At 41.7% G+C, this 72089-nt stretch overlaps 3 protein-coding genes across 5 annotated transcripts in view; 1 reads left to right on the plus strand and 2 right to left on the minus strand.

Annotated features, from left to right (window-relative positions):
* Positions 1-4143, minus strand: part of LOC143384914 (speedy protein E4A-like) — an 8894-nt gene extending 4751 nt beyond the window's left edge. The window contains exon 1 of the mRNA XM_076840075.1: positions 4121-4143. Coding sequence (XP_076696190.1) covers positions 4121-4143 — 23 coding nt within the window. The remainder of the gene's footprint in view (positions 1-4120) is intronic.
* A 5408-nt stretch (positions 4144-9551) lies between these two features.
* Znf12 (zinc finger protein 12) lies at positions 9552-27226 on the plus strand. Of its 3 annotated transcripts, XM_076840473.1 has the most exons (6): positions 9552-9776; positions 10961-11025; positions 18848-18974; positions 19236-19331; positions 22820-22909; positions 26210-27226. In XM_076840473.1, the coding sequence occupies exons 2-6, from the start codon at positions 11011-11013 to the stop codon at positions 26242-26244; spliced, it is 363 nt and encodes a 120-aa protein (XP_076696588.1). In that variant the 5' UTR covers positions 9552-9776; positions 10961-11010; the 3' UTR covers positions 26245-27226. The 3 variants fall into 3 exon arrangements, with proteins under 3 accessions (XP_076696588.1, XP_076696586.1, XP_076696587.1); XM_076840471.1 differs by having other exon boundaries at positions 22820-27226; XM_076840472.1 differs by lacking the exons at positions 9552-9776; positions 10961-11025 and having other exon boundaries at positions 18847-18922; positions 22820-27226.
* Positions 27227-32071: 4845 nt separating this feature from the next.
* Positions 32072-51797, minus strand: LOC143384785 (uncharacterized). The gene is made up of 5 exons (XM_076839914.1): positions 51657-51797; positions 50450-50514; positions 43583-43733; positions 43210-43305; positions 32072-35860 (listed from the first exon to the last, which is right to left on the minus strand). Exons 2-5 carry the CDS (start codon positions 50462-50464, stop codon positions 33123-33125), a joined length of 3000 nt encoding a protein of 999 aa, XP_076696029.1. The 5' UTR covers positions 50465-50514; positions 51657-51797; the 3' UTR covers positions 32072-33122.
* Between the last annotated feature and the right edge of the window lie 20292 nt (positions 51798-72089).

Below are 72089 nucleotides of genomic sequence, written 5' to 3' on the forward strand. Positions count from 1 at the left end.
TGTGACACAGCACCCAATGGGACTGGGGAACTCTTTCTGAACCTCCTACTCAGTCTTCTGCTTTCCCGCTGGATAGTCAAATCATGCTTTATGCTTCTGACCAAAACAGTGTCGTTAAATATATACAAAATGTACTATTTTAACCACTGTAAAGTGTAGAGTTCAGTGGCATTAAGTATAGCCATGTTGCTCAATGATTGGGGTATGTTCTGGGAAATGTGCTGTTAGTTGATTCCATAGTTGTGCAAACATGATAGAATACTCAACTGAGATGGCTGTGACATCACTGTGGAATATCATGTGATGGAACCAATTTGTGTAACTCCCCACTTCTGCTCCCACAGCTCCTGCTGATCACCATTCAACTTTCTGTCTCTATAAATTTGACAACTCTCTGTACCACATCTGTCTTGCATACTGTGGACTCATACAGTATTTGCCCCTGTGTAATTTTCCCCTGATTATTTAACTTTGTGCACCATTCTAAGACCCTACATTGCTGGAGGGTGGGTCAGAATTCTTTCTTAAGGTTAAATAATAGTCCCATGCATGCTAGACTACATCTTTTGTACATCTATTTATCCCTCAGTGGACATCGGGTTGTTTCCACATTTGGAGTCTTTCTTTTGCCAGTGTTGGACCATATTGACAAGAAGCACATCTGTTATTCATGCTGTGCTGGAAGTTTCATTTTGTATTTTAATGTCTTGCATGATGCAAGACATTTGCAGGCCAAACAGGAGTAAAGTCAAGTTAGTTCATGGAATGTGCTGGGAGTGAGCGTCCACCTTGTTTGGCTGTCATGGATGTTTGGCGTTGGATGAGGTCCCAGAGATCTTCCACATGACATGCAAGTTCCCTGGCAGCTCCCTCACAGGCCTGTGCTGCCCACTGAATTTCTCCCTGATGGGAAAAATACTGTGCGTCAGGAAGCAGGTCCTTCTACTATAGAAGACAAATTGACTGGCTGCTCTGTTTATACAATTTCCATTCATGATGCCTTCAACCCTCAGAGCTGATTGGGTCCTCCCATATCAAATTAGAAGTTCACACACTCCTTTTTTTACTAGAAAGTTTTCAAGCACAGTCATGTGCCACGTGACAATGTTTTGGTCAATGATGGACCATATACATAACGATGGTCCCACAATATAAGATATTGCCTAGCGACTTAGGAGACATCATAGCCTCTGAAGTACATTCTGTGACTTCCCACGTGATATATTGACTCATGGCACATTTTCACTCTTTATCCTCCTCGTTAAGTGATGAATGACTATTATGTCAATATTCTGTTGTCACTAAAATTTCTTTTCTGGACCATGAAGATCCTGATTATTTTTACCAGGATTCCAGTTGTAGTTTGCATATTTCTGTCTCTGCTGGCCACCTGGTCTAGATATGCTACAATTAGGCAGTTCCCATTCTTAATAAATGTGGGTACTTTGGCCAAAAATTAAGTAAACTGCCCAGATAATGTCTGATATGGACCATTGCCTCTCCACTTCTGTTTTCCTCCTGTGGATGCAGTCTGATACAACAATGACTATCATTGCACTGGAAAGATAAGAGCATAAGGTCACAGGGAGGAATACTGCACTACAGAGGCTGCTGGCACCTAGCCTTAAATATTCTTATTGATGGACTGAGACACCACCTAACTTAACATTTTCAGTGTTATAATTTCAAATTTCAAATCTCTGGTTTGAGAAGGCCACAGAATTCCTCTAAAGAAATCAAAATCAATACAGAAGGAAATGACCAGGAAACATTTTTGTGGGTAGGTGAGGTATGAACACGGCCCTTCAGGGCAAGACTATAACAGGCCTTGGATCCTTTCCTGATTGGACTCTCTGAACCAGCCTGCAGTCTTCTTAGTAGGTGACAGCACCCTTGCTTGACCCTGGAGTCCATGTGAATAGGAAAATTTCAAGGAAATCTTGCCCACCTCCTCCCCTGCAGGTTCTCCAAGCCTTGCTGAGTCTGCTCCTCTCACCTTCCCTTAACCTTTGGTGACTCAAGGTCTCTGGGCTTTGAGGAGAACTTCCCCTTCTGTCAAAAAACTAGTGAAATCCTTGGGAAAAAAGAGAACGAATGCCAAAGGCATACTTTTGCTTCTTCTGCCCAACATGGATTCTCAGAATCCCAGCTAAAACAAATTTTAAAAGAGGGAAAATATATGGAATAGCAGTCGTGAGGAATTTAGATCCCTGAGAGGTAATTCCATCTCATTCGTTAGATAAAAAGTTTCCAATTCACAGAGCAGGAGGAGCTTTGGGGGAGCCAGCATTGTCCCCGAGCAGAAAGGACAATGGGTAGAGTTGGGTATCTAGGGAGACATGGCACCTGGAGGTCACAGTGCAGAGAATCAGAGAAGTATGGTTCAGAGGCTCCCATGTTTGAGCTTTGTGAAGTGAGTGCACAGTTGGAGGTAAGAACTGAGGCCTTGGCTGATTCCAGTTCCAGTTCTTTTCCCCATGTGGTTTCCTAGATGTAAATAAGTGTGGCTTCCATTCTCTACATGATGCCAAGAAGCACCCAGAGAAATGTCCCCTGGAAGTTGGACTTATGGTCTCTGTGTCAGCATTGTCAACTTCATTCCTTAGTTAGGACTTAGACCCAGGTCATGCTCAGCAGCAGCAAAGGCTGGCCAAGAGGTTCCCAGCACCCCCAATCCCTTCTAGACTGCAGAACTGGACAAGCTCACATTTGTGCAGAATAAGTTGAATGCTGTAGAAGAGCTGCAGCACGAAGATATCAAGATGGGTTATATGCCCACTCATTTGGATGAGCCAGTACTTACTATTGAGGTAGTAGGATTTAGATGGCATGACACACAATGGCAGACTGCACAGCCTAATGATCGATGTGGTTACCTGCAAAGGGATGGCTATTTAATACAAGGTTTTGCCACTGTTTTAAAGCATAGGAAAGTCATGGGGAATTCAATGACTGACATGATAACACTCTATAAAGGAATGGGATAGCATATGGAGGAAAATGCCCAAATTCTTAACCTGAGCATGCTCTATGACTTTGTGTGCTACTATAATAATATAGAGTTTCCAGCTGTGGATATGGACAAGTTGAGAGCAAATATCAAGTTGTATAAAGCATAAACTTGATGAGGATTTTTATAGATTATTAATAGAATAATCTTAATAATCAGAAGGGGATATGTGAAGATAGTCACAGGAACTTTTATAACCAGCAAACATTATATTTATTGGCCATTCCATACCAGATACACCAGCCTCTGGTCTGTTTTCTCCTTGGGGCTGAACTGGTCCTGCTGGCAGTTTTCATAAGGTCCTGAGGCTCACCTCCCCTGAACTGTCTCTATCCTCCACTCTTTAGCATAAGTAACCCATCAGATCCCATCATGGAGGCGGGAAGGGAGGATGGAGAATTAAATATTTCAGCTAATCTTGAATGAGAATATTTATACATGGAAGGACCTGGAGACCTTTATTGGTTAAGTTTGTATCTGGAAGATCATCTGAAGACTAACGTGTTAAAGCCTTGTTCCCCAGCATGGTACTTGTATGAAGCGGTGGGACCTCTATAAGGTAGAGCCTAGTGGAAGGAAATAAGTCACTGGGCTGAGCTGAGCCCTAGCATGGGATTGCTGGATCCCAACTCTTTCTTTTCTTTGCTCTTCTATACAATGCCCACCATGCTGTGTTCCTCACAGCCCCAAAAGTAATGAGTCAACTTATCCTCTTTTTAAGTTGATTATTTCAGGTATTTTGTTCCATGAACAGAAAGATGACTAAGTAATTAAAAAATTATTTTTTCAGGGAACCTGTATAGAGACAGAATTCACAGACATTTGACCAAGAAGAGAAGAACTCAAGTGTGTGTGTGTGTGTGGCGGGGGGTGCTGGGGGTTGAACCCAGGCTATATTCCGAGCCCCAGAGAAGAACTCAATTTTAAGTAAGACTCCCTTATAAATGTTGGATGTTTAATTCAGATTCTGAATGAAAATTGCTATTTACTTCATGAGAGTGATTCTCACCCTATTTGATTGTGTCAAAGCTAGAGCAGAGAAAGGAGGGATTAAATTACACTGAGCTGCCAAATGTGACTTGGCGAATATCAAGTTTTTGAAAGACTCACTGTTCAGAATTTTGCATGTCCATGGTCAGAAGCTTTGATTTTTTTTCAGACCTTGATTTTTTTCCATCTTTAAAATAGGGACGACAACAGTGTCTACCCCAAGGACTTCTGTGAGGAGCCAGTGGGTTACAACATTTAAGGCATAAGAAGACCACCTAGAGACTATGTGGTTCCTATTGGGGATTTTCTATTTGTGGTGGGGGGTATTGCCAAAATTTTTAATTCACTTCCTTTCTAATTTTAGGGTAGAGCTTCACTTCATGGATCCCTTGTACTTGGGTGAAACTAAGTGACTAATTCCTGCCAGAGAGTTGGGAATGCAAATCATGAGCTTAGCTTTCCAGGCAGAGTAATCCATTTCGGGTATGACAGGTGGAAAAAGCCCTGTTCTCTCTCTGGCACACCAGGGTTTGAGAAATGGTGGCCATTTCATCAGGCTGTGTCCCTCAAGCATCCAAAGATTGACTGCCTGAACATCCACTGTTGACATATGGTGTGCCCAAGGACTACACATTTGTTGTTAGAAGCCACACATTCAAACACATGAACATGCTCACATGCATACACAAAATCACTTACATACAAACATGAACACATTCCCATATATATATGTATATATACATATATATGTATATATATATATATATACATATATATGTGTATATATATATACGACCTGCTCCTAAACTTACAAGCACACTCAAATTAACATACTCACACATGAATACATCATTCATACTTAACATTATTTTCATAACCTAGTGTGGTTAGTCCGTTTTTGCTACATGACAAAATACCTGAGACAATTATCTTAAAAGAAGGAAAGGTTTTTTTGTTTGTTTGGTTGTTTGATTCATGGGCTAAGAGGTTTCAGTCCATGTCACTTGATTCTGTTTCTTTGGACCTATGGGTGTCCAGTATATATATTATTGCAGGTGGCATAGGAAGTCTGTTTACCTCTTGGCTACCAGAAAGCAAAGAAACAGGAAGGGGCCAGGGTCCAAATATCCCTTCAAAGGCATCCATAGACTTAACTATCTCCAAAAGCAAGGCCTCACCTCCTAACATATCTACTACATCCCAATTGCACCTCAGGTTGGGGAGAAAGGTCCTGCATTGGCTCAGACCTAGGATATAGATTCAGGATCCTGGCAGTGGAAGAAGATGTGAGGTGCAGTTGGGTCAGTAGACATGTTTTATCCAGAGATGGAAGCATTCTTGCCCCAAGTCTTTCCATAGACCATTTTTATAAGCAGGCCAAAGAAGGCGCAGTGTCAACAGGTTACATAGGTTAATGCATACAGCAGATATTTATGACCTTGAGTCCATATGCTGAATCAGGGTCATAAAAGATACTCATGACCTTGACTACATACTAAAACAACTGGCTGAAAGTCTCAGTGACAGAGCCTAACTATAGCCACCTTGGGTCTTCCATACACAAGCCGTTGAGGAACACTCCAGAAAGAAACCATTGCACTTTGTTCATTCTGATTTTAAATCATTACAGAAACTCAAAGTTTTTCAAATTGAGAACTGCTGGATTTTTTTCAGGTGATATCAGCCCAAGTTATCTTATGGAGATTGGCTAGAAGACATCTGCTCTAAAAGGGGATTACAGGGAAAACAGTATTGTATGACACAAGTGTCATCAATAGTAAAGTTCCACTGGCTCTTAGCAAGGTGAGCTTCTGGAGCCGCAAGTCTGCGACTGTGCGTGTCTGGTGTCTCTCTCATTAAGCATGAGTTTTTCCGTGTGTGGAAATGTTTTTCAGCCTAAAAAACTCAAATGTCATTTCTCTTGATTCCTCCTTTACTAAGAATATAGATGGAGTGTTGGACTTCTGTTGTTTCTCTTTGGAAAGTGTTGAGAGTGTTGTGGTAAATCAAATGTCGTTTCTTTTGATTCCTCCTTTACCAAGAATATAGATGAAGTGTTGGACTTCTGTTTGTTGTTTCTCTTTGGAAAGTGTTGAGAGTGTTGTGGTTAAGAGAAGCAGATGAGTAAAGAGAAATAAAACAAAATTCAGAAGTAATAGATTATAATCAGTCTCATTTTCAATTGTTTGATCTTTACTTAAACCTAACTGCATCTCATCTTTTTTCTCCACAAAGCAAATCTAGTCATGTTTTGAATCCAGGTTTGGGAGGTTTGATAGCAGAAGCTCAGAAACTTGGATCCATTTCACAAATCTCTGTGAAATCAGGTGAACAAAGACCATCATTGTTCAACAGATACAGAATGCAGCATTATGATCTTATCAGTGGAATCGTTTGGAGAGAATTTGGCAACAAATATGAAATATTACCTGAAATATAAAAACTAACAGTGAAAAAGGAGAAATTTTCAGAGACTTATGCTGACATATTATTTGGGTGACATATAAAACTAAGAATTATGAACAAACATAAACATAAGTGGCAGTGAATTAATAGAACAAGCACAACAAACAAAGAAATGTATGTTATGTCATAAGATAAAGTTCAAGACTGTGAGTAAAAGAAACTTTACCAACTTGTTTGGGAAATGGATTATGTTAGAAAGTATGAAAAGTTAATTATAGTTAATATAAAAAATAATAATAATTGATTTGTATCCCAGAGTGGATACAAACAGGGATCCAAACCAAAACCACCATAAGAAATCATTTCACTGAGGATGGCTATGTTAACATTACTCAAAATGGAAAATAACACATTTTGGAAATGATGCAGAGAAACTGAAACTCCTTTAACATTGCTGGTGGAAATTCGAATGGAACAGTTTGGTGGTTCATTCAACAAGAACCACCATGTGATCCAGAAATTCCACTCCTGTGTATATACCCCAGAGAATTGAAAGCAGGTACTTAAAACAAAGATCTGTACACAGAGTTCACAGCAGCATGATTCACCATAGCTAAAGAGAGGAAACTAAACAAATGTCATAAGCAGATGAATGCAGAAACAAAATGAGTGTTATCTACATGACAGAATATTGTCAGCCTAAAGATGCTGATATGCACTGATGTACAGAAATAGAAATATAGATATCGTATGTATTTATTGTCCCTCAGCTACAAATTCACCTTCTTTGCTTGCTCTGTGATCATGGAGTTGGTCCTTGTAAATCTCTCTTCTTTTTCAACAACAATGCTAAACCTTGTCTGGAGGGAATGCTGGGGGGAAATATGGAATCTGATTCATTATCAGAAATTATTTCCTTTTGTTAAGCAAGGAAACTGCACTCAGAAAGTTGTATGAGTCACACAGCAATAAGTGACAACTGGAGCTGAAGTGTGTGCCTGTTTCTGGGGTTTCCCTCTTCACCTGCTCTGCATCTTCCTTCCAAGGTGGCCCCTCTACTCTCTCCCAGGTGAGAGCACACATCTGGAAATCCTCTTTCCAAAGCCTGGTTTTCTTTCCCATTCCTCACTCTGACTGTTGCCCCATCTTGGTTCCCTGTTGGCTCATCCCATGTGGATCTCTATTCCAGCTCCTGAACAAGGACTTACGTTTCTATAGCATCTGACACACCTGCATTGGCATGCTGAGTGCAGGTGTGCTCTCTTGGCTGAAGGAGGCACTGGAGTGGAGTCAAAGGTTTAACCCACCTATCCAGATGGCCAGTGGCAACTATGAGTATGGAGAATGTGACACCAATCATCACCTACTTAATAACCTACAACTTGTAAGTTTCTAAGGTAAAAAAGGAAAGCAAATCACAGAAAAGTTCCTGACTTATCCAACACCATAAAACATTCTCTAATAAAAACCTAGTGGGGCATGTGGGATTTGATTTTTTTGCCCCATCTAAAGAGCATGTAATATTACTTTATGTTGTAATTTTCTTTTAAAACCCCTTCTGGAGTAGTTTGTAATTATGACATAAATGGATTTATTATTTAGTTATTCTTGTGAAAGTGCATCTTTATATTAAAATACATTGTGTTGGTTATCCTGAGTATGTTATTATTTTTATTAACACCTTTAATTTTACCATATTCTTGGACATTGTTATTAGCATCTTATGGGTTATTTTTTTTTTTTTAAGATGGGACTGGAGGCGTGGCTCAGTGGTAGAGTGCTGGCTGATCTGGGTTCCATCCTCAGCATTGTAAATAAATAACTTAATAAATAAAAGATTACATTGTGCTTGTTGACAAAAGGTAGAGATTGTCTCTCTTCTCCCTTTTGCAGAGGTTTTCCTTTAGAGAACTAGTCCTAGAAATATTCCTCTCTCCCTTTGATTCACATCTAAATCTTTTAAAAAGTGGTATAAGCTGCTTGCCAGCATTCCAGCCAGGAATGCATTTCTAGGCCGGAGTCATCTCTCTAAGATGTAAACCTTGAGGAAGACAGCGTCCCTATGTCCCTGTCACCTTGGGAGTTTGGTGCAGGCACCCTACTCTGAGCTGTATCTACCCGCTTGTCATAGAGATGTGAGAAGTTTTGCTTTTCGTTGGGATAAAGGCAAGAGCTCGGACGACCACCTCGATTACCAGATGAACTCAGGATGAGTCCTGTGAGAATGGCGAGCCCACGGTGCGTCAAGTGCTTTCACCCAGGACCAGCTGCAGTTTATCCTGAGCCCGGGTGCACGGGCTGGAGAGTCCCTGCTTGGTATTAGAAAGGCGAGGCGTCCTCCTGCAGTCTCCTTAGTGATTCGCCTAGGATGCACATCACAGTCTGGCTCAGTGCTTCCTTGGGATAAAAACGGTTGTCTTCACTTTCGGCATTTGTGCAGAGGAGTTCCTGGGTTGGCAGATTTTGTTTTTACTATTTCCCCCACCAGCTTTTAAGAACCAATTAGGCCAGAGAACTGTTGCATTATTTCAGCCCCAAATAGTGAGAACCCATTGTGCTTATGGTCTCCTTTTCGAGGATGGACATTTGTAGCTAACTCTAAACGTGATCTTCTCGGACAGGCACAGTCACAGGTGGTTCCTTTCAGTTGGTGTGCGCTGTCTTTTTGCAGTTTGGGCACATTACTCGTGCGATCTGGAAAAGCTACGGTTTCTGTCTTCTTTCCCTTCCTTGGACAGCATCGCTGGACATCTGCTGTACCCTAGCCTTTGAGAAAACTTCTGCAGGACACACCCTTCTTCGGTTTGTCAGAACATTGGTCCCAACCGAAGGCTCTGAGGAAGAGAGAACCTGGGCTCCCGGGACCAACCACACAACCGGCTGCTAGAAGCCGAAAGGGACCGGAGACAAATGCGAAACCGAGCGCGGGGTTCGCGGCGGCCAGGGCTCATAGCACAGCACCTCTTAACCGCAGGACCAGGCAGAGACCTTTGCATCATTCCCTAAGTCCGGCGGCGCGCAGACTTTTGGGAAATAGAGTCCGAGCAGGGATCCCGCGGGCTTCCGGCGGCGTCCTGCGCATGTGCGGTTCTCCCTGCGTGCGTGTTCACGCATGCGCCTCGCCGCGGCATCGCCCTGGCTTCCTGTCTGTCCAGGTGACCGCCGCCCTGGTTTTCTGTCTGGGGCCTCTGGTGACCAGGACCGCGGAGTCTGCGGGGTGATCGCCGAAGGGCGCAGGCTGTGTGTCCCGGAGTGCCCCCTGGCTCGACCGCTACCTCGAGGGCCGAGCTCGCGGCGGAGGGCCCGAGGGTCAAGCAGCAGCAGTGGCGGCAGAGGGGCTGCGCGACCCGGGCCGGCGCTCTGCGGCACGGTGAGTCCTGAGGGGCGGATATGGGTCCCGGAGGGAGGCGCGGCCCGAGGTTGTGCGCTAGGTCCAGCCCCGACTCCTTAGGAGCCGAAAGGCCTGGCGAGGGCGAGGGCGAGGGCGGGGGCGGAATCCCGGAGCTGCAGAGACCCACGGGAACCGCTCGCGCGCGGGGTCGATGCTGTGCAGCTCTAGGAGGGACAAGGCGCTCGGTGGGTGGGTCTTTGAGGACAGTGTACCTGAGGAGGAGTGGACACTGGCCTCCTCTGGGATTTCTGGCTGCACTCCTTTCTCCACCCCGACTCCCTTTCCTCCTCCTCCTTGTAGTGCTCCAGATGTCTCTAAAGGTCCATCAGCAACGCTGTTCCTTACTGTTTGCTTCTTAGTTCTGCCTTTGTAGAGTCATGCAGTGTGGATCCAGAAAAGCCTTTTACTGCCTCGTTTGATAGAGGAGGACATAGTGGATGATTTGACAAAGGTTACCCGGGTGTTTTTAGGCACTTCTAGGCTTGGTTCCTTCTACTGTATTACATATAAGTTACAGTACATTTCTTTTTTTCTTTTCTTTTTTTTTTAAAGAGAGAGGTGAGAGAGAGAGAGAGACAGAGAGAATTTTTAATATTTATTTATTTTTTTTTTTAGTTTTTGGCGGACACAAAATCTTTGTTTGTATGTGGTGCTGAGGATCCAACCCGGGCCGCTCGCATGCCAGGCGAGCGCGCTACCGCTTGAGCCACATCCCCAGCCCTACAGTACATTTCTTAGTAGGATATCTTTTTGATCAGGCCACTCACATTTGTATGATTGAAGTCCCAACCATGGTGACTGTATTTCTTTAGTCAGAGAATTTCATGAATTTTCTGATCTTAAGTAGTTTGAAAAGTAAGAAAGTAAATGAGTTTTCTATAGCAGAATTCCTTTTTTTTTTTTTAGCTTACATTTAAGGATAACACATTATTTCAATTAAATTTGACGTTAATTCACACTTATTCACCTCTAATTATGTGTGGGTTGCAAACATATAGGTAGACACCATCCTGAGTATTTTCCAATCCCTTCTGAAAAGGCCTAATGAGACAGTCTTCCATAGAGTGTCCTCAGAACTTTCTGGGTATGTTTTTATGCAGGAGATTCCTTTTGTGACAGGTCGGATAACTTATAATGACGCTGCTTGCATTTTTCTTTCCCAGATTCGCCTCTGCTTTCACAATTCTCCATATTTTTCCAAGAGCAGCAGAACATGAGTAAATCCCTGGTGAGTTTTTCTGTTCATGTGTTTATTCTGTCCTTCTGAGGCAAATAAGAGTTCCAACTTCAAAACATGAAAATAGAAAGAGTCAAGATATAATCAAAATGGTAGCAATCAGCACTCAGCAGATTTTCTATATTCATATGTATAAATAGCCTAAAGAGTTCTTAAAACCACAGTATATGTATGTCTCCTATTTTTGGCAAAAAATTATAAATATTGTATATTCCTTCCTTGACTTACATTGACCATAAATGATATGCTTTCTTTCTCGTGGATTTTAAAGATTTCTTTGATAATTGTGAATAGCCTTCCCAAATAACAACCTGTAAGCTGCTGCCACTGATACCTTACTTTTCTGTCATGTGAGCAGACAGCATAGTGCCCAGGAAGGACTCAGCACACACGATCTTTCTGGTGACTAAAACTTTGCCATATGGACATTTTGCTCCATGCAGGGATAAAGCCTGGATTAGCTGGAGGAATGGCTTCACCCTTAAGTGAGTCTAAGCAGTTCTTTCTGCAGGTTGATCTGGGTTGCACAGCAGACAGTGCAGTAGAAATCCCTGGCAGAGGTGTCCTCATTTCCCATTCCCATTTTATCCTGCCTCCCACGGTCTCCATTCTGTGCCTGACACTTCCCTCATCCTGTTCTGGTGAAGGTTGCCAGTGACCAAATGTACATTGGGTATTTCTAACGTGCACACCCAAGGCTAATTGCCCATTGTTGTCTTAGTCACTCTGCAGTCTCCCCTGTCATTTTTTATTCCATTTCTTTTGTTGCCCTCTTTTTGAATCTGAGGAGTTCTCCTGCTTTCTTCACATATTTTTCTTTTGCCTATAGCTCATGACTCTTCTTACTCCTGTCTAATCTCACCGTCCAGTGCTTTTAACCTTGAATCCATGTTGCATCCCCAAGGAGATCAGATGCCTCTGTCCAGCTGCCTTTAGAGAATCTCCAAGGGATGTGTCCAGAGGGTACCTCAAGCTTATAGATGCAGTGGATCCCCAAATCATCAATTTTGCCCCCTGCCCACCTATGTCTCCTGTTCTTGCCCCTACTTGTTCATTGAGGCATTGTCCAATCTGTGACCCTGTCCAGAAAAAAATGGGATCCTTTAAATTTGTCCATCTCTGTTGCCATATGCAGTTGTTCCAGCATGTTAATTTCATATTCTAAGATTTTTATCCTTTCCCCATACTCTCTCCCTGCCACCGTTGTTATCACATTTTGCGGGAGGATGTTTTTGTACTCTTGGAGAAACTCCCTTTCTCTGCTTCTACTTCTTTCCTTCACTAGCTCAAATGCACTTTCTGCCTTGAGAATTTGTCCTGAAACTTTAATTTGATCAGGCTGTGTGCATGTGGAAAGCTCTTCAGAGGCTCCCTGAGTGACTAGGAAAACAAGGTTTCTGTTAAATTGGAAATGGAGAGATGGTGGGAAAATCAGGTTTGAGAAAATTAGGTTTTAGCCATTTTTAATTGGTTCTGTTAGCATGAGGTAAAGTGGTGATAGCAAGAGTGCAGGACATGTGTTGGAACTTCAGGAGACAGACTGGACTGGGAGTCAGCATGGAAAACTGTGTTGGGAGGTAGACAAGGGGGTGAGCCGAGGACTCTCCCACATGCAAAGTCTGCTACCGAAAGAGGGACTGGGTGGGGCAAGAGTGAGAACTGGGAGCATGAGGTTTCAGAAACCAAGGAGATGAAAGGTTTGAGCGTGGAGGAGCAACTATGTCAAATGCTATTCATAGTTAAGCCTAAAGACAGAACTGGCCATGGGATTCAATTCTGGGGAGATCCTCTGACTCCTTGAGGATTTGTTTAGCTAGATCTGATTTGATTTAAGAGAGAGTGGTAGATTTGGTATATTCCTGAGTTTTTTTGTTTGTTTTGTTTTGTTTTTTGAGTGGGGAATTTGGACCCAAAATTTTTTTGGGAAAAGAGAAATTGGCCAGTAACTAGAGTAGGAGTTGAGGTCAAAATAGGATTTTTGTTTTGTTTTGACGGGAGGAATAAAAAAGGGTTTGATCCACTAAAAAAGGAAAACCTTTGATGCATGTAGGAGAGGGCTGCACGGCTGGATGGTGGGGGGTCCTTGAGTCAGTGAGAGGGGACACGTTACAGGCTTGGGCTGCAGGTGTTCTGGGTGTTGTTCAGTGGTGGGGGTAGGATGTGACATTCCTGTGTGCTTCTGTCTTCTAGGAATTAGCTCATGAGGCTAAGATTTAGGGGAAGAGCAGTCCCAGACTGAGGGAGCACACAGGGACAGCCATCAGACTTCCTGGTATCTTCCTTCCTTTGCTGGAAAAGTCATTTCATTTCTTACAGTGTGGATGTAGTGTGGTCTTTGGGTGCTCCTGTCATTGCCTGATGCTTCTCAGCTGGATGCTGTGGAGACCAATCCTGCCCTCACGGACACTTGTCTCTCCTCTGTTTCCTGAAGGATTTCCAAAGGCAGCTTCCTGCTTACTTGGGCTTGCTTTTCTGGCCCTTTTCTCTCATCTAGTATTTTGTCTCTTGACTTCAGCTTTGGGGATGGGGTTATAAGAGGCACTTCTTAGCCTTGAGGAGCCCAGATGCTCCTTTGAGGAACAATCCATAGAGTAACTGGTAGCAGTAAAAGGGGTCTGTGCTCAATGCCTGGGAAACTGAAGTGATGGCAAAGCAGAAGTCATGTTTATTGTGTTGTCAGGGAGCCATTTCTGTTATTCACTGAGGGGAAAGGCTCAGGGGATGAGGAGGAATTTCCGTGGTGGTAGAGTGATCGGGCTTTGGGGAGTCATAGAGGTCAGTTAAGGGGTTTAGGAGACTGCATGGGTGCCCTGAGCAAGGCTTCCGGAGGACCAGTAACAAGTTTCACTTCCAGAGCCAAGAATGAAGGTAAATACTGAGACTGACGAAAGACCTGACAGTGCTGTACCAGGTTTGGGTTTCATCCTTCATAGAATTTGAAACCTTTTAATTGGGAAAGTGAGTCGTCTGATAAAAGGATGTAACAAATAGGCTGAGATGTGTAAAGGATGCCATGAGGGGGTTCTGGGGGCGCCTCACAATGGGGCTCGGGTTTCCAACTAAAGTGCCAGATGGGGAATGTGACGGTGTTTCCATGACCCGGACACAGGTATGTCAGTCTGCTGATGTTTTTCTTAATCATGAATGGGGTTATACATTTGTTATAGCTGATGATTTAGTATCAGTACTTTATTATTTCCTAAAATGACCCAGGTGCAGTGCTGTGGTGCAGGCCTGTAGTCCCAGTTATCTCAGAGGCTTCTGGTTCAGATTTTGACAAAATGTATAATGTGGTATCACTGACTACCGTCAGGTTCATGCAGAACAGTTACAGTGTCCTAAAATCCTATGCCCCATGTTGTCTCTTGCTTAGTCCTACCGTCAACTCCTGTTAACCACTAATCTTTTACTGTTTCTATGTTGTTGTCCCTTCTGGAATGTCAAATCATGGAACTGTACAGGAGCCTTTTCAGACTTGCCCATTTATGTAAAATGCCTACTCATAACATCCATGCAGATCTTTCTATTACGAAATTACTTTATTTTGCTTTTTTCTTGTTTACTGAGTACTCTTGAGCATTTTTAAATTTTTCCAGTTTGGTCATGTTGGTAAACATTTTCTTCGAAGTTGATCGTCTTTATATTTCATTTTCCAGCATTACCATATATTCTGAAGTATTTTCATTTTGAGAAATGGAATATTTCACCTTTTTTAACATTTCTCAGAATGAGAAAGCTTGCATGGATGGGCTTCCCAGATCCAGAGCATCCTATCCTTCAGTGTTCCAGTGCAGGATCTTAAACAGGTGACATCAGTGGTGGGAGTGGGAGGGGTTTGTCCTCTGGTTCTCATTTCTGGGAATCTTGACCTTCCCTCCCTTTCAGTGCTGCATGCGATATGTTCCTTGGTTGTGGTGTAGGTGGCATCCTGACCGACTCACTCTTGAGTCTGTAAAATTGAGAATGTTTGGCATGATGTACAAGAGCACTCTTGTTGGTTGGGCAGACCCCAATTTGCAGTCCTTTGGCCTTGGGAGGGTTTAGCTGTTCTCTCCTCATCTGATTCCCAGTGATGCACATGAGATCACTGACCTTTAGAGGCAACCAAGCTAACAGGCCATTTGTTGAATTCCTCTTGGTCTTTTTCATTTTATGGTCTTGAGGAATATGCATTTTCTCTCATTGTTTACTTAATGGAGTTCCAGTGCTTTACCTTGAACTCCTATCCTCCCCAGCCACTCCCAGAAAGAGTCTCAGAGAGGTAAGGAGAAGGCTCCTTCCCTGCAGCAGTGGAGGACAGAATTGCCTGCACCGAAATCCAACTCTGAGGAAGTTGTTCATTGAGAAGTTCACAAATTATCCTCACCCTCAGGCCTAGTACTTTGGCTTTGGTGAAAACATAATCCGGTCCTGAGTTTTATTATTACAAAACTATCTCTGGAATAATATATCTAATAAGCACTTTTTCTTTGAGATGGGGTCTCGTGGTCTTTCCTAGCTGATGAAGAGTTCCTGGACTCAAGGGATCCTCCTGCTCAGCCTCCCAAGTTGCTGGACAACAGGCATTCCTACCTGGCTAAGCAGACATTACATTGTACCCTTGTCCTATAAAACTGACCTAAAGCCCTTAAATGCTACAGTTCTGATTATTTCTAACAATAGTTTATCTAGGTTTATTGAAACCCATTTTATCAAAGTTATTCATTGTAAAACTTTTGTTTTATGCCAGAGTAGGAACAGTGAAATTTTTTCTTTTGTGGATAAAATTTTTCCTTTTGTGGATAAAAGTGAACTCAGGCAAATGATTGAAAGCCATCATCAAATAAAAAACTCAGTTTGGAACATTCATGAGAATGCTGTTTTCCAGGAGCATGTTGTGGGAATTAAAAACAACAAACTCTAATTTTTTCATCATATACTGTTTATTTCCCTCATAAGGCAAAATTATAAGCAATTTTTTTAAAAAGCAAATTGAGAGTTAAAATAAGGTGCATTAACATTTGACTGTTTCTTCATGCCCTGTTCCCTCAGTCTCTTGCATTTGGTGATGACTTTTAATATACAAGACCCATTTAACTTTTTTGACCCCAGAATAGCCTTCCTTCCCTCAGTTAGTATTCCTTATTAATTAAGTAATCACTCATTTATTCATTCATAAATGTAAGTACTCTCCTAAATACTGGGCTTCTGAAAATAATGAAATATTCCTTCTTAAACTCACTTTAAGACTCCCTTAGTGGGAAAGACTCAAATAAGATCTATAGAGGAGACGTGTAAATGGAATGGTGTGTTTGTTTATTTACTTGGGATTGACCCTAGTGGTGCTTTACCATTGAGCTATATCCCAGTCCTTTTTAGTTTTTATTTTGAGATGGAGTCTTACTAAGTTGCTAAGGCTGGCCTCGGACTTGAGATCCTCTTGCTGCAATCTCCCTAGTTGCTAGCGTTACAGGCATTACCACCACATCCAGTTTAGTGTGTTTATTTTAAATGTGTTTTTGATAAACATTTTTACCACAAGAACTGTTCTGGTTTAGAAAAGAGATTCTATGAGTTCACTTTGTTATAGTCATAGGTATGTATGGTGTTATTACATGTACTTTGTATTTATAAGACTCTTTCCTTACCTGAATTTTCCTGAATTGATGACTTCTCCACATTGCCCCCTCTTCTCCTTAAGAGTTATTTGAAGGCATTGTGCTGGTGATATGCCTATTGTTATCCAATCCACATGACTGTATTGGTAAATATCAGGTGGATAATTAAATATGGACCCATCGCAAGAGTAAATGAAACCAGTCTTATTTTTCTAAAAAATAAGTAAGTTATCATTGCTAGGTCCACTTAATGAGGCAAAGCGATGCAGTGTACAAACTATGGGCCCTGTGGGTCCTCACCATGGTAGCCCCAAGTCAAGTCTTGTGATGCCTGCATGGAGTATGGGCAGAGCTTCTGGAAGCCATGCTTTACTTTCTATCACCTGCTGGGCAGGCATGTCAGGTCATTCTGGCTGAGGGAGGCCCATTTCTGTCTCCATGTGTCCCATCTGCAGTTGGGCTTTCTCTGCCCTGACCACCTTTAGCCTTTCCAGGCCCCTGAGCCTGGTCCCTGGACACCCTAGCAAATAGAACTGAAAGACAACACAGTATCTCCTACCAGCAGGACCCTTCCTGTCCTTGTGGATGGTTTCACATGGAGAAGCCAAAACATTCAGAAATATCAGAAATTTATCAGTGTCCCACATGGCCCCTGAACATGATGGAATCTTTCTTTTCCCATTTAGATGAAATCAACTGGAACTGTTGTTTTTACCTATTTCATAATCCTTTCTTGGCAAGTGTATAAAACTTAATAACCACATAAAAGTGGTAAGATAGGCAGTAGACATTATTGCTAGGTCCACATCATGTCCACAAAGCTGCATCAAGTATATTCTATGGAGTTCCTGTTTCCTGCTGATGTTTCAGTATGTGATCGGGACCATATTATATTATCTTATCGTAGAGGTGATGATTCTAAAGGAAACCGTTTTAGTGCTGGTGTGTTTTTGTGAGTGGGACAGTTTTTTCAAAGGATGCACATTTAAATTTCTTGGTAGGCTATTTGTCCATTCTCAGAAATGTGCTTCTCCTCTCCTAGAATGTGTAAATAGAAAGAAAGGAAATTCTCGGTTCCCAGCTGGGAATTAGAGAAACCAAGTCATGCTATTACTGATACTTCTGTAGCAGGCTGTGGACTTTCCTATAGGGAAAGAGAAAACTAGAACATAAGCCAGAGTATTTGGTGACTGTGGCAAATACTGGCTTGCTTATTGCTTTGGTGATTGTGGCAAATACTGCAGAGTGGTTCAGAAGGTTAGAGAAGGTACAGGCTTGATCAGGAATAGCAATTGAATTTCAGATGTGGTGAGTATATATTTCAGGTGTGGGACATATGTATCTGTCTGGAGTTTAGAATAGAGGCCTGAACTGGTCATGTAAGTTTGAGAAGTGTCATTGTATAGATGGCAATTAAATTAGCCAAGAAGCTAGGCAGACTCACCATCAAAGCAGCAAGCACAGATAAAAAGAGTAAAAGACCAAAGACTGAGCCCTGGGGCCCTCCAACTTTATGATTACTTGAAGGAGAGAGGACAGCAGAAGAGATTGAAAAGGAAAATGGCCAGAAAGGTTAAGGGAGAACTAACGTTGTTTTGTTCTGGAGGCAAAATGAAGAGTATTCAATTGAGTAGCACAGTGCGTCCTGGGATTTTTCAGACCTGTGTCCCTGGGGACAAGAGTTGTGCCTGCTAGTTTTAGTTTCCTCAACAGCCAGGATTATGCCTGGCTCCCAGTGCAAGTCCAGCATTTTCATTTTCTTTTTTTTTTTTTTTTTAGAATTTTTAATATTTATTTTTTAGTTTTCGGCAGACACAACATCTTTGTTCGTATGTGGTGCTGAGGATCGAACCTGGGCCGCACGCATGCCAGGCGAGCACGCTAGCGCTTGAGCCACATCCCCAGCCCCTCATTTTCTTAATGTATATGAATAAGCCCCCTGCCACTGTATTTATGATATGTGTGTTTTTCTTCAACAGCCTGTAATGTAAAATAAGGTATACAGTGTTGTGTTGTGTTTGGTTTTGTTCTGTTTTGTGGTGCTGGGGATTGAACCCAGGGTCTTGTGCAGTCAAGGCAAGAATTGTACCAATTGAGCTATAGCCTCAGGCCAAGGTATACAATGTTCATGGTTAACTTTACCAGTGAGCTTGAAAAGATTTTGTCTCTGTGTACCTTTTCCATGTCACCCAATTCCAATTGTGGTACCACTGCAGGGGCCAGTGTCTTTCAAGGATGTGGCTGTGGACTTCACCCAGGAGGAATGGCAGCAGCTGGACCCTGATGAGAAGGTGACGTACAGGGATGTGATGCTCGAGAACTACAGCAACCTCGTTTCTGTGGGTGAGGAAAGCTTGCTTTCTCAGTTGCTAAAATACATGGGATTTCTCTGATTTAACTTTGAATTGGATGGGACAAATGTGAGTAGTGTTTTTGGCACCAGGTAGGGCATTGTGGTCTTGACCTTCCCAGTGAAAGGCTCTGATTTTAATAAAGCACCAGGGCACTTTGTTGTGCAGCTGGCACAGCAGCACTTGCCCCGCATGACAGAGGCCCTGCAGCCAAGCAGCCAGGTTCAAGTTCTCTTTCATTTCTCATTAACAGGGTATCACATTATCAAACCGGATGTTATCATCAAGTTGGAGCAAGGAGAAGAGCCATGGATAGTAGAAGGAGAATTTCCACCTCAAAGCTATCCAGGTGTGTTAGTGGAGGCAGAGAGGAGATTGGTAATGGGGAGTTTCTCTCCCAGGGACTTTTCTAATGGTCCCAAACCTTTAGAAATACTAGTTACTTTTACACTGTAGGTACCTGACTCTCGTTCCCCAAGACTCCTTCCTTTCTAATGAAAATGTATGTCTGCAGAGCTTTGCCTTACTTAACCATTGCCCAGAATCAAAAGTCAGCCCCTTCCTTCTTCCTCTTAAACCTTGGGTCTTTGCTCAATCTTCTAGCATTTCAGTAATCCATTATCATAGGTTCCTTTTGTTTTTAGATATTCTTAAGGCTGTTACCAAAAATAACATGTGACTCTCATGTTCTAATTACCTTCCTGTTTTAAGTGTTTTTATTTTCTTTGCTGTGAAAAACCTCAGACTTACTATTATCCTCAGTTCCACTTTTTACTCCTCTTTCCTTGAGGTCAGATGCCAAAATCCCTACCTGTGCCTAAACAGTAGATTTCATCCACCTTCATTGGTATATACATTAAGCTTTATTGGATGGTGCTGATCATTCCTGAAATTTAGCCCTCCTGGAGTTTGGTAATAGTAGTAACTCCCTAGTGACTCCCTCTTTTCCTAAATGCTCATTTTTATCTTGACTCTAATTTACTATTGTTCCTAATGCCTTGAGTAACATTGCTGTTGTAGCAGCTGCTTAATAGGTTTTACATACATAAATTATATTTGATTTATTTGTCCTTCCACCTTCTCCAGAAATGTCTCTGAAGGATCTGTTTCCACCTGCTGTGATTTCCCTGTTTCACGAGGTCCTCAAAAGGGTTTCTCCGGTCTCGAGTCTGTCAGGTTTTTGTTTGTTTGTATGTTTTTATACTGCTCACACTAAGGTTGAAATCTTTGCTACTGTTCTGTAGAACACTGTTCTACAGACCAAGTGTTTTCTGTTCATAGCAGTACAAAGCTTCTCTCATTCTACGTGTCTGAAAATGATCATGATCTTTTTAAAATTATAATTACTAAGAACCTTTCCCCCTTCCCTTATTTACTAAATTACACTATTCTTCTCTTTCCCTATAGTGCCCCTGTGGACTCACTAAAAATGCCCATTTGTCACCAGCTATTACTGATCTGGCCAGGATGAGTGACTGGGTTTTATCCCTTGTGAGATGTATTAATTTATCCTTTGAATTTTGTCAGTTTCCTTTGCCTTATGTAAACAAGAACTGTACTCTCTCAAAGCTATATTACTGTAAATCATGATTGGATTTCAAGACATCTTCATCTGACGTCTCCAGTTAGGTTATCACTAGCCTTACAAGACAGACCTGCTCTATCCATTATGACTTCTTTGTCTTTCAGGGATCACCACGGTATTGCCCTGTATTGCCTAGAGGAAGTAATTTCCCCACTCACTAAACTCATTCTGCCCATGCTCCTGACATCTTCTCTTCATGAGATTTTCATTCCTGCAGCTTCACACTTCACTAGGGTGGCTCTCCTTCCCCAAGTGACATGTTCTTAGTGTCTGGGCTTGAATTTTCTACCTATTTGAAGTTTGTTTCCTTCCTGCCTCTTACCATTCCAGTTTCTTCCTTCTTTCAACTTCAGTTCAACCAAAAAAAGAAAAAGAAAAGTAGTCTGTAATCCAACAGGATATATATTTTGCTTAAGCTTTTTTGTTCTCCTGAATTATAATCCTATAAAGAAAATGTTATGTTGTCCCTCAATATAGTATGTAACATAGAGTAGACATTTGTTTCTTGATTTTTCTGAGGAGCCATTCAGATCAAAGAACTTTCTTATCCATCCATTCAAAAATAATTTATAGGCAGTCATTTCTAAATATGCATGCCTGAGTCACATCCCCATATTTTCTTACATACTAGAAAAATACCTCTGTGATTCCAATTAAGAATATCTCTGATTCTGTTCAAGGATAGAAAAGCCTTTACAGATAGGCTTTGAGTGGATGAAGCCAGGTAAAGAGGGAAGCAATAAGATCAGAGACCTGTGGCTACAAATGCACTGGTGGTGTGTTGGGCACCACAATAGTCTTAACATAAGTTGAGGCTCTGAGATCATGATCAGTCTCTGACAACCCTTTCATCTAACAAATAAGCTTGGCTTTTCTGGGACAGAGTATTTTTAGTAACAACTCATCCTAGCCATTGTGAATCCAGATGGTAAAAAGTATTATCAGATTTTTTTTAAAACCATTTTATCTGTTGATGAGCAGTGGATTCAGGGAAGCTCTTGGTTTGGGAGAATAAAATTGATATGGCTTCATTTGATATGGATGACAGCAGGTACATTAGTTAGGTTCGTCCCAGAATTTGTAAGATAAGTTAAAAAAAAAAAAGTTTAAAACCCATTATTATAAAAGCAGGCTGAGGGGTCTGATGCTTAAGGTTTATACACTAACTTAAACTGAGGGGTGGGGAAGCATTCACATTCAATAAGGTGAGAGCAAAATGTCAGGAGCAGGACTGGTTTAAGGAAATTATCAGGAGATTGAAAATACGAAAAATAATTGCGCAAATCATTGAGCATGTGTTTTGGGCCTGTTCTGAGCGCATCATTAACTTCAGTAAATCCCGTAACAACCCTATGAGGTAGAGGCCATCATCTCCACTTGACAGGTGGGGATACTAACTATGGAGGCTATTAACTAGCTCACCTAGGCTGCCTCATCAGAGTTCATGTGAGACTTTCCAAATAGGAAGAAAAGGAATTTCATGGCCAGAATAAATTTAGTATTAAATCAGTGTTGTTAGAATATTTAGAATCTAAACTTTCAGAAGGGTGGTGCCCTGTGGACCATTTTATACTTCCTGTAGACATGGATGTTCCAGAACTCTCCTTCCAGGTGAAGCTGAGTTAGGGAAAACGCTGGTTATAGGTTCTAGACATGAGAAAGTTTAAATGTAAATTTATTCAGCACTACTGTGGGGGATGGAGGTGAAAAGGCATAGTAGTATGTAAGGATGTAGAGCACTGAGGGTGCTGCCACAGACATCTTAGAATAATGCCTTAGACTGCAATCCACCTCTCCCAGCTGATAGGAAGTGATAAGGAGTAAAGTGCTCATCCACCTCCAAACTGAATCCCTGCCTGGATATGGCATGTGACCCTCCTTGTTCAGCAGAGCTCCTTGTCATTCATCCTGTTTGTTCCCGGTCCTTTCATGTTTGTCAGCCATTCATCCAACATCCTTTTTCTACCAGTCATTGCTGTGTCTGTATTTTACCTTGTGTACCCTTGAACAAAATACAAAGTAGCAAAGATCAAAGGTGCCATGTTTTTGTCAAGTTTACTTTGTTTCTCCACCACTTTCTAGTGTGTTTGTCTGTTATTCCAAACAAAAGAATGAGGGAGAAAAGCATTTGGAATTTTATCCATCTGTCCATTAAGCTAGCACCTACCCACAATAAGGTGCTGTGTGCCAGTCTCATTCCATATCTCTTGTAGGAAGATGTACAAAAGTTGGTTCATTTTGCCTGTTTTTAGATGAGGTCTGGCAAGTGGAAGACCCAATGGAGAAGCTCCAGGAGGATGAAGATATGTTCTTCATCAATAAAACCCTGGGTGAAGAGAGAGGTAATGTTTCTGGTAAAGCTTTTAATGTAGAAATAAACCCTGTTCCTTCAAGAAAAGTGGCCTCTAAATGTGATTTATGTGAAAAGAGTTTAACATCTGTTTCGGAGTATATCAGTAGTGATGGAAGTTATGCAAGGATGAAACCCAATGAATGTAGTGGATGTGGGAAATCACTTCTCCACATTAAACTTGAGAAACCTCATCCAGGAGATGAATCTTATGAATTTAATCAAAATGGAGAAGCTTATGCTTTAAGTGAACAAAATATTTATCAGAAAATTCATATTTTGGAGAAACCCTTTGAATACATCGAATGCCAGAAAGCCTTCCAAAAGGACACAGTTTTTGTTAATCACATGGAGGAGAAACCATATAATTGGAATGAATCTGAAATAGCCTTTCTCCAGATGTCAGATCTCAGTGTTCATCAGAGATCTCACATGGAAATGAAACCCTATGAATGCCGAGAGTGTGGAAAATCTTTCTGTAAAAAATCCAAATTCATTATACACCAGAGGACTCACACAGGGGAGAAACCTTATAAATGTAACCAGTGTGGGAAGTCTTTCTGCCAGAAAGGAACTCTCACTGTACACCAGAGAACCCACACAGGAGAGAAGCCTTATGAATGTAACGAATGTGGGAAAAACTTCTACCAGAAGTTACACCTCATTCAACACCAGAGAACTCACTCAGGAGAGAAGCCCTATGAATGTAGTTATTGTGGAAAATCCTTTTGCCAGAAGACACACCTCACACAACACCAGAGAACACATTCAGGAGAGAGGCCCTATGTTTGCCATGACTGTGGAAAGACCTTCTCCCAGAAATCAGCACTTAATGATCACCAGAAAATTCACACAGGTGTGAAACTCTACAAGTGCAGTGAATGTGGGAAATGCTTCTGCCGAAAGTCTACTCTCACAACGCACCTGAGGACACACACAGGAGAGAAACCTTATGAATGCAATGAGTGTGGGAAATTCTTCTCTCGGTTATCCTATCTAACTGTACATTACAGAACTCATTCAGGAGAGAAGCCCTATGAATGTACTGAATGTGGGAAAACCTTCTATCTGAATTCAGCCCTCATGAGACATCAGAGAGTACACACAGGAGAGAAACCTTATGAATGTAATGAGTGTGGAAAACTGTTCTCCCAGCTGTCATACCTGACTATACATCATAGAACTCATTCAGGAGTGAAACCCTATGAATGCAGTGAATGTGGAAAAACCTTCTACCAGAATTCAGCCCTTTGTAGACATCGGAGAATACACAGAGGAGAGAAGCCCTATGAATGTTACATATGTGGAAAGTTCTTCTCTCAGATGTCATACCTCACTATACATCATAGAATTCATTCAGGAGAAAAACCTTATGAATGTAGTGAATGTGGGAAAACCTTCTGTCAGAATTCAGCCCTTAATAGACATCAGAGAACACACACAGGAGAGAAAGCTTATGAATGTTTTGAATGTGGGAAATGCTTCTCTCAAATGTCATATCTCACCATACATCATCGAATCCATTCTGGAGAGAAACCATTTGAATGTAACGAATGTGGGAAAGCCTTCTCTCGGATGTCATACCTCACTGTGCATTACAGAACCCATTCAGGAGAGAAGCCCTATGAATGTACTGAATGTGGGAAAAAATTCTACCACAAATCAGCATTCAATAGCCATCAAAGAATTCATAGGAGAGGGAATATGAACGTAGTTGATGTGGGAAGGCTTCTCTGAAGTTGTACCTCAGAAACATTTTAATATAATAGACAAAAACTCTACATGAAGTCAAACACTATTATACACTGGGCCCTCTGTATCCATGGGTTCCATATCTACGTATTTGACCAACTGAAAATATTTGGTGAAGAAATTGCATCTGTTCTGAACACTGACTTTTTTTCTTGTCATTATTCCCTAAACTATACAGTGTAACAACTATTTACATAACATGTATGTTATGTATTGTAAGTATTCTGGAAATGATTTCAAGTATATGGAGAGGATTATGTTAGTTATATGCAAATACTATACCGTTTTACATAAAGACTTGAGCATCTGCACATTTGGGTATCTGAGGGGTCATGGAACCAATAATTAGCCCTCCCTTCATCCAGCCCTGGATACCAAGGCACCATTGTTTATCACAGTTCGTGCAGGCGAGTATGGACAGGCCCTTGCATATAGGTCAGATTCATCATCTGAACATTCACGAGGTAGAACAACAACTGTTAACAAGACCATGCAACTCACTAAATACTAGACTATACAGAAATAAAAATGTCAATATTTAGAATGTGTATGTCTCACCATGGATTTGAACTGCTTTACATATCAGGGAATTTTAGCAGATTAAGGAATGTGGTAAACATACTCCTTTGGAAAATGTTAATACGTAAAGACGTGTTTCTCATATAACAAACTTTTTGTAAACAGTTTGAACAAAAACAGAACATATCTGCTGTGAATAAACATACTCTTTTTGTAAATAGAAAATGTAAAGTTACTGGGATAGCTAGCCAACTCTACTAGATTAAGCTCATGTAAACGGTTCCTGAGGAACAATAGGATTTAGGGTTTTTTTGTTTGTTTTTTACTATGATACATTATAGTAATTGTTATTCAGTTTGAATCTTGTTTGAAAAACCTTGTTTCCTTATTAGTTTATAACACCTAGGGTAAGATTGCCCACTCTAAATAGCATCACAATGTTAATATCTTAATATGTATTTTCAGTGAGATAATATTTGTCATTTACAAACACATTTGATCATTGTTAATGAACTATGTCATCCATTAAGAAGCCATTTTTTATAATATTTTCACCTATAGATAAAGGAGATAGATCAGCAAAGGAGATAGATCTAGATGTATGAAATAGAAAACTCTGCATAGATAATTTTAAATTGTTAAGCCAGAAGTCTCCAAGAGTGACAAAGAGCTTTAGAACTTACTGTATTCTATACAGTTAAAAAGGGGGAGAGGGTTACTTAAAATATTCCCATTCTGTTTTTCACCTGTTTTTTATTTTGGATGCTTACATAAGTGTGTGTAGAGCACAAATACTGTGTAGAAATTAGATTTCTTTTTATGACAGAGTTTGTGAATGTTGTGCTCTGCTCCTTTCCACTACTGAAGGAATTGAGAACACATTAATTGGGCAGACGACTCCCCCAGTCCTCCCTCCTTATTCTTTGCAGGCAGAGTCTGAGTATCCATTTGTCCTCACAGGATAGGAGATAAATCCTGATTAGTTTCAATCAGTAATGATAACCTTTCTCATTGCCAGCAGTTGGTTTAGAGTGGTCCTGGGATCAGTCTATATAAAGAGGTACCTGACAGGTGTTTTCTGGAAAAGATTTCCTCAAAGGTAAAAGGACTCAAGCAAGGTGAAATGGAGTCTTTGGTCAATGTCGCCTTTCCTGGATCTGGTGCCTGGCATCGTCTTTCAACAGTGATTATAGTTTAATCCTGACCAGAAAGATTGGAAGAACTTGGGACCTGGATGATGTCACTGAGCCTGGGAACCAGCCAGCCTTGTGGCCATTCCATGTCTGGACTGTTTGCTTTGTGATAGACTAAATTTATGTTTTAAGCCAGTTGACTCAGAATGTTCTGTTGCTAATAATTGAAGACATTGTAACTGATAACAAAGTTACACTTTTATAGGAGTTATGCAATTCAGAAGTGGACTTTAAGCACTTACTTTGAGGTGTTGATAAAAAAAAAAAAGGTATTTCCTGTAAATTTTGATGTAAATAGTTTGAGCATTGGATATCAACTTGAAACAATTAAATGTGTATGCTTCCTTGAACTCTCATAACACAGACTTGGAGAATTAACCTTTGGAACCTGTCATACCTCAGGTGCACCTCCATTTTTCTAATATGTGAAATAAATTTTGAGGTAATTTAATTTTATTATTCATGGATCACTGCTACATTAGTTGGCAATATATGGTGTGAGGTAAGGATCTAATTTTGCTTTCAAATGATTACTTGCCAGGTAGCCTGTCTCATTTTACTAATTTACCCCTTTACACCACTGAACTGAAATGCCATATTTTTCATGTGTGAAACACACATCACACCTGTTTTGTTGCTTAGCACTTTTTCTCCGAATTTTTCTAGATGATTATATGCTATGTAACAGGAATTAAAAGTCTGGTAGATTGTATAGTTTAGGGTAGGAACCAAAAGTTGATAGCATATTTGTCGAAATTTTATCTACAAAGGTTTCCACCCTGGAATGTCATTATAGCTTATTACACAATGTACATTTTGGCAAAAATAAAAACATGATGTTAATACCAGAGCTACATTCTATTTAAGACCAAGATTCAGCCTCCCTTCCCTGTCTTTATTCCATCTCACTATGTTCAGCTGTGCTGTCCAATCAGGATACTCAGAACTATATAATAAGCAATGAGACTGCAGCCTAAATAATGACCAGCTTTCCTAGAACACCTCTAGTTAAATAAAATGAAGCCACAAGGATATCCATATTTTAAATTATGTTGCTTTTTTCTTATGACAAAGAAAAACTATATCAAAAGCAAATTGGTTTTCCTTGATTGAATTTTAAAGTCTGTGCCTTCTACCAAAGTGATGACTAGTGTGAGCTCCTGGCTTATTTCCATGGCCCATTACTGGAGATGCCATAGCAGGAAAAGCTATGTGTGGATCCAGAGAACTAAAGACCAGTCAGGTAATGGCCGAGAGACAGATGCTGAGGAAAACCTGAATTGTAATCTTTACACAGACTTTGCTTTTCCTCCCTGTACTTATTATCCCCCATCTCCCCTGGACCACATATTAGCGTGGAATTGTACATGAGATGACAGTCTCTGTCTTGGCTAAGCCACCTTCCTCGGCAGCCAACTTAATAGATAGAATTAGGAAAAATTGAAAGATAGTCATTTCTTCTAAAATGCAATATATGCATTTCTCCAAAACCTAGTGGTGTGCAAAGTGACTAAATAAAATTAGGTCTTAGAAAGTAAAAGGAATCCACTCAAGATTCTTAAAATAGTAAGAGTATTAGCAGAATTGGTAACAATCCTAGTACAAGAACTAGTTTAATTCCTAAAGGAATAGGCCGTAATTTTATCTTTAGAAAAACACATGTCCAGACCTTGGTTTCTAGTTATCATCTCCCACTAAGTGGAACCATTAGTAGAATCACAGAATCAGATTATTCCAAGGCCAAACAGGCTGGAGAGTGGGGAGCATTGGCACTCAGCTTGGAAGGCTGAGGCAGGAGGATCACAAGTTCAAAGCTAGCCTCAGCAAAAGTGAGGTGTTAAGCAACTCAGTGAGACTCTGTTTCTAAATACAAAATAGAGCTGGGGATGTGGCTCAGTGATTCAATCCCTCTTACCACCTCCCCAAAAAGGGGGGGGGAATTGAAGGGAGGTGACATTATAATGGATGGCAAAGCAAGGAAATCCCCAACAGGAATAACTGTTGAACTGACAAAACTGATAGGATTATCCTCTGCAGAATTATAGAATCTAAACCTTCCAGCCACCAGATGAAGGCTTGGTAAAGAAGCGGGTCAGGGTCAGGGTTGTGGCAGCACCTTTGTAGTCAGAAGGTGCTGTGGCTGTTTAAAGTACCCATCTGCCATGGCCTGCACCCCACCCAGAGCATCAGCCTAAAGGGTGAGCCAGTGTTCCAGGTTCAGGTTGCATGAGGGGGAGGAACTGTGGCTGTGGGTTCGCCTGTTTGCTGCCGTCTATGAAACTGTCACCAGAGCTTCTCTTAGTTTTACTAAACTCCTAATGGTCAGCGTCTTCCTAGGTAGTTTGCACCTAAAGCATTTAGGTGCCTACAGATACTGGCTGCAGCAGCTTGGGGCAAGGAACTCTTGTGATGAGCAAGAGACAAAGGAAGACGTGAAGAGGAAGAGGGTGAAGGGAGATATGTGGAGGAAGGCGGCTTTTAACAACTTTCATGGGTACTGGAAAGGTACACATTGCCAGAGAGGGACACATCTCAAAATTACCCAAGGAAGAAGGCCCTGTGTTCTCACCTTGAACTCACCTTCAGGATCTAAGCTGGAAGTGAAGGCCAAGCTCTGAAGGGGCCCCCAGCAGAAAACCAACCTGCAAAAGCTAAGAGTATTTTCCCCCCTTTTCCTATCCTACCTTCACACACAATGGGCTAAATGATTATGTCCTCCCCCTTTCATATGTTAAAATCCAAACCCCAAAATGATAGTATTAGTTAAGATCTTCCAGAAGTGATAGGGTCATGGGGATGGCACCGTCATGAATGGGACTAGTGGCCTTATAAAAGAGACCTCAGAGTTACTCTTACTCCTAAGTGAGGACACAGAAAAGAAGTTGGTGGTCTCTAACCCAGAAGAGGCCCTCACCTGAACTTGACCATGCTGCACCCTGATCTCAGACTTCAGTCTCCAGAGCTGTAAGAAATAAATGTCAGTTGTTTATACATAACCAGGCTGATGCTGTCACAGCCACCCAAGGCAGATGGCTTCCACTGTCCTACAACTGCAGCATGTCTACTCTGTGGACATTCCCATACGTGTGTATCATAGGTGTGTTTCTCTAGAGCAGTGTTTTTCTTTTTTTTTTTTCCACTTTAAGCCTTAGAAAGTAATGAATCTCACTTTGCCACCCAAGACAGTGCACACATGCACTCACTCATTCAGCAAGTTTTGATGAGTGCTTACTGCACACCACGCTGTGTTCCAGGTGCCACTATGGCAGCGAGCAGAGGTCCCTGCCCTCTCATGGAGAAGAAGACAAGCAACAGAACACGGGCATGGTGGAGGGTAATAAAAGGGTTCTGCAAAAAAGGAAAAGGAGAAGCAGACAGCTGAAGAGGCGGGAGCTTCATTTGAAGCAGGTTTATTAAGGTGACTGTATTTTCTTTGCTTTGACCCTGGAGTTGCATTGGTTTTCTCTTCAGTTGTGTGTGTGTGTGTGTGTGTACTGGGGATGAAACCCAGGCTGCCTTATTTTTTACTTTTGACAAGGTCTCTAAGTTGCAGAGGCTGGCCTCCAACTTAAGATCTTCCTGCCCCAGCCTGCTGAGTGGCTGGGATTGCAGGTGTATGCCACCACACCCTGTGGCCTGCAGTCTTGATGCATTTGTGTGGCTGCTTGACTGATTTTTGTTCTTTTTTACTGGGATGATTCTTAATTATGCTCGAGAGGGCTGTGTTTTTATTGCCTCTGCTTTACAGTGGGTTTGGGCGTATTGAAGAGCAAGTCCCTCTGCTCTATTTTTCAAGAATTACTTGACTTTTCCTCCATGGCCCTGGAGGGACAGAGGGCAGGAGTCAGGCAGGTGGCTCCTTCTTCTCTTCCCTCTTGGGTCCTGGTGCCCCATCCTTTCTCTCTGGATCATAATCTCAAACTTCCTGAGCAAATCGTCTCTCCCATCTGAGCGGCACCCTCCTCACTGAGGACCTGCTGAGGAGACCCAGGAGTCCCTGAAGCTGCTGAGCCACTTTGCTGAGTCACCTATGTGGGAGTATGTACATGTTTCCCAAAAGAGGGTTCATCAGACCCCCAAGGTCAAGCACCTGTGCTTTAGCTAAGATCATATGAATTCCTCAAGTCCTGGCCCACCTCCACTCCACTACTCACTACTCTTGTCATTTGTCCTAGGAACCAGGTAGGGTGCTGGGACCATGGTGAGAAAAGACAGGGGCTCTCTACCACTGAGCCACAATCCCAGCACCCCCCAACCCGTTTTTTCCCCATACTTTTATATTAAGAGACAGGATCTCACTAAGTTGCTGAGGCTGAGGTTGAACTCGTAATCCTCCTGCCTCAGCCTCCTGAGCCACTGTTGGTCACTGCATCCAGCTTCTTGTCTTTTTTATTATCATTATTCTTGTGGGTGTGAGGTGGTATCTCATAGAGACTTTAATTTGCATTTCCCTGATGACCAATGATGTTGGATACTTATATTTGTTGCCATAGAGTGTTCTTGTAAATTACATAATTGGAGGAATGGTAACTGGAGACTGAACCCAGGCCTCGTGCTTGCTCAGCACACCCTCTACCACTGAGTTATAGTTCAGAACCTGAATTACATTTTTAAAAAGGTATCCCTCTTCAAAGTGAGGATGTCTTATAGCTCCAAATAACCAAAGAATCTTAACTCCAACAGGCTTGGATCCTCTCAGTGGCAGAGCTGATTCACTGAGCCCTGCCCAGCAGAGTGAGGTCTTCCATCAGCTCACAGCCTCCACCCACCCAGCCCTGAGTCACAAGATGCAACCGTGTTCACACCCATGTGCTCTGTGATCTTTACCTAGATGCACAAGGGGATGCTACCAAGCAGGTTCTAAAATTCTACCATTCCTTCTGCCTATATTAACTCATAGATTATTTTGGCCCCTCTTATGTGTGGAGATTACTGCAGACTCAGATTTTTGTTTATTAAAACTGTTCAATCAGTTACAGTCATCCTTCTTGATTATCAAATTACTTCTAATTTGGCCAGTGTAGCCCCTCCAAGCTAGCTGCTGTGTTCTTTCATTGCCCTTCAATCTGAGCATTTTCTTGGTTTCCTATCCAGGAGGCCCCAGGCTCACTGTGGATGCCTCAGGACCCCAAATCACCAGCTATTCCTCCAGAGTTCCCTTTCCCTTGGTGGCAATGCTAGGCACAGAATCTACTGATCACTATACTGGTAACACTTTTTTTAATATTTATTTTTCAGTTTTCAGTGGACACAACATCTTTATTTTATGTGGTGCTGAGGATTGAACCCAGCGCCCCACACATGCCAGGCGAGCATGTTACCGCTTGAGCCACATCCCCAGCCCTGGTAACACTTTTTAAAGGCCCTGTCAGTGAACAGATATGAAAATTTTTTTTTTTTTACATTTCCAACTCATATTTATCACTATGGGGAGTTTTCCCTGAAGAATTAGAGTTCTTGTCACCACTTAAACTGGAAATTTTGGCTCTTTTTTGCTTCATCCTAAAATATACACAAAATAGGTTAAAATAGCATCAATATTACTAACATGGAAATTAATGAGTGACATTACCATTTTCTTTGACCCTTCTTGTTCCTGAAAAATGTTCCAACTAAGGATGCATAGTTATGATACTGGGTTCAAAAGTCTCTGATAATTTCTATGTGGTTGATTTACCAATGTGAAATAACCTTGAGTATTCTCTTCATTTTCACTTTTAAAACCTGCTTTTATTTCCTTTTGCATATATATAAATAATCATTTTCAAAAGTCAAAACTTCATAAAAAGGTATACATATACATACACATGTCCCCTCAACTCTTACATAAAAGATAACATGCTACATGTAGTTTCTTATATTTTGCTTTCCTCAGTATAATAATATGCTGTGGTACAGTACTCAAATTTGTCAAATGTCACTCAATGCATACTGTACTGTTAAGCTACAAAGAAGCATTGGTGGCATCAGTGTGGGAAGTCTGTCCTAACAGTTATTAAGCTGTGGGGCAACCTTTTTCACTGGCAACTGTACTTAGTTTCACCATGAAAACCAAAGGTACACAACATAAGCATGCTACCGACTCACATTCAGAAGCCCTACTCACCTCAGGTCCTCTTCAAATAACTAAAGTGACAGCTTGCTGCAGCAACTTGTGTTTCTCAAAAACCTTTATCATCCAAAGATCAGACACATCTTACATCATATTTTCAAAATTTGGAATCAAGTCTGAAACATGACTTCAGCATTACATTTCCAGAAGCATCAGGAGTGCCCCATCACCTAAATTAATAATGTTCCCTTAGTGTTTTTCTATTTACTTTTTCAATTTAGTTTGATTATTTTGGAGCTTACATGCACATGAAATGCCCACACAATTTCACACCCATATCAGTTACCTGATGTGCAGTGCGCTGTGACCATAAGTGGCTTTACACTTTCACTGTTCACTTTTCCCCGTGCCTTGTCTGCAATGTGCACTTGATATGTTGGTGGATACTAATGTACACAGGATGTCTCAGGGTGCTCTCCCATTTGAGTCCTCTGACATTTAGTTAAGACATGACACAAAGTCTTCCCATATTCATTTTGTAGAGAGTCATCTAGCCTGTCTCCCTTGTGCTGAAGACTGAAGTTACACACGAGGGCTGCCACGGATTACATTCACATCACCTCCTGCAAGTCCTCCTGGTGCGACAAAGTCTGATTCCACACAGGAGGAAGCGGTACATTTATTAAAATTCAGGGAGTCATTCTCCTGTGAATCATCTGATGACTAGTGAGAGCTGCCTTCTTGCAGAAGGCTTTCCCACATTTATTACATGCATAGGGCTTCTCCCCTGTGTGTCCCTGTTGATGAACTGTGAGGGCCGACTTCATACCGAAAGATTTCCCACATGTACTACATATATAAGGCTTCTCCCCAGTGTGAGTCCGCTGGTGGTTGATGAGGTTTGACTTCACATAAAAAGCCTTTCCACATTCATAACATTCAAAGGGGTGTTTCCCTGAGTGAGTTCTCTGATGTACAGTGAGGTGTGATTTCATACAGAAAGACTTGTCACATTCACTACATTTGTAGGGTTTCTCATCTGAGTGAATTCTCTGATGTATGGTTAAGGCTGACTTATAGCAGAAGGATTTCCCACATTCATTACACTCATGGGGTTTCTCCCCAGTGTGTGTTCGCTGATGTTCAATGAGGTGTGACTTCTGGAAGAAGGTTTTCCCACATTCCTTACATTCATAGGGCTTCTCTCCTGTGTGGGTCCGATGGTGTTTAGTGAGGTGTGACTTCTGGAAGAAGGCTTTCCCACACTGTTTACAATCATAGGGCTTCTCGCCTGTGTGTATTCTCTGATGTTGACTGAGGGCTGACTTCATATAGAAGGATTTCCCACAGTCATTACATTTGTAAGGTTTCTCCCCTGTATGAGTTCTCTTATGTACAGTTAGGGTTGACTTGTGGCGAAAGGCTTTCTGACACTCATTACATTTGTAAGGTCTCTCCTCTGAGTGCGTCCTCTGATGATCAGTGAGGTTTGACTTCATGGTAAAGGCTTTCCCACATTCACCACATACATGGGGTTTCTTTCCTGTGTGATTCCTCTGATGGATATTAAGATGAGACTTCACGTAGAATGACTTTTCACATTCATTACATTTGTAGGGTTTCTCTCCAGTGTGAGTTCTCTGGTGTATAATGAGAGTGGATTTCATATGAAAAGACTTCCCACATTCAGAACATTTATGTGGTTTCTCCCCACTGTGAGTTCTCTGATGTTTAGTAAGAGCTGATTTTTTGTAAAATGATTTCTCACACTCATTGCATTTGTAAGGTTTCTCCCCTGTGTGGGTCCGATGGTGTACAACAAGGATTGAATTCATAGAGAAAGATTTGCCACACTCATTACATGTATACGGTTTCTCTCCTGTGTGAATTTTCTGGTGTTTAGTGAGATTTGACTTCACACAAAAGGTTTTCCCACACTCATTACAGTCATAGGGTTTCTTCCCTGTGTGAGTTACCTGATGTATAATCAGGGCTGACTTATAGCAGAAGGATTTCTCACACTCAGTACATTTGTAAGGCTTCTCTTCTCTGTGCTTCCCCTGATGGACATGTAGAGCTGACTTATAGTAAAAAGATTTCCCACACTCAGTACATGTGTAGGGTTTTTCCCCTGTGTGGGTTCTCTGATGGTCAGCAAATTGTGACTTCTGGAAGAAGGTTTTCTCGCATTCGCTACATTTGAAAGGCTTCTCCCCCGTGTGTGTCTTCTGGTGTTTGGTGAGGTTTGACTTCACAGAGAAGGACTTCCCACATTCCTGACATTCAAAGGGCTTCTCTCCTGTGTGGATTCTTTGATGATGAGTGAAGTTGGACTTGGCATAGAAGGACTTCCCACACTCATGGCACTTATAGGGCTTCTCTCCTGTATGGATCCGCTGATGGACTTTGAGGGCTGAGCGATAGCGGAAAGGTTTCCCACAGTCATCACATACATACAGCTTGTTTCCTGGCTGTGTCCCCTGCTGGTCCCCGAGAGGGGACTTCACAGGGGCTTTTCCACGTGCCTTATGTTCACGGCGTTTCTGTCTTCGGTTAGTTCTCTTTGAGTCAGTGAGCTGTGATTTCTGGAAGGTTTTCCCACGTTTACTACTTTTACGAGGTTTCTCTTGTGTATGGGTCCTCTGATGGTTAGTAAGTTGGGACTCCTGGTGAAAAGATTTCTTGCAACGACTACATTCAAAGGTGTTCTCCCCTGAGCAAGTTCCAGGAGCTTGAGTGAGACGGGGCTCCTTGCTGGCATTCTCATTTTCATTGGCTTCCTGGGTTTTCTCCTCCATGCTAACTTGCTGGTCCTCATAAACCACTGACTTCTCACACCCATTAACTTCAGAGCAATCTTTCCTCGTCTGACATTCTTGAGAGATGTCAGGGACTGACATGGCACTGGTACTTCCTGTGGGTTCCTCGTGGTCACAGGGCTTCTCTCCTGCCTCTGCCGTCTGGGATGAGGTGGTGGCTGCCTGCTCAGGGACGGCTTCTCCACCATCATTATCTTCCAAAGGTGGTCCCACAGCTTGAACTTCCTGTTGCTCAGTAAGACCCTCATTACCACCCAGAGATTCCTCACCGTGGTTACACACATCAGACTTCTGCTCAGTCTGACTGTTTTCTTGCTCACAGACAAGAGGCAACTTCCCATGTTCAGTGAGTGCACTGGAGTTCCTACTTGAATCGTTTTTATCAGTAACACTTGGTTCTGAAATACATTTCACACTCACTCCACGTGAGTCATTTTCACAGGGTGTTTTTCCTGAAGAAACAGGGTTTGTGTCCAGATTAAGTGTGTTTCCAGAAATGTTCTCTCTCTTCTTACTCAGTGTGTTGTTGTATAGGAGGGATGCACAGCACAAGTGTTCGTCTGGGGTTTCCTGGCTTCTCTTTATCAGATCACTTAGCTTCTGGGCTTCTAGAAATGAGAAAAATTAAGTGTACATTAAAAACATTAACAAATATCCACAATAGTGACTTGTTATATCACTGAATCCCTATTTTCAGGCCCAGGCTCCTGGGATGAAATCCTATGGCTTACATTTCTCCTTGGTTTAGAAAAATATAAGACACACCTGCTACAGTGGAAGTGGGTGAGTAAAACTAGCAATGAATACACATATATTTGCAATTTGAAAAATATGACCTGCACAGCAGAAAAGAGAAGGGGAAATGAAACAGTGAACTGAGGGCTGAGCACATCCGAGAAACCCACAAAAAAGGATAAGCACAAGAGGTGGAATGAGAAGGGCGTCCTAAAGAAGGACCTCAGGGCGGCTTAGCTGACAGGTAAGACATAACCCATAGAGCCCGCTGTCCAGGTGCCAAGAGATGAATATATTTATGTAAGCAAGGTATCCTTACAAAAATCCACAATCAATATCTCCTAAATAATCACTCCCAAACACAAGTCACAAGTCTGACACATAATTTTACCCCCAGGGCCTACTGTTCTGGCTTTTGCTCCACTAAAATTTACATACCCTCCAGAAAATGTGTGTCCGTCTCTCTCTCTCATCTTTTTAAAATCAGGCCTCTTAGCCTGCATTTTCTTAAAAAATTGGAAGCAGTCACTATGTACACTTTTCATTAAAACAACTTTGGAAAGTATAAACTTTATCCCAATAGCACTTGATAAACAGTAAACTTCAAAATATTTCATACCATTTGTTTACTTGTCAGAATTATAACGTATGCTCCTAGCAGGTGTTACTGTGTCTCTCTCTAGTTGCCTTTGAATGGCTCCAAGTAGACACGTGGCCAGTGGTCCTGAACAACCAATGTGCAGTAGGGTTCCTGGAAACTTTTATTCAAAACCTAGGGTATACTGTTATGAATGATATCAACCTATATTTTTATGACTTGGAATCTATGGGAATGTGATGTAGGCCTATGTACTCAAGAAATGCTTTCTACATAAACATATCTATTAATGCAACAGAAGAACATATCAATTATATACTACACATAAAAATAATAATAAAAGGAGGCCCTTCAAATGGTGACTAAAGCCTCAGGTAATAAACATATGGATGTCATACGGATGTCATGGGATATGATCAAGTCTGAGTCTCCTGAAGTTCAGTAACCAAAAAAAAAGGGGGGGAGACTTTATGAAGGGGAGATTAATTTTTTTTTGTTTTAAATTTTTTTAATTGTAGTTGGACACAACAACTTTATTCTATTTATTTATTTTTATGTGGTGCTAAGGATCAAACCCAGGGCCTCACACATGCTAGGCGAGTGCTCTACTGCTGAGGCACACAACCCCAGCCCAGAGATTAACATTGACCAGAGTAATTAAGAAGCACTTCAAAACAAAGGTAAAGCTGGGTGCAGTGACGCACACCTGTAATCCCAGTGGAGGCAGGAGGATCACCAGTTCTAAGCCAGTCTCAGCAACTTAATGAGGCCCTAAGTGATTCAGCAAGATCCTGTCTCTAAATAAAATACAAAAAAGTGCTGGGGATGTGGCTCAGTGGTTAAGCACCCTGGTTTCAATCCTTGGTACCAAAAAAAAAAAAAAAAAACACCAAATAAATAAAAAAGGTAAAAACTTTAGCACAAACAAGTCATGTGTAAAATAACACCTGGAACATTAACCGCATGCCAGGTTCAGTATGAGCCCTTTCTCACAGATCCAGACTGGCAAACCTCAAGAAGAGGCGAGGATGTTGTAATAATTAGTAATACTGGGCTGGGGATGTGGCTTAAGTGGTAGCACGCTCACCTGGCATGCGCGGGGCTCTGGGTTCAATCCTCAACACCACATAAAAATAAAAAATAAAGATATTGTATCCACCTAAAACTAAAAAAATAAAGATTTTTTAAGTTTTTGAGCAGTAACAACAACAACAAAATGAACACTGGTGTGGTGTTTGTGGTGTGTCTTGAACTGGGCATGGTGGTGCACACCTGTAATCCCAGCAACTTGGGAGGCTGAGACAGGAGAATTGAAAGTTCAAAACCAGCCTCAGTAACTTAGCAAGACCTTGTCAAAAAATAAAAAAGGGCTGGGGAGGTGGCTCTGTGGTTAAATGTCCTTGGGTTAAGTCTCCAGTACCTAAAAAATCAAACAAACAAGAGGTGTCTTTAAAGAGGGCAACACTAGGTTTATAGTAGCCCAGTGACAACACAAAATGGATTGATTTACACTTAATATATATAATTGTCCCTCAATATTAGAGAGGGGTTAGTTCCAGGACTCCTGGCACATGCCAGAATCTGATGCTCAAGTCCCTCATGTAACATGGCATAGTGTTTGACATAACCTACACACATCCTCCATCTCTAGATTTCTTAAACCATCTCTAGATTTCTTATAGTAACTAATACAATGCACATACTATATAAATAGTTGTTATACTATATTGTTTAGGGAATATTAAACAAAAATGTCTATGTATGTTCAGTACAAACACATTTTTTTCATGGCAGGGGGTACCGGGCATTGAACTCAGGGGTACTCAGCCACACTCCCCAGCCCTATTTTGTATTTTATTTAGAGACAGGGTCTCACTGAGTTGCTTAGTGCCTCACTTTTTGCTGAGGCTGGCTTTGAACTCGAGATCCTCCTGTCTCAGCCTCCTGAGCCCCTGGGATTACAGGCATGTGACACTATGCCTAGCTCACATATTTTTGCTCCACGGTTGGTTCAATCTGTATCCAATGGGACCTGTGGATACAGAGGGTCAATTGTGCTTATAGTTAGGAACTAAATGACCAAAGCACAAGAGAATAGGTTCTGGTTTTGAGTAAGGTCACCAGAAAATAAAAATAGTAACTATAGAAGAATTTTCAAAGGAAAATTAAAACATATGAGGAACTACAGAAATCAGTATGATGGCCGGATGATTTTCATGGTTGTCAAGACAGAGCAGGAGATAAAAGGGTGGAGCCTCATTACGTGGAAATAAGGAATGTGAAAAGACAACGTGGAGACGATGTGAAGGCTAGTCTGAAACAGCTCAGATAAAACTGAGAAAAAAGTACAGATGAGACCAGGAGGTAAAGGAGGCAGTTCTCAAAGCACCTGGTAAAGCAGAAAGCTGAAACCTCAGGTGAGGCCCTGGGAAAATGTTCTAAAGAGACAGCAGAAGACCTCTTCCCAGAGGAGTGATCATGTGATCAAGACTGCTTGAAAATGTGTCTAAATTTGTTTTGCACTATTTAAATGTATAAAATACTTAACTGCATGAAAAGTAAAACACACACACACATACACACACACACACACACACACACACACACAACTGCTTTTTTGCCTGCTGTTTGGGAAATCCTTTTTTGCTTCAAGGTCACAGATATATTCCCCCAGTATTTATAGTTATGACTATTGCTTTTATCTGAGAGTAACAGGTTGGGCAAGTGAGAGGGTCATGGCTACCCCCAGGGGGCCTAGTTCTTCTAAGCCTTCAGAAATGCTTTGGTTATTTTGGACTTTGTTCTTCCTTACAAATTTTAATATTTCATATCTAATAATTCTAAAATCTGCAGTGCTTCGCATTTTGATTCTCTGCATTCTACTGGTTCCCACAAATGACTTCTTTCTTCCTCAGGGCCCACTATCTTTCTGTTGTGAGCTTCCTTCTGGTACCCTTCACCTAGGAGTCCTGGGGACTGAACGGAGATCCATTCCTTGAGAGAACATGTGTTCCCAGCAGAAGCACGGATGGATCAGTCCAAGCTCTGGTGCCCTATCCTCATCTCCAAGACTCGCTAACCTGGGCCCCAGATGATGAGAACCTGCACATGCCTTCCGACACCTCGATGGCATATCCATATCCATTTTCTGCTAAGTGAGCACTTCTCTGGCTTCATCTCACTGCTAGATTTCTGTTTTCTCTTGGGCATTACAGATTTCCCTTACATTTTAAACAGTCCAGCCACGAGCTATCATAATTTACTAAGTTTCTAGTCCTATTGCACTGACAAGGCCCTACAGGGGATCTGGTTTACTGTTTTGCTGGGAGTGGAGATCTTAGTCTTGCATGAACTCACACACAGCAAGATTTCACCAACCATCCCTTAGGAACTTCTCTTAAGAACAGTACACCACATTCAGCATTTAATTCTCAGTCTTCATCCTAATCTCTCCGTATCATGTAACACAGCTGATACTCCTCCTTTAATTTTAAAAAAATTAAAATAATACATTCATACAGCTCAAACTTAAAAAGATAGAAACAAAACAACCCAGGAAGAATGCCATATGCAGTGGCACATGCCTGTCATTCCAGCAGCTTGTGAGGCCAAGGCAGGAGGATGGCAAGTTCAAAGCCAGGCCAGGACCCCAGAGCTCAGACTGATCCATCCATGCTCCTGTTATTGACTTTCCCTAGGCTCAGCAACTTAGCAAGATCCTGTCTCAAAATTAAGAATTAAAAAACAGGCTGGGGATGTAGTTCCATGGTTGAGCCAAGTACCCTGGATTCAACCCCTGATATTAAAAAAAAAAAAAAAAAACAAAGAATTCCCTCTTTCCAGTGCTGATCACCCACTAACTGCCTTCACAGGGCACTGGATGACTTTGGTTCCCTGAGCACCTATCAGCAAGTCTGGTGAGTTACTGGTGTGCATGTAGATTACCCTAAGAGAACTGACATCTTTAGTGCCCAAGTCTGCCTACCTTCCCGAGTGGCTTCCTAGCCAAGAATACATCATAATTGTGAGTCTATTATATTCACAAGTAGTATTTTAATATTTTATATATGTCTTTATACATTCATATCTGTATAGATAAGTATATATATAATAAAAATTTCTTAATACATTTGTTCCTAACCTTTTTTCCCCTCTTTCTGTTGCTATTTTAAATAAAATCATTTCTTTTTTCTTATCTTCTGACTGGATGCTTTTCATCCAGGTGAAGCATACATATGGTAACAATTTTGTGTCTCCCTTTTAAATTTTTATGCCAATAACCTGCTTTATGGGCTTATTTTCTAATTCATTCAAAATAATATTAAATAATGGTAGTTATCAGAGACATCTTCATTGCTTTGATTTAATAAGTCTATAATTCCTCATTAGCTATTAATGAGTTTGGATCGACATTTTTTTTTCATCTAGCCCAATTTTACTGTTTATTTTTCAATTAAAAAAGGATGATAAGTTGGTCACAGTGGCACAAGCCTAATCCCAGAGACTCAGGAGGCTGAGGCAGGAGGATCACAAATTCAAAGCTAGCTTCAGCAAATTACTGAGGACCTAAACAACTTGGTGAGACTCTGTCTCAAAAAAATGAAAAATAAGTAAAAATAAAAGGGCTGGGGATGTGGGGATGTGAGAATATGTCTCAGTGGTTAAGCACCCCTGGGTTCGATCCCTAATTTTAAAAAAAGGGGGAAAAATAGTTAAATTTTATTTTAATGCCTTTTGAGCAGCCACAGAGAAATTTTTTCTTCCAGAATATTTTAATACATAGCACATTATCATTTAATTTGCTACTAACTGTATATGCTAATGTTTTATTTGTGATTCTGACACTCATATGTAAATAAAAATGACACAGACCAGGGGGTCAGTAAAGCTTCTGAAGGACCACATGCCAAGCACTTCAAAGTTCATGGGCAACACAGGGTTTCTGTCCCACCTCCTCTACTACAAACTTTTTAAAATGTAAAAGCCATCCTGAGCTCCTGTTTCTGCTGGGTTTCCTTAAGATTTCTTAGTGTTCCATTTTAATTGATCTATTGGCTTGGGCTATTATTTCTTTGTATTTATTAAAAGGCTATTGTAGAGATGACAACACACACCCAACCACTTAGTCTACTCTGAGTTAACATTTCACCACAGCAAGTAAAGTGCAGAAACCTTACAACATACAGATCTTGTGTGCACCACTCTGTTGTGACCAGATGCATCACCTCTGCAGACGTAGACATTGACGATCTCATTGCACAGTGATATGGTTTTCATTGTCAATTCCTAAACTTTCCTTTCCTTTCCTTTTTTTTTTTCTGTGTGTGTGTGTGTGTGTGTGTGTGTGTGTGTGTGTGTGTATGTATATGGCTAGGGATTGAATCCAGGACCTGGCACATACTAGGCAAGCACTCTATCACTAAGCCACATCCCCAGCCCAACAGCCATAAATATTTTAAAGAACTTATAAGAACAACTGCCTTTTATATTTACACAGATATTTATCATTACCATTGCTTTTCCTTCATTTCAGGTTTCCCTCTAGTATCAATTACCTTCATCCTGAAATTTTAGGAATTTTAGAATGACTAGGGAGAATTTTTCCTAGTTTTCCTTCATTTCCATCATTCTTGAAATATATTTCACTGGATCTAGATCCTGAGTTGATGGTTCTTTTTGTTTTGCACTATAAAGAAGATGTTATTTCATTGTCCTCTGTCTGTGGCTTCAGATGAAAAATCTACAGCCATTCAAACCATTCTTTTCCTGCCTGTGAAGTGCTGGTTTTCTCTGGCACCTTCAAGGTGTCTGACTTGTCTTTGTTTGGGTGTTCTGACTATGCTGCTGCGCCTGGGCCTTTTTGGCCACCTCTCTGTTACCCCCACCACTGCTCTCTGGTGCTTCCCTGCCACACACGTGCTGTCTCCCTGCTGCATTCACACACATCGAGCAAACTCTCACCCCAGACCTGGGGCCAGCTGTTCCCTCTGCCTGCAGCCCCCAGAGTCTGGGGACTTGCTTCCTGACTTCCCCCAACTGTCTGCTCAACTGCTGGTCTCTGTAATGGCATTCTCCAGCCACCGTCTCCTGTCATTGCTTCAAGAGCCTTCACTGTCTTGTCGCTGCTCAACACACACATCTGTTTAGTCATGTCCTCCTACTAGCTTGTGTGGTCGACAAGTTCAGGGACACTGTACTCACTACCATGTCCCCAATGCCAAAAACGTGAGGGGCACATAGTGGCTCTTCAATGAATATCTGCAGAATGAATGCTTTAATTAGTTAATACCTGGAGGTGGGAAATCACATAGAAAAGCATTCATGAAAATGGAGGGAAAATGAATTCTAGAGAAGCTAAGAAAGAAGGTGTCAGATGCGGCAGGTGGGGTTTAGATTCTAGGTGTCAGAATAGTTAATGCCCCTAAAAGTTATGCACCAAGGGAAAGCGTCTGTATTTACGAGTGGCAGATGGAAGAGTGCCCCAGGTTAACCAGGCCATTGTGGCCTGCGGTTCACTTACTTCCAAATGCCTGAGGTCTTTATCTAAGTTTCTGAGAAAAATCCAAAGGTTCCAACCCTAGAACTGATTCCCACTGGTTTCTTTTCTTGCCTGGTAACACTCACTTGGATGAGCCTGGCCTGGATGCTCTCCCTCTAATGTCCACGGATCTTCTCCTTGCTCCAACCTGAGGATCACGTCTGGTTTGGTGAGGCAATATCCTGTAATGAGACAGAGGTAGGACAACTAAGGGCTGCCTGGACATGGCAGCCCTGCAAGAACAGGAAGGTGCAACTTCGGAAGTCCTACAAAATGTGCCTATTTGAAGCTTTCTCTGGGGAGGTAAGGACACAGCGGTTCTGGCCATGACCACCTTTGACCCCAGAAATACACACAAAAATATCACCAAGCCCCACCAAGGGCTTTGACATTTTGGCAGAGCCACAACTAAAGGAACAAATATACACTCTTGGGCATTGCTCGGGGAAAACTCCTCACCCACGAAGACCAGGTGGCTGTAGTTCTCCAGTGTCACATCCCGGTACAGGATCCTCTGAGTACTGCTCAGGCATAGCCACTCATCCCGGCTGAAATTCACAGTCACATCATCGAATGACACAGATCCCTGGATGGCACCTTCCTGGTCAATCTGGTGTGATCAGTATTGGGTCACATGAAACAGATGTGTGGAAAATAATTCTTAGCACATTTACTTTGAGAGTCTACCTTGAAACATTATGTAGGTTGCTAATTCCATATCTTATTCTGTTTATCTCTTTATTGGGAAATAAAGAGATAGCATGATAGAAATATCCAGTCAGTGTACTTATTAACTCAAACAGAAAAATTAAGATCCCACCATGTATCTGAAAGTCTTCTAGCTTCACAAGAATATTAAGTTAAATAAATATTTTTTCCCTCCTGCCTTTAGGAGCTTAAATTTTAGCAAGGAGTCATATCATAAGTATGAACATTTAACTTGTTCCAAGGAATTACAAGAGCTATGCTAGAATCATTTACTACCAGTGTGGATGCTGGGCACAGTGGCACATGCCTATAATCCCAGTTACTTCGGAGGCTGAGGCAGGAGGATCACTAGTTGAAGGCCAATCTGGGCAACTCAGGAAGACTGTCTCAAAATAAAGTGTGGAGTGGGGTTTGGAGGTACGAGATATATAGCTCAGAGGTAGAACACCAATACAAAATAATCAGTGTCAAATAGCAGTAGAAAATATGGTCCTGTTTTATATAATCAGGCTGGGTTTCAGTGCATGGGACATCATTGCTAATGTGGCACAATTATGAACAAAGATGGAGGCAAAAAAACACAGAGCAGATTGAAGCACAGAGCAGGATAAAGGAGAGCAGCCGAGGTTGGGAGAGGCTGAGAGCCATGAGGGTCCTCAGGGTACACAGAGAGTAATCTTGATGCAGCCACTAGGTGCCCACACCAAAGAGACCCCCACCATAACTGTAACACATAAGCTTCTCTCCTGCCAACAAGAGGTTGGCAAAGAATGTCAGCAGGATTTCTGCAGAGAACTCATGGTGGTTGGCAGCTTCCTCTGTCCTATAAAAGCCAGGTTTGCAACTAGATGGTGTCATAGACTCTGCCTCAGAAAAGGGTGCGATGCAAAGGTCAGAGAGCTTGTTGTTGTGCAAAGTTCCTGTTTCTGTCTTCCTGAATAAAAACTCGTGAAACCTCTGTCTGACCTAAGAACACCAGACAACTGTTATGTACCCGCCCACCATCATGCAATCACCACACTGAGTATAAATCTAAAAGAATTTCCAAACCTGGGAGCCAGATTTTTAGGTATTAGCCCCTCAGGACCACTGCGGCTTAAATAAGTCTGCCTCCTGAAAATTCCTGAGTGTTCAGCCTCATCTGTCCTGCATCAATCTGGACCCATCAGCACAGCTTAGCACACTCCAAAATCCTTGGCCACCCAAGCAATAAAATGTTGAGCAGCCCCAAGTTATTTATATTTAAGTAAACAGTATGCATCCTGCCCGTGCACACAATAATAAGCCCGATTTGCCTCTTTTTCTAGTTAATCGTTCATTGTAGCAATCTACTGTTTTCTTACCATGTGTCAGTGGTGTGTCCTGCCTAGGAGGCAGGTGTGACTGCTGAGGACAATGAGAAGCCAGCTGACCACAAAAGCAATGACAGATCCCAGGAGAAGCTTCACATTTTACAAGAAATGATACTGCTACAGTAACGTCCAGTGGGACTGTCTGCTATGGGGAAATGTCCTTTCACCGGCACCTACAGGAAGCCACCAGCTATGGGTGGTGACTGAGCACTTGAAATGTGAGAAACATGGCTGAGGAAGTGAATCGTTAATTTTACATTTTTCTTTTCTTGTAATTAATTTAAATAAAATGTAAGTAGCCACATCTAGCTGGTGTCCATCACCCAGTCAACAGTATAGAGAGAAATATGACGAGTAGGAGGAGAAAAATGAGAGGAATAAGAGACCCACATGAAATTTCTAGATACACACACAAATATCGAAACAAAAAACGGATCAAAAAATCAGATATCAAAAAGATCAACTAAACCAAAAGTCACAGCAACAGAAACTTAAACAAAAAGAAGCACCTAAGAAAAATGAGAATGAAAATCAAATGACAGAGCATGACAGCCCTGTGGGACCTCATCAGACAGGCCACAGGGGTCACTGGAGATCCAGAAGTTGGGGTGGTGGTGGGGGGGGACAGAAAATGTATTTAAAGAAATTAAAGCCAAAACTTTTCCAAATTAAAGAAAACTATAAATCCATAGGTACAAGAAGTTCAAAGAACCCTGAAGAGAACAAATACAACTAAAAATACTCTAAGGTGTAGCACAATGAAACTGCTGAAAATCAGGGATGGAAAACTTAGATGCAGGAAGAGAAAGTGCTGCTTTCTCTTTCCTGTTTTTTTTTTTTTTTTTTTTTTTTTTTGAAGACAGGAAGGACAGCAGACCTCCCTCCAGAAACAAGAAACTGCTCAAGACTAGAGAAGGACATTTAAAGTGCTAACGAAGAAGAAGGAGAAAAAATATAACACTGACCTAGAATTCATTATCAAGCAAAAAATATCTTGCCAAAAAAGAAGACAAAATAAACACTTTTACATACAAGCAAAAGCGAGAGCATCTGTCACCACCAGACCTGTAACACAGGAAATGTTGAAGGAATTCAGAAGGAAAAGGGTGCCAGAGGAAAATTCAGATCTTCACAAAGAGATGAAGCAAACCAAAAGGCTACACATATGTGTAAATATAAAAGACATGCCCCTCCGATTTTTGGATTTTCAAGAAGATATTTAGCAACACAAGCAAATAATAATAATGCTAATAAACTCTAGGAATTAAGGACATGACAACAATACAAAGGCAGGAAAGAGGAAATTAAAGTATATGTATTGCTTAAAGGGAAAGTGAGACATCAAATATGTATATGGTACTCCCTGGAGCAACTACCAAATAAAATAAAGAGGTATCCCTAAAATGCCTATGGGAGCGAGAAAAGAAAACCCGAAGGGTGTTGAAGACAATGAGGAATAAATTTAAAAAAATAAAAAAGGAAATGGAGAGTAAAACAGACTGTAAGATGCTAACTATAAACCCACAGTGTCAAGAACACCTAATTGTAAAAGTTAGGCTTCTGTTAAGGGCGGGATCATTAGAATAATAAAAACACAAGAGCCAACTACAGACTGTCCACAAGAAACCCACTTTACATATGAAAACAAAGAAAAAAACTTAAAAGATTGGGGAAATACACAAAAGGAAAACACAAATCAAAAGAAAGCTGCAGGGGATATAGCTCAGTTGGTAGAGTGCTTGCCTCCCAGGCACAAGTCCGTGGGTTCAACCCCCAGCACCACACACCCCCAGTGGTTCAGGAGTCTGAGGCAGGACGATCACAAGTTCAAAGCCAGTCTCAGCAATAGCGAGGCACTAGGCAACTCAGTGAGACCCTGTCTCTAAATAAAATACAAAATAGGGCTGGGGATGTGGCTCAGTGGTCAGTGCCCCTGAGTTCAATCCCTGGTGCCCAAAAAAAGAAAAGAAAAAGAAAAAAGAAAGCTGCAGTAACATATTCTCATCAGCCTAAAGAGAAGTCAATGTGAGAAACTCTCCAGGTATAAGAGGGACATAGAGGTCAATTCAGCATGTGATGTAACAATGCTACATGTGTTTGGACCTAAAAACAAAGAAAGGCTGTGCCCAACAACCCAGGGACCTGTCATAGGCCTTACCTCCAGAAGATTCCACAACTTCCCAAACACTGTGGAATCTTCTGGAGTGAGACCAAGCCTTTAACACCTGGATGATCGACATCCAAGCTAAAGCACCATATTATTTTCTCAATGCAGAAAAAGAATCTGACAAAACTCAACATTGATTCCTAATTAAAAAACAAAAACAGCAACAAAAAAAAAAAAACTGTCAGCAAATGGTATAAGAAAAAAAAACGGGAACTTTCTCAAAGTGATAAAAAAGGCATCTATGAAAAGTCTGTATCTGCCATCACAGAAGAAATCACAAATTTAAATACTCAGTCCTATACCCTTAAGATTAAAAATAAAAGCAAAAGGCCAGGCAATGGTGGCACACACCTGTAATCCCAGCCACCTCGGTGGCTGAGGCAGGAGGATCACAAATTCAATGCCAGCCTGGACAACTTAGCAAGAAAAAGCGAGAAAGTCTGGGGAGCACAAATCTTAACACAAAAATAAAGACCATAAAACTGCTAGAAGAAAACATGAGAGAAAATTCAATGGCCTTGGCTCTGGCAAAGATTTCTTAAATATAGTGATTGGGGGGGGGACATTAATTATCAATAATCAAAACAATGTATCAAACTGTATACCATCAAAATGAAAACCTTTTATTGTTTAAAAAATACTGATTATTAGATATGAAAAATGACAAACCCAAAACTAATATAGTCTGGGAAAGGGGAATGCAGAGAAAAGCAGCACATTGGTGGCACTGATTCTTTCCCAGTGACAGAACAATCCCTAGAGAGGAAGCCAAAGCTTTATCTTTCCCCAAATAAATCCTTTCCCAGTGACAGTGACAAAGGGACCCTGAAGGGAAAGAGAGAAGCTCTGAATGCTGACCCCAGACCCCCCATTCTTCTCTAAATAAAAATGTTGCCCAGTAAAAACAAATTTTCAAATTCTCATAATCCTGTTTCCTGAGCACCCAAAACTGACCACTGACCCTGGACTCCCTCCCATTTCACCCAGTAAAACAGACACCAAATTCCTAAGTGTCCCAAACTGACACGCTTGTTCAGTCATATCGCAATATAGGAGCCCAGTCCTTTTCATTGTCCAGTGGCTCATTTTCCTTCAGGAGAGTGAGTCCACCGGCGTCGACCTGTTCCTGCATGACACCTTGTCCCTGAATAAACAGCTGATCCATGAAGTTTGCATCCGGCCCAGTCCTTTTGTGCTAACACTGAAAAGATAAAAAGGCAAGCCACAAACAAGGAGAAATATTTTTAAAAATGGTATCTAGTTGGGTATGGTGGTGCACCTCTGTAATCCCAGCGACTTGGGAGGCTGACGCAGGAGAATCACAAATTCAAGGCCAGCCTCAGAAACTTAGCAAGACCCTAAGTAACTTAGTGAGACCCTGTCTCAAAATAAAAAAGGGCTGGGGGATGGAGTTGTGGCTCAGTGGTAGAACACTTGCCTAGCATGTGTGAGGCCCTGGGTTCGATTCTCAGCACCACATAAAAATAAGTAAATAAAATAAAGGTATTTAAAAAAAAAAAAGATTGTGTTTAAAAAAAAATTAAAAATAAAATAAAAAAGGGCTGATGATGTGGCTCAGTAGTTTAGCACTTCTGGGTTCAATTCCTATACCCCCCCAAATGTGTGTGTGTGTGTGTCTGTGTGTGTGTGTGTGTAACATATATGTGAAATATGATGACCAAATTAGATTGATTCCAAGAATGCAAGAGTGGGTTAGTATTTGAAATGTGATCAATGAAATTAAGCTTAGAGAATAAAGGAAAAAGTACATAATCTACAAGGGAACACTAGATAAAATTGAACACCCATTCATGATAAAACCTTAACAAATTAAGAAAGAAACTGCCTTAACCTGATTAAACAACCAATATACTTAATGATGAAATATGGAAAATTCTTCCCCAGACACTGAGAAGGAGACAATAATTTCAGCTTTAATTTGTAAGGTAAAACAATAAGGATTCCAGAAGAAACAAATACTTTCAGAACCTTGGGATAGGAAGCTACTTTATAAAGAGGATGCAAAAAAGACCTACTCCTAAAGGAAAAGAAAGCCACACCCCGTTAAAATTAGGAATTTCTGTTAATCAAGTCAACATTAAGAAAGTAAAGAGTCAAGAATTTTCTCTAGTACTGTGTGTCTTAGTCTGTCTCCTGCTGTGAGAATCCCTGGACTGGGTAACTGTGAAGAACAGAGATTTATTCAGCTAGTGATTCTGCAGTCTGGTGAGGGCCTCCTAATACCTCTTAACACTGTTATAATGGCAATTAAATTTCAGCCCACATTGTGGAGGGAACATTCAAACCACGTATAAATGACAAAGCACACCTCTTAGGACTGCATAGAGAGTTCCCATTAATTTATACACTCTGTCAGAAAAACAAGCAAAAGATATGAACAGGAGCCTCACAAATAAGGGTATTCAAATGACTCAGACTGAGGGAAGGTGTTGAACACACTAATGAAAACTGCACCCTGGAAGACCAAAACAGCACTCAGAGATGAGAATGGAGAGCCCAAATCTCCTGGGTGGCCACTCGGCTCAGATAGGGCATCCATTCAGTAAGAGTCTGCTTCCAAACAAGATCAAGGTGACCACATGTTTAGTCCACCCACAAGTGTGTAATGAGCACAGAGGACGCAGCCCAGGGAGAGGACCTTCAGAACACTCTCTACTGAGTCCGGAATGCTTTGGCCCCCAATATGATCTGAGTTCTACCCTCCACTTAGAACAAAGAACAATCACAGGCAACAGGCAGGTTTATTACAGGGTTCTCCACTCCATGAAGTCCTTTAAGCACTTCAAAGCAGGAAGTCCTGCCCAGAAAGTCCTGTCCCAGGAGTAACTGTTTGGTCTCTGCTGAATACCATTTGCAGATTAGGATGATGCTGAACTTCCATGACTGTGGGATCATGACCTACAAAGATCTACTAGTGCCTTGCCTGTTCATCACTGGCCACTCGCTCACCTGACCCTGAAGTGGCTTTTTAAAATGTTCATCTTAATATACAAACACTTATAAAATATCATACCAAAAACACTTATAAAAGCCATGAAATCTCACAGCAGCTAAATAGGAAGAAAAGAAACAATTCACCTGAGATTTGTTCATTTTCTGATATTCCTCTAAGAGCTCAGAAACCTGTTCTTCAAAGAGCAAACCTAGAAGAGGAGGAAAGAGGAAAAGAATGAGATCTGTCAGGGCTGCACTTGCTAAGTTCTCCCTAAAACCCCTACACACCCGCTTGCGACCTTTGATTCTGCACAAGGACAGCAGGGAAACATCCCCACGTCCCTTTGCCACTCCAATCTGATTTCATGAAGTTTAATTAAGCCTATAATGCTTATCAGTGCATGTCCCCTCTCACTAATACATATTTGAAACAGAAGGCCAGCATCTCAGGAGATGACCTACCACACCTACATGAAAACTGAGTTGCAGTTTGGGGGTGGGCAGCTTCAAGGCTGTACTTTTACTATGAATAATGTTAATACTCAAATACGAGAATCCACATAAAGTTTTTGGGGAAAGCCTAGGTGTTATAAGAATAGATCTTTTATAAAAACTGTCGGTTCTAATTTGACTGTAGGTGGCTAGGGACATAGCTCAGTTGGTAGAGTGCCTGCCTTCCATACACAAGGCCCTGGGTTCAATCCCTAGCAATACACACACACAAAAGTAAATCTAATTTGACTGTAGTTTCCCAAAAGGATCTTTTAATTGCAATATATTTCAATTTTACTCTGTGGATAGCATTGGCGTACTCAGACTTCTATTCAGGAGCTACTAATCTGAAACAAATCATTTCCCATTTGAGGTCTCGCCCCACCCACACACACACATTTTTTTTTTTCTTTCCTTCTTTCAAAATAGAGAAAATTGATAGCCTGGCAAACCTTCCCTAGGCTACTCCTCCTCTGACCCCATAAGGTCAAGAAAGACTAAATCCACCACATCTCTGGTGCCAGACTTGGTGATGGTGGTTAACAGCTGCCTGGCTTCTGTAAAGAATTAGAGGCGAATAAAGGCGGGGGCGGGGGGGGGGGGGATGCTGTTTAGGGTAAACTAAAGATAGAAGCTTCCCCTGAGCATCCTGCCAAAGAGTGAGGTGGCCTTTCTCGAACTATCTGGCCCTGGCCACCACTCAGTCCTGTCTGCCAAATGACTCACAGTCTTTAATGGCTTCCGAACGTGGTGAAATCACTCAAGCCTCATCCCTTTTCTAGGTCTCTTCGGCCCCTTTTCAGAAACTCTTGACAGATCTCGGGTCAGAGGTTTGAGGGGTCGGGGGTGTCTGTCATACCTGTCCCTGAAGCCCCCTCCTCATCGCAGTAATTGCTTTGTTCCAGCAGGGTCCAGGGCGCAAACTCACTTTGGCTGGAACTTTCCCGGGGGCCCCAGATGTGTTTAAGAATACAGTTCCAGAAACCTGAGGCCGTAGCGTCCACAATCACAAAGCAGGACCGTTAGGGACAAAGCCAGGCTGACCACGTCCCAGGGCTGGACGCCCTGGGCAGCGCAGAAGCGCCGCAGTCCACCGGGCAGACGCTTCTACCGAACAGGTCCGGGAAGGTGCAGGACTAGTGCAGAGCAGCCCGGAGACCCAGGAAGCCCGAGCGCCGCAGATGTAACAGCCGAGGCGCGGCCGCCAGCGCTGTACAGGGACGCCAGCTGCCCGAGCGCGGGCTCCGCCAGCCTGCCAACTCCTGCCCCGCAGCGCGCGGCGAGGACACCTGTTCCACCTCACCTGCCCGCCGCCGGCCGGAATCCGCAGCTGCTGGCCGCCGGTTCGGAGCGCGCGGACTTGGAGCGCGTCGCCTCCGCAGCGGCCGCGGACTAAGACCCCCACCCCTCCGCGCGCGCCGGGCCTCCTGCGACCCTACGCGGGGCCCACGGCCCCGCTAGGGAAGGCTGCCATTCCGCGCTCCGCGCGTGCCCTCCCCACAGCCTCAGAGGCTCACCCGCTGCCCCGCGCGCCACCGCGTCCCTCCAGGCCGAGACCCTGAGGAGCGAGCGCCTGCGCACAGAACCCCACCCGCTCCCGACGGGCCCGGTGCGGAAGGCTCCGCCCATGGGCGGGGCCAGTGCAAGCCCGCCCCTCTTTGCCAGTCTGGGCGGGGTCTCTGCACACCCCCTGCTCCCGCTCTTCACCCCTTTTCATTGCTGCTCTCACATCTACGAGATTACCTCATCCCTCACACCCCAGTTCACCCCAGCCCTCTCCGCATCCTGACAACCCCCATCCCTTCACCCCACATCCCCTCCCTGCTCTCCCTTCACCCCACATCCTCTCCACCCTCTCCCATTCCCCCGGGTCCCTTCCCTCTTCTCCCTTGCCCCACATCACCTCCACCCCGCTCCCCTCCTCCTCGTCCGCAGGTCTCCCCGCAGCCTCCAAGCTTGGGAGAGATTCAGGAATGCAGGTGAAAATGTAATCAAATTAACCCAGCCAAGTAGTTATTTTTAAATGTGAATGAAAAAGAAAGGGAAGACAAATTTCAAAAAGCAATACATGAAAATTGAAGGTATATCAAAAGGCCCTCAAACGAAAAGAAGAAAGAGAGGCTGAGGATGTGGCTCAAGCGGTAGCGCGCTCGCCTGGCATGCGCAGGGCGCTGGGTTCGATCCTCAGCACCACATAAAAATAAAGATTAAAAAAAAGATCTCTCTCTCTTAAAAAGAAGAAAGAGGATGTTGTTACGTATCTCTCACGGAGAGAGTGGTGTTGACCCCTCTTAGGCACGCACCTGACATTTTTAACATGAAATAAGTCAACAAAAGATCCTAAGAAGCCCGAGAAGAGGTTTGGGACAAAGGCGAACTGGAAGGACCTCTAGTGGGAAAGTTCACGTTCACTAACCAGTTTGCACTCTCAACACGGTTAAGGCTAAATCCCGGCTTCACACTTTACAGAGAAAAAAATTTACTTGGATCCCACATTTTAAAGTTCAAAAGTAAATTCCTAAAACAAAAGTGAATTTTATAATATAACATCCATCAATGGGGATGAAACAGAATGAGAAATCATTAAGCCAAAACGGATTTTTATTTTAGAAAATTAAACCTTTCCCTTCCGTTTAAAAAAACGGAACAAAGTTTAGAGACAAACTAGGAAAGGCTCTTTGTAACACACATGAGAAGCAAAGGCTTTATCACCTGAATTTATAAATAGCTCTTATAAATCAATGAAAAGGTCAGCATTATCATCTAGCTCATTAGTGAGAGAAATGGAAAGGAATAAAAGACAAAATGCAAATGAACAATAAACATATGAGAAAGTTCATCGTGACAAAGAAAAAAATATTCACCAAATATTTTTGGAAAGTAAAATTTAAAGAGAATTAAAATTATAGTACTATTCAGGGTAGGTACAGATTTAAAGAAATATTCACTTCCCTGGTGACAATTATAAAGGTAATTTTCACAAACTTTCTGGAACCTACTCTGTATCAATAATAAAAATATCCTTTAACCTAGCAATTCCACTTCTAGGAGTGGATATTAATGAAATAATTGTCCAAAGATGTATGTAAGAATATTGTTCACAGTTTAATGACAGAAAAAAAAAATGGAACTTAAATTTAGACAATTTGGGGCTGGGGATGTGGCTCAAGTGGTAGCGCGCTCGCCTGGCATGCGTGCGGCCCGGGTTCAATTCTCAGCACCACGTACAAAGAAAGATGTTGTGTCCGCCGATAACTAAAAAATAAATATTAAAACACTCACTCTCTCTCTCTCTCTCTCTCTCTCTCTCTCTCTCTCTCTCTCTCTCTCTCTCTATCCCCTCTTTCACTCTCTCTTTAAAAAAAAAAAAAAATTTAGACAATTTATCTGGGTGTGGTGGAGCATGCTTGTAATTCCAGCAACTCTGGAGGCTGGGCCAGGAGGATGGGGAGTTCAGAGCCAGTTTTAGCAACTTAATGAGGCCCTAAGCAACTTATAAAGAACTTCATTTCAAAATAAAAAGGGCGGGGGTGTGGTTCAGTCGTCTAGTACCCCTGGGTTCAATCCCTGGTACCAAAAAGAAAAAAAAAATTAGACAATTTAAATGTTTAACCACATGAATATGTAAAAATAAATTGTGGAAGGTAATTCAAAATGATAACGCAAACTAAGCTAACTCATCTGTAAGAATGTTCATAATCGAAATTGGAATCATTATTCAACCAAAGACATAGATAGAATCCCAAGGACCTGGGGTTGTGGCTCAGCGGTAGAATGCTTGCCTTGAACATGTGAGGCTCTAGGTTCATCCTCAGCACCACATAAAAATAAATAAATAAAGGTATTATATCCTACAACTAAAAAATAAATATTAAAAAGATAGAATTCCATTTTTAAAAAATTGCACATATGCTTTTTAGAGAATAAAAATAGATAATGTGTAAAAAAAAAAAAAAAACAGTAAATAGGCCAGGTGCCATGACACTCACCTGTAATCCCAGAGACTGGGGAGACTGAGGCAAAAGGATTACCAGTTCAAAGTCAGCCTCAGCAATTTAGCAAGAACCCTAAAGGACTTAATTTCCATACATCAACTCAAAGGGCACCACACTGCAGCAATGTCAGCTTTGATTTTTTTATTTTTTTTGTACCAGGGATTGAACCCAGGAGGTGCTTACCCACTGAGCCATATCCCCAGCCCTTTTTTGTATCTTGTTTAGAGACAGGGTCTCACTGAGTTGCGTAGGGTCTCACTAAATTGCTGAGGCTGACTTTGAACTCACGGTCCTCCTGCCTCAGTCTCCAGAACCACTGAGATTACAGGTGTGTGCCACTGTGCCGTGCAATAGTCTAGGATTCTTGACAATTTTAAAAAATATATAATTTCAGTTCCAGGGCTTACCATTCATTTCACTAGCATTATTTCAAATTACATAATCCAAAATACCGTGGGTGTGTGACAGCTCTCTTATGTTTTCTCTATAGCTACCATCAGTGGATACAGAGTCATAGGAAAGTCCATAAGTAATTAGTAAGAGGGATATCCTCCAAGGAGGGGGTTTATGTTGTCTTAAGGAGACTTTAAATTTATCTGCAAATATTTACTTTTTTTCACAGGGAAGCTGGCGATGTATCTCAGTGGTAAATCACTTGCCAAATTATAGTCAATTCTTATTTATGAAATGTCACAGTCTAAGGTAGCACAGCATAGTAATCCTGCCCCCAAAAAGTGGACATTTGCTCCCATTTTCAAAGAGGATTCCAAGCTGGGGCAGAGCAAAGGACCTTAACCAAGATCACCTGGTGCCCTGCGCTGTAGGTGTGGAATTCACTATGTGCCAACGTGGTATCAGGGAGACAGAACAGGTTGTGTGTGTGTTTGCACAAAGTGTTTTTAAAAATGTCTAGGAGACAGTTCTACAGAGGGTTAAGGGCTGGAGCTCCACAATCAGGCTGCCTTTCCTATCAGACCTCAGTTCTCCAGCTCTTGGGACAAGCCATTGTGCCTCAGTTTCCTCCCACTTTTCTGGAAGGAGTGTGAACTAAGTGAGCAATGCCTGGCAGAAAGCCTCAGCAGTTAGCCTAGCCATTAGAGTACCACGGGCTCAGGATTTTTCTGTTAAAAAATTAGACCATTCACATTCCTCTGTAACTTGCCTTCTTTCATCTACAATATGTCATGGACATCTGCCCACACTGGTAATACAGGACTGTAACTTGTTCTAATTGGTGGTAAATATTCAATAGCCCAGATGTACATACATTATTTGACTGGTCTATAGTATTGGAATTTAGCCTTCAGTTTATGCTGAAGGCTACAAACTCCAATTTACAAAGGCAAATATATAAAGGCAGCCCATCGAGACTGAGCCAAAGTCTCAGTTCTCTCTTTTCCGAGCATGTGACACAAAATGGTGCCTTGTCTTCATGTACCTTTTCTTACTGGGGAAAGTGAGGAGAAGGGAGCTGTTGTGAGAACTCACTGAATAGAGAAAACATAAGCACTAATCATGTATATTATTATGATTATTGTTCCTTATTGTGCTCTTTTTTTCTAGTGGATAATTTGCAAGAAGAGGGTTTAGTGGATCAAAGTTTGTATCCATTTTTTAATTTTAATTAATCCTGTTAGATTTCTTTCAGAATGCTATTTTGCCATCTCTCTATTTCTTGTCAAGTCATGGTTAGACCTAGAAGCTTGATCAGATGGAACTTGTATGATTTGATGAGAACAGTCATAATGGTTCTGCATAACACATCAGGAGACACAGGCTATTTGTCCCAACTTTACTGATGTGAAAATTGGCCAGAAAGTGCAGGTTTTATTGTCAGCCTGCCCATCTATTATAAATGAGGAGCATAGAGAAATAAATTTTTAAAAAGTCATAAGTAAGCGCTCAACCAATTCAAGAATGTAGAGAATTTTACTGGGAAAATTATCTAATACTTAACAAATAAATGTACAAAATAGTAGAAATGGGAGGTAATAAATGGTCACTAAAAGAGAATGAAGACATGGGTTATAGGCAATGTCTGGAATTTATTTAGATCCTGACTTCATGTAAAATTACACTTTGAGACATTTGGAGAAATTTGAACTTTATAGATGCGGTTAAGAATAAATGAAGTTATACAGAAAATTATAGAGCAATATTGAAAGTCATGAAAAGATACTGTCTTCTCATGAACACAATCTATGCTCATGGGTTAGAAGAGTCAATATTTTAAAGATTCGAATTTCCCTACATTGATCTATAGATTCAATATCATCACAAGGGAAAGCTCAGTCATATTTTAAGATAAGGAGAAGTTAAAATTAATAAGTTGTTAAACTGCAAAGTGCTAAAACAAGCCAAGATTACTTTAACCAAAAAGTGCAAAGAGACATGACTACCACACATAAGAAGTAAAAAAAGATGATGAAAATTACTATGAACACTTGTATGCCAAAAAAACTGGATTATACAGATAACTTGGACAAATTCCTAGGAATACACAAACCAATAAAATTGATGCAAGAAGAAGCAGAAAATCTGAAAAGATTTGTAAATTTAACAAGTAAATCGGTCACAAAAAAAATCTCCCAAGAAAGAAGAGCTCAAAACCAGATGACATCACAGTGAACTCTAACATTTAAAGAATAATTAACACAACTACTTCTCAAACTCTTCCCCCAAAAAATAGTAGAAAAAGAGAAAACTTAACTTGTTCTATGAGGCCAGCATTACCTTGATACCAAAGCCATAAAAATATACCAAGATACCACAAGTAAGTCACAAATTAACATATCCTATGAAGATAAATGTAAAAATCCTCAGTAAAAATAAATCCAGAAGCCTACTAAAACTCCTATACACCAAACCAGTGGAATTTATCCCAGATATATATGGGTAATTCAACAACTGAAAATCAATCAATCTTCAAATGTTCCACAATGTATACATATATTCAAACTTTACATGATTTCCCATTAACATGTTCAATTTTTATGTTTTTATGTATAAGTTAAAAGGTAAATTTAAAAGCCATGCATAATAATGCATGCCTGTAATCCTGTACTCAGGAGGTAGAGCACCCCTGGGTTCAATCTCCAGTACCCCCCAAAATTGGGGGGAAAACTGAAGTCTATCTCAATTAATTAAAAAAAGCATACTTAAAAAAAATCAGGTGAGGGTATAGCTCAGTGGTAGAGTACTTGCCTAGCATGTGTGAAGCAACAAATTCAATTCCCAGAATCACGTAAAAATAAATAAATAAAATTAAAGGTATTGTGTCCATCTACAACTAAAAAAAAAATTTAAAAATTCAACACCATTTCTTGATTTAAAAGAAAACAAAACAAATCACAAAAACAAAAATTAAAATGAAAACCTAACTCACTAAAACCAGAAAGAAACTATTTTAACAAAATAAAGGCCATATATGAAAGCCCATAGGTAAAACCATACTCAATGTGGAAAACAGAAAGCTTTACCTCTAAGATCAGGAATTAGAAAAGAATGCCTGATATTGCCACTTTTTTCAAAATATTACTGAGAGAGTAGCTCAGTGGTAGAGTGACTGATTGCCTGGCCATGTGCCAAGCCTTGAATTCAATTCTCAACTCCACACACAAAAAATCTTTTTTAAAACTACTAAAAGTGCTAGCCAAAACAATTAGACAAGAAAAAGAAATAAAATGCATCCAAATTAGAAAAGTAGTAAAATGATCTCTGTGCACAGGCAACATTTTTATATGTTAGAAACCTGTCAGTTTTTTTATGAAAAACTGTCATAATCCTTTTATTTATACAAAATCAGTACCAATGTTCATTTCTTACTTTGTTATTTGACCCCCCTTTCAATGTTTTCTCCTTGGTCACTCCAACTATAGATTTATCCATTTGGATAATCTTTTCAAAGAACCAACTCTTACTTTCATTGACTTTCTATATGTTTTTTCTATTCTTCATTTTTTTTATCTCTGCTCTATTTTTTATTATTTATTATTGCCTTCTACTAACTCTGGGCTTATTTTTCCTAGTTCCTAAAGTTATAAATGTAAGTTATTGACTTAAACTATTTAATCTTTTTCAATGCAAACATTTATAACCACAGATTTTCCTCTTCTCACTGCCTTCATTACAACACATAAATTTTGATATGTTTTTTTCATTTTCATTTGTCTCATGATTTTTAAAATATTTTTTAATTGTAGTTGGACCCAATACCTTCATTTTATTTATTTATTTTTATGTGATGTTGAGAAGAGAACCCAGAGCCTTACACATGCTAGGTGAGTGCTCTACCACTGAGCCACAACCCAGCCCTGTCTCACAATATTTTAAAATTTCTCTTGTGATAGCATAAATACAGATATATACACAGAACTTAATGACTAATATATACAGTTTACAATATTGAAAAGTATTGTACTGGGAACATAAATACAGTCATATGTCACTTAGCAATAGAGCTATGTTCTGAGAAATGTGTTGTTAGGTCATTTTGTTGTTCAAACATCATGCTGTGTACTTACACAACCTAAGGTGCCTGTGATGTCACTAGGTGATACAATCCTATGGGAACATTGTCTTATAGGCAGTTGGCTATTGACTGAAAGGTTGTTACGTAGCACATGACTGTAAGTGCCTGGGAGTTCTGAATGGAAAATCCATGACAATAGTCACCTCCATAATGGGAAGGAAGGGAATGACATTAGAGAGTGACGCAGATGTGTTCCACTAAACCTGTAATGTTTATTTCTAACAGAACAATATTTCTGAATCAATGTTAAGACATTAATCAACATCAAGTGTGAATGTGGAGGAAAGGTTCATGGTTGTGCATTAGAGTATATAGTTCTCTGTGCTGATGATTGTTAAATTTGTATTGAAAATGACTGCCCTGAGTTTTAAACCTCAGGTTGTCCAAGACCAAGAAGTTTGACAGTGAGCTTTGTTGGCAGCATTGTGAGAAAGCAGGACTTCTATAGGGACGTGCATGGTCACTGTTTTGATTACTTGGTGGGCAACTTGGCAAAACTGAAAATAATAAGTATCCACTTGGATCCTGCAATCTCACTTTTAGGAATTTATCCTCTGGTCATATTTGCAGATATGTTCAAAAGGCAAATGAATACTCCTTTCAGAAATAGTTGCAAAAGACAGGCAGCATCCTAAATGTCCATTTAAGGGAAACTGAGTGTGAAAAATTATAACACTGATACAATGAAAATTCACGGAGCATGAGATAGCTCCTCATTGTGATGATAAGAACTAACTCCAAGATATACGGGTGAAGAGAATAAAAAGCACAGCGTATAGTATACTACCATCTATTTAAAATGGGGGCAGGATGTACATGGATTTGAATATGCATCTAGTATATCTGGGGACACACGGAGATGAATAATGGCAGGTGCCCTTAGGAAACAGATGGCATGCAAGTGAGACTCTGAAGCAGAAATGGGAAAAAGAATCAAGCTGTTGTTGTTGTTCATCTTAAACTTGATTTTTTAATAAAAGATAAAAACTGTTATATCAATAGTTGGAATTTTAGATTGCCTTTTATGAGTAGTAGTTTCTATAAAGTAAGTCTGTCTTTGCATCTTTCAGACTGGGGATATTTGGAAGCTTGGAAGGTTAAGATATGCTAAGAAAGCCAGGCAAGGTGGCACACCCCTATCACCCCAGCTACCTGGAGGCTGGGGCAGAAGGATCACAAATTAGAGGCCAGCTTGGGCAACTTAGTGAGACCCTATCTCAAAATAAAAAATAAAATGGGCTGGGGGTACATCTCAATGATACAGTTCTTGTCTAGCAGGCATGAAGCCCTGGGTTCCATCCCCATCACTGCAAAAAAAGTGTGTGTGTATACACAGACACACACACACACTGAGAAGCTCCCAACTCAGTAGAGAATTGTCACTAGCTAAGGACCACCCCAAACCTGGTGTCTCTAGTTTTCAATGTCACCTTTTACCATTCAATGACTCCTTCATTCAAACCTGTTAGTTGTACAGATTCTTTCTCACAGACACTGTGCAGGTCAGTGTGGAGAAAGAACAAAGCAAACCTTGTCCTTACCTTGTTGGAACATAGTGTGTCATGAAGGAGAAGGCCATTTAGCCAGTAGCCCAAATAATAATGTGATGATGTAATGTGATTTGTTATAAGAGCTATAAAGGTTAGACCTCGTGGAGTAGTATAAGAGTGTAGAACAGGTAAATCTAAGTTAGAATTGGGGAACACCGAAGTCCCATTTGAGAGTGTAATCTGAAACCTGAGGGATGCTGCTTGCTTTGGGTGTAGTTTGCGTGTCCCCCAAGGGTCAACTATGATTAAAGACTTGGTCCCTGGAGTGGTGCTATGGAGAGGACCTGGGACGTAGTATGAGTCCTTTAGGATTCCAGGACTCTGCTCTCAAAGGGTAATTCCTATTGGACTCCTTGAAAGTCTTTGGGAGAGAGTCGCTATAAAGATGATTTGGCCCTACCCAGCTCCTTCTCTGCTTCTCGGCTCAAAATATGAACACTTGTGGGGCTGTGGCTGTGGCTCAGTGGTAGAGCACTCTTGCCTAGCACATGTGAGGCACTGGGTTCTATCCTCAGCACCACATAAAAATAAACAAAGGTATTGTGTCCATCTACAACTAAGAAAAATATATTTTAAAAAAAGACATAGCTACTTGTTCCCACACACACTCCTGCCATTGCCATCTGTCTTTCACCATGAGGTCCTCACCTAAACTGATGCAGGAGCCATGCCCTGACCCCCTCAAGATATGGGCTTAATATTCTTTTTCTCTTTATAAAGGTAATAACCTCAGGCATTGCATCATAGTGATGCAAAGCTGACAAATGCAGATGCTTTGCCATTTAGGACTCTTTTTTGCTGCTGCAAGTACAGACGCTCAACTCAAATGAGTTAAGCTGGAAAAAATTTTAAAAACCTATTGCATTTAAGCAACTAAAAAGTCTGGGTGGGGGCTGGGCTTGTGGCTCAGTGGTAGAGCACTCACCTAGCATGTGCAAGGCACTGGGTTCAATCCTCAGTACCACATAAAAAATAAACAAATAAAATAATAAAATAAAGGTATTGTGTCCAACTACAACTAAAAAAAAAAAAAAAAAAAAGTCTGGGTGGATCTTGCCTGCTTCCAATCCAGAAAACCAAATCAGCATCAGGGCTGTGTTCATTTCTGTCTATCTCTTCATCTGTTTGCTTTTTTCCCGTTGTGTTATTGTCGTGTTATACGTTGATTGTGTTCCCAGAAAAATACATCAAACTTCCAACCCACCATCCCAGAACATGACCACTTCATTTGGAAATAGGATCATTGCAGATGTAATTAGCTGAGATGGTCCTGCAGTAAGGTGTGCCTCTAGTTCAATATGCCTAGAGTCTGGATAAGAAGAGGAGGGGGACACAGAGAGGAGAACGTCATGTGAAGTCAGAGACAGGGAGAAGACAGCCAGGTGACAACAGAAGCAGAGATTGCAGTGATACATCTATAAATCAAGGAAAGCGAGGGATTTCTGGAAAACACCAGAAGCTAGGAAGAGGCAAGGAAAGACCCTCCCTTCCTGGTTGGAGAGGGAGCACAGGCCTGCTGACACCTCCATTTTGGACTTTCAGCTTCCAGAACCGTGGGGTAATAAGTTCCTGTTGTCTTAAGCCCCTCCCCTTCCTTATGCCGCTCTCACAAACCAGAGTCTTCCTAGTTATTCTCTGCATGTGAAGCCAAAGTGGGTCTTAGAAGCTGCAGGCATTTCTCTTCTTTGATCCTCACAACCTCAAAATAAGGGAATCCCATCCCTACCAGTGTTCTCTTGGCCCTGTCAGATTGTCTTATAGATTACCTCGGAACTGCTTGAGTCCCTGAGCACTTGTTCTTAGTCAGTTCAATGAGATTTGAACTTAAAAAGCAATATTATGAGGACAAAGTCCTGTTTGGCTCCCCAAGAAGTCAAGTTCCAGGTTTGCGATCCCTAAATCAATGGCTCCCTCTGTTGAAGAACTAATTCAAGCCACAAGAGCGTACAGAGGGAGATCCAGGAAAACCTGCACCTCTGATCTAATTGTGGGCTCCTGCCCTTCCTGAGGACAAAGTCCTGCTCCATCAGGACTAAGGAGGGAAAAACCAAATATTTACTTCCCTTAGTTGCAAACCTATTAGTTCACCAGATATTGCATCCAAAATGTGCACCATTTTCTTCCATGTGACACTGGAAATGAGGCAGAGGTGGATCTCAGACAATATTTCAGATCTTGGGGAGATGAGTTTTGAAAACTCAACGTTCGTCGTCGGAGATCAAAACACACACACACACACAGGTGGCAGTGACAAAATGAGGGCTGTATTGTAAGCTGCCGTTAGCTTACATGGGAAATGAAAGTCAGTTATCTTAAAGCAGGAACCCCCTGGGACCAATCATAGTAAAGGTCACTGCGATGCACTCATATCCGTCATGTGTGAGATTCATGGGGGGCACGAGCTGCTCAGGAGCCTGGAAGACAGGTGAACCAACTGGAAGATTTTCAAAACAACTTGTTATCCGTCCATTGGCAATTTGCCCGTCGCCCTGTTACACTCATGGACCCATTATCAGAAAAGCCCAGGGAATCCTCAGGGAAATTCCCAACAAGTTTGTTCTATGGGGAAACCCAGAGAATACTGTTGAGTAAGCTGTGACCTCGTCAGAATGTCCTCATCCATTCTGGTTTGTGGACAGGAAATCTAATGGTTAGGTTACCTTGCTTATTAAGAATCTCAGCCAGTCATAGTGGCACACATCTGTAATCCCAGTGTCTTAGGAGGCTGAGGCAGGAGGATCTTGAGTTCAAAGCCAGCCTCAGCAATTTAGCAAGGCCCTAAGCAACTTAACAAGATGCTAGCTCAAAATAAAATATAAAAAGGGTTGGGGGATGTGACTCTGTGGTTAAGTGCCCCTGAGTTCCAATTCCCAGTACTACTACTACTACTAATAATAATAATAATAATGATCTGGGCACACCTACAAGGATGGTGGATGGCTATCATTTTAAAAATAAGTGTTGACAAAGATGTGAAGAAATTGGAAGCCTCATACAGTGCTGGTGGGAAGGTGAGAAGGTGTAGCTACATTGGAATGCAGTTGGTGAAATTTGTCAGAATCAAAATGGAGTCACTTGTGTCAACCTGAACAATAATAACAACAGATTAAAGAAATCCATGAGGATGTGCAGGAAGAGTTTTTGTGCATGGCTTCCTGATACTTAATAATGGTACCAAGCCAGCCTGGGCGACTTAGTGAGACTCTGCAAGAACCACAAGCTCGCCTAGAGACCATGCCAACCTTTAACAGAAAGTACTTCTATAAGGACATCTGCCCAGCAACGGTCCAACCTCAGGCCAATGCTACTCGTTACTAATTATTAAAGCCAAAGACAATTGTTTCAAAATATCTGATGCAATCCTCCTCATTTTTGTCTCTAAAAATTTCCCCTTGCCTCAACCTTTCAAGTACAAATAGTTCACTACAGCATGTATATTCCCATGGCGATGCTCTGCTGTTTCCAAATAAATCTCAATGTCCCTTGGAGAACCTCTCTGTTAGTCAACATTCCATTGTGATATAACAAATTCCTGGAATGACCAACTTATAAAGAGAAAGGTTTTCTTATGGCTCACAGTTTAAACTATCCAATCCATGATTGATTGACCCATTGCTTTGGACCTGTGGAGACGCAGCACATCATGGAGGAAGCTCGAGGCAGATTAAAACCACTCACTTCACGATGGGAACACAAAAGTGAGGAAGAGGGAGGGGCTGGGGTCTCGCCATTCCCTTCCAGGGCACACCCTCAATGACCTGAAGACCTCCCACTGGGTCCCATTCTTAAAATACTTCCACCACCTCCCAGTATGGCCATGTTGGGGACCAAGCCTTTAAAACTTGAGACTTTAGGGGACATTTAAGATGAAAAACATACAAGTTTCTCTGCTTTTTTTTAATTTAGGTTGACAATTATTTGATTGATAAGGTAAACAGAATTACTACATCATTCAGCAGTTCCTCTCCCAGACATCTATGCCACAGACTTGAAACAGCTACTCAAACAAGGACGTGAATGCGTCAAAATTGCATTATTCACAATAGTCCTAAGGGGAACAGCCAAACATCCATCAACAGATAAATGGCTAAATAGATTGGGCTGTGTGCACGCAGTGGAATATTATTATTCAACCATAAAAAGGAAATGCCAACATACACTTCAGTGTGGATGAACTTTGAAAACATTATGCTAAGTGACCATACTGGCACCAGTGTCACATATTATATGATTTTGTATAAATGACAATGCTCCGAAGAGGCAAATCCACACAGAGAAAAGGCAGATCTGTGGCTGCCAAGTTCTGAGAGGAGAACAGATGAGGAGTGACCACTTAATGGACACAGGATTTCTTTTAGGGGTGGTTCTAGATGGAGGTGGTGGTTGTACAATATTGTGAGTGTACCAGATGACAGAACTTCGCACTTCAAATGTAATGTAATGTAAATATTATGCAAATGTTGCTTTGATTTTAAAAATAAAAGAATCTGTGTGTGCTTCTACTGCAAGGGCCCAGGACACTGAAAACAGTCTCTGATGAAGTAGTTGATAATGTCTAGGAGAAGAAGGGAGGTATATTGTGATGCCATCCTCCTGAAAGAATCCTAAGTGTCTGATAGTCCCAGAAAACGTGCCCTAAGTCACCCAAATATCTTTGGGGTGATCGGCACCTCCTGAGATGATTCATACAGCAGACCCAGAACTGTCCAGTTAAGACCTTACGTGAATAGAAATTACAGTGTTTGCCGGTCATTGGCAGATAGGTTCACCTGTGGTCTATTCCTCGCTGACATAACTCAACGCTGGGGACTAGGCGGCCACATCACAGAAATCCTGGGGTCAACAAGCCTGCCTCCTGTGAGGTTACCTGTTGATGGCAGGGACTGAGGTTTGGGGGGTAAACACAAAACCCACCCTCACTTCCTTCCAGCATGCTCTCCTGAGATGCTGAGACTGGGAAGCTAAGTCCCATGTCTCCCAGATTCCTCATGGCTAGGGTTCTGATTCTGGTGAGGCTCTGCCAGTTAGATATGCTTGTGCACAGTTTGGGACAGAACTGCACTCACTGACTCAATCATGGAGACACTCAATTTCTTGCAGACTGCCCAGTATTTGGCCACCAGCTCCATGAATGGACGTGATAATATTGGTCGCCTGCCAAAATATTGTTATCACCACCTGAAAAGAACTCTTGGAGGAGACAGGGTGTGATAATTGGCATCTGGGCAGAGTGGATCAGGAGGGCCTGGTTGGTCCCAGTGATGATTTTCATCTGACTTGCAATAAGGGGTATAACGAGCAGGGCAACAGCTGGCCCTCTGAGATGGGCTGATCACCTGGAAGGGAATTCTCTGAAAGGACAAGCCAATGTGCATTGGGGTTGTAAAGGGTCATGTATTCGTTAACCTCCTGCCACTACAGCAAAATACCTGAGATAACTTAATGTATAAGAGAAAAGGATTATTTTGACTCACAGTTTTGGAGGTTTCAGTCCATAATCAGGCAGACCCCATTGCTTTCAAGCTTCTGGTGGGAGTTATGGAGAGCAAAGTCAGGGAGCAAGCTATGCACCTCATGACCAGGAAACAAAAGGGAAAGGACTAGGGTCCCACAGTCCCCTTTGGGGCACACTCCAGTGACGTAAGGACCTCCCAGGAGGCCCCACCTCCTCAAGATTCCAACACTTCCCAATAGCACCATCCCAGAGATCTAATCTTTAACATGTGGAGCTTTGGGGGCCATTCAAGTTCCAAACTATTGCTGCTCAGGTTTGTGATGGAGAAACCAGGAAGAGATGCCAAGATGAGGTGGTGAGGAAAGCCCAGGATACCAGAGAACAAAAATCCGGAAAGAGACATCCTCAGGACTTACATGAGAAAAATGTAGAGGGTGGAGAAGGAGAAAGGCCTGGAAGGGCATCTGCAGAGACTCGTCCCATCTCTGCATGTCCTCTGCCTGATCCAGCCTGGCAGTGGGTGTAAAAATGCCACAGCTCCCGTGGTCAGGGACAGATGCCAAAGGCTCTGCAGGTCTGTCAGTGGTGACAGGGTAGAGCAGATGTTACTCATGGTTTTTGACTGTTAGGGTCCTTTATTGTGGATGTTAATGGAAGCCAATGTCCACATTCCACTATAGATGTCACAGCCAGGGATGCCCCACCTCCTGGTAGCTGGGAAATGTGCCCATGACCCAAGCTCAGCCAATCAGATGTGCTGCGCCCCTCCCCTGACTCAGGCAATGGCAAGGTCCTACTGAGGTGGATGGCGAAAGGCGTCTATCCTCTGGAGGAGCGCAGTATGTTTCTGGGAATGGGCTGGTTTGTTTTTGTATCCTTTAATAAGTATAGTTGCAATTTCTCATATAACCATTAAGTATGAAGGAAAAAATATGACTTTCCCAATTAATGCAACTACTTTTAAAGAATAAATCTGTTCGCTCTAAATGCAATGATTCAGCTGTGGAGCATAAATTGCTAATGTTTAATGAAAAACTCCCTGTATTCCTGTCAAGGAAGTTTTTGAGAAATTAAATTAAAATCTAGAGAAGAAGAATTAATGTTAAGAAGACAGATTAGTGCTTGGTACTGAGCAACTTGTTCTTGTTCCTGTGCACAATAGTTTGTGCTCTTACTGTTGTTTGATTAAAATTAATAACAAGTTAACCACTTGCCATAACCGTGGCACTGGCTCCAGTCAGTAAGTCAAGAAAGAATAGTCGAGGTATAGGCCAATAGTTTGGGACATTTCTAACTATTATTAAAAGTTAACTAAGCAGAAACAGCTCAAAGCAAAACGTGAACTGAAAGGAAAAATACTTGCTTATGCATAAGCCAAGATACATTCTTCTTTTCTAATTGTAGCTACGTAATACTTTGTTTCTTTGAATAATGATTCCTGTTTTGTAACCACAAAGTACTGTGAGCCTGCCAAAATGAAAAGTATATATGATTAACTTCACAAGTAAAGACTGGGATTCAGCACCTTCACTTTGGTGTCTGTGTTGTTTCTCCACCCACCTTTCGCTGACTCCTCTCCTGAGACCCCCTGTTGGAGCTGGTCTCCGACACAGATGCCTCTGGCTGGGACCTTGAATATCCAGGGAATAACGAAAGTGCAAAGAATCAGTGGAGAAATGACACCGGACGGCAGCAGCAGGAGTTCAGCAGCAGATGTGTTATTGAGCATCAGCTGAGCAGGGGCATTTAGTCATCCCAAATGGATAGCTTGTGGGGCAGGACCTCAGCGCTGTCCACACTGCCTAGCCCACCTTGGATCTTTCCCAGTTTCTAAGCCTGTCTCTCTAGCCTTTATGCCAATTGTGCATATCTTTCTGCAGACTTGCTTTTCTTCATACATCAGCCCAAATTAGGTTTTCCTATTTGCATTCAGGAGAATTACTACCTAGAGAAACAAACCCTGCCCTGGTCACTATTGCCATGTGTGCCTCAGTAGCAGGGTCATGTTTTGAGTGTTCTACAAAAGATGACCACAGCCCTTATTAGAAAGTCTGTTCAAACCTCATGATTTGCCCAAGTTCAGAACTAACTGCCCAGCCCTAAGTCATGGTCTCCTGGCCTTTTTGGAGATGGGATGTGCTTGCTCCCACTGGCTTAACAAATTAAGGATGAGACGTCTACAGATTATCAGTCCATGGCTTTTACAAGACTCTCCGGAGTCATAGGATCCAGCTCCTGCCGTTTTTCTATTCAACAATTTTCATCAGCATGTAGCTTTCCATCCTTGAAATTCCCTCATTTTCCAGAAATGGCTGTTGACCTCTAGCCATCTCATCTGCGTTCCAGGCATAAGAAAAAGAAGAGTCAAGGGGGGAAAAATGCATACCTCGCAATGAAACACCACATTGTGAATTTTTTTTTCCTTACATAAAATTATAGACTTTTACCTGGAAGGAAGATTGGGAAATATAATCACCCTTACCAGAAATATGGAGATTTTTGTGTTAGAGAAAAAGAAGGGGAAAATAGATACAGCCTGGACACCTAGGAAAGCAAAAAAAAATAATAATAAAAATTATAAACGTGGGCAAGAGAGTGTGGCAAGTTTGCATTCAGGATATCATATCCCTTTACTTCAATCACACAGCAGCAAAAGGTGAAAATTTTTGAATAGACAATTACAGACTCCAAAAGTAAGGCAAACGTTTCAGCAGATCAAAACTGAGCAGTAACAACGTGAGTGGTTAGAACTGAAGGCCTTATGGGCTCTGGGTGTAGAACTGAATTGCAGTGGCTGTAGCTCCATTCTGGAGAGGAAAAGGGCTCATTAAGGGTTCCTGGGGAGAGAAGAACCCTAGCTAGAAATAGAGCTGCTCACCTGCAGCTAGAGACTGGTTTCCTGGGAGCTCAGCCTGTCTCTCTAGCCTTTATGCCAATTGTGCAAGATATCCCAGACCAAGAGATGCAAGGCAACTGAGAGCCCACTTCCTGGCCAGCCCGCCGCATGCTGCCTCCTAGCCTCGGTCTGCAGTATGCCAACTTCTTGGAATAGCATCATAGAGCATGTTATCCACAGAAGTGACAAAATGGGCAGGGGAAGAGAGAAAGAAACCCAAAACTAGCAAACAACAACAACAAAATATGCAAAGTCCTACTCAAAAGGAGCCTACAAAGTAAATTCCCAACAATGAAGAAAACTTTGGAACCATGATTCTGAGAATGCCTTGTGCATTGTGTTCTCAGAGGGAACTGGACTCTACCAAACTGTGAACTGAGCGATTGGGTGTTTTTTGTTTTATGTTTTTAATGGTCCTTTACAGCCATTGTTGTGTAAGATAATCAATAAAATTGGTAAGAATGTAAGTTATAGGTTATAGATTAGTAAAAAATATAGATTACAGATATGATTTTGATAAATGAGATAAGACAATTATGAAGTAAGAACTGTCATAGACAGGCCTAATACTCTGTTTTGCTGCCTTCTATAAAAATTTGTTACAAGAGCTGTTTCTGAGGAACTGAAATGAAAGCTGTTTTCTTATAAAAATTGTTTTATGTACTTTGTACCCCACAAATTGTACCCTACTCAGGATGCAGCGGTAGTCATGGTGAGCTACATCCTGGGTTTGAGTACACTTGTGGGTCTACATGACTTTGACATAGATTCTCGCCCTCACTGACCCCTACTCAAACCCAGGATACGGTTGTCTAGCACCTGCTTGAACCCAGGAATGTGGTCAACTGAATTGCAAAGCTGATTGCTTTATTCTAGCTTTTGTATTTGCTTGCTTGCTAACTGGAAAATTCCGGTCCTGCTTAGGGCTCACAGGTTCTGCTTACTATTGTTTTAATTTCTGGGATTGGCTTGCTTGCATGACGCTAAGGAAAGCCCCTGAGTTGTGGTCTTTAAGTTCCCAAGATACAGGCCAGGAAGTTGCTGTTCTCCTACAGAGCTTCAGTCTCTATGGGTGGGTGACAGTCCTTGGCCAGGTAAACAAAGCTCTCTTTTACTTGAATTCAGACTTAGAGTGTTTTCAGAAGCAGCTCCCCATGAACCATTTCTTACTATCTCATTTAAGGACAATTTTAAACAATTTACACACAATTTTTTAAAACATGACTCTAAGAATATCTCTTAAAAGATGTGTTGTTCACTGTGTTCATTTTTAAAAATAGCTATAATTGGACACAATACTTTGGTTTTATTTATTTTTATATGGTGCTGAGGATCGAACCCAGAGCCTCACATATGCTAGGCGAGCGCTCCACCGCTGATCTGCAACCCCAGCCCCTTCATTGTGTTCTCACAGTGAACTTTTTAAAAACCAAAGACATCTACCTGGATGCATGCCTGTAATCCCTGCAACTTGGGAGGCTGAGGCAGGAGGATCACAAGTTCAAAGCCATCCTCAGCAACAGCAAGACCCTAAGCAACTCAGTGAGACTCTGTCTCTAAATAAAATACAAAATAGGGCTGGGGATGTGACTCAGTGGTTGAGTGCCCCTGAGTTCAATCCCCAGTACTGCCCCCAAACCAAAAAAAAAACTGAAGACACCTAATGCCAAGAAAAACAGTCAGCACATTTACCATGGAAAGCATGAACTTGCTTCAGATTGAAATTAAGTTGATGGAGTAATATGGTGAGAACTTCAGTGTGTTCAGGATGTTCAAAGATAAGCGAAGGTGAGAGAAGGAGGGATAGAGAGGGGATGATTAAGAACTGCACTTGGCTAGGAGGATAACTCCTAGGGTTCTACAGGCTAACAAGACATCATGATTGACAACGATTAATTGAATGTATCAAAATAGCTAATAGAGAGACTTTTTAATGTTTCCACAAAAGAAAATGATATATATCTGAGGTTAGATAAGCCAATCACCCTGATCTGATTTGCACATGATATACATGTATTGAAATACCACACTGTGCCCCATAAATATGTAAAAATTACTGGGTGTCAATTAAAATAAACATGAATTTTTTTTGTAAGATGGGCGAAATAAAACGTCAAAGTTAAAAAAAAGAAATTACAAAACAAAGACTGTGTGGAGCCTCATGGGGCTTCTTTGACTGTCAGATGTGGAAGGTGGCACCAATAATCACACTGTGTCCCAGAGTAGGAGCAGGATCCTGATTCCCCCTTCCCCCAGCACAACTGGTGGTGAAGCACACTTCATGGCCCTGAGATGTTCTGACTTTAGCTGTTCCCAGTCAAGGTCCCTTTTTCTCTTTTGACCCACCTTTCACTATAGCTCTGCTCCTTTATCATCTCCATCTCCTCCTCCTCCAGCATCTCCTGCTCCTCCAGCATCTCCTGCTCCTCCAGCATCTCCTCCATCACCTCCTCCTCCTCCAGCATCTCCTCCATCACCTCCTCCTCCAGCATCTCCTCCATCACCACCTCCTCCTCCAGCATCTCCTCCATCACCTCCTCCATCATCTCCTCCATCACCTCCTCCAGCATCTCCTCCTCCTCCAGCATCTCCTCCAGCACCTCTTCCATCTCCTCCTCCAGCACTTCCTCCATCTCCTCTTCCTCCTCCATCTCCTCCTCCTCCTCCATCTCCTCCTCCTCCTCCATCTCCTCCTCCTCCATCATCATCATCTCCACCTCCATCATCTCCTCCTCCATCATCTCCACCTCCATCATCTCTTCCTCCATCATCTCCTCCTCCTCCTCTTCCTTCTTCTTCTTTGTGGTGCTGGGATTACAGGCATGCGCCACTGCACCTGGCTATGTTCCTTCCAATTTTGCTTAT

This window comes from Callospermophilus lateralis, chromosome 19 (genome assembly GCF_048772815.1).
Source record: "Callospermophilus lateralis isolate mCalLat2 chromosome 19, mCalLat2.hap1, whole genome shotgun sequence".
In the NCBI taxonomy this organism is placed as follows: Eukaryota; Metazoa; Chordata; class Mammalia; order Rodentia; family Sciuridae; genus Callospermophilus; species Callospermophilus lateralis.

What these genes read in the sequence shown, in the direction of transcription:
- LOC143384785 (XM_076839914.1), bottom strand. An exon ending in CAGCCACCTGGTCTTCGTGG is followed by an intron (nt 43,306 to 43,582) that starts GTGAGGAGTTTT and finishes GTCTCATTACAG; the next exon opens with GATATTGCCTCACCAAACCA. An exon ending in TCCAGGCCAGGCTCATCCAA is followed by an intron (nt 35,861 to 43,209) that starts GTGAGTGTTACC and finishes TCTCATTTCTAG; the next exon opens with AAGCCCAGAAGCTAAGTGAT.
- Znf12 (XM_076840471.1), top strand. An exon ending in CAGCAACCTCGTTTCTGTGG is followed by an intron (nt 18,975 to 19,235) that starts GTGAGGAAAGCT and finishes TCTCATTAACAG; the next exon opens with GGTATCACATTATCAAACCG. An exon ending in TCCACCTCAAAGCTATCCAG is followed by an intron (nt 19,332 to 22,819) that starts GTGTGTTAGTGG and finishes GCCTGTTTTTAG; the next exon opens with ATGAGGTCTGGCAAGTGGAA.